Source organism: Nuphar pumila, chromosome 10 (genome assembly GCF_984573655.1).
Source record: "Nuphar pumila chromosome 10, dmNupPumi1.hap1.1, whole genome shotgun sequence".
In the NCBI taxonomy this organism is placed as follows: Eukaryota; Viridiplantae; Streptophyta; class Magnoliopsida; order Nymphaeales; family Nymphaeaceae; genus Nuphar; species Nuphar pumila.
The window spans coordinates 5,626,242-5,685,287 of record NC_143258.1 but is presented as its reverse complement, the minus strand read 5'-3'; the positions used below and the strand labels follow the sequence as shown (position 1 = coordinate 5,685,287).

The following is a 59,046-nucleotide window of genomic DNA, read 5'->3' as shown; positions in this document are numbered from 1 at the left end:
TTCCGGGATTTTGCAAAAATGCAATCAATAAGGGTTTATCCCATGTTTTAGTTTGGCATCTCTATAGCTTTTATTTTTTGTGACATGAAGAAACCACTCTTGAGTTATGTTGGACTAATTATCTTGCCATACCAACGACCGCAGTACAGGTATTGTAAAACTCCATGGGTGTACACCTCACACCCAGGGTGGCATCTCTATTGCGAATTCATGGACCCCACATTTACATATCCCAAGTAAGATTCACAATGAGGATTGAATAGAATATGCAATTGATTATAAACAATATGACTGTAATTGTTGCCTCCCTACTGGCAGTAGGGATGTCAGCGGGTCGGGTTTGGTTTCCATCGAGGTGGAACTAGACTTGGACCAGATTTTGGGGTATAGTATCGAGTCCAAACCCAGGTCAAATCAGGTCTACTATAAGAGAAACCATACCTGGACCTAATAAGAACTACATGAACCAGACCTGGACTATACCCAGTAAAATAATATTTTGTATCATTTTTACATTGAAAATTTGTAGGTCTTAATCAGAACTCGGGTCAGTCCTGGGTCTGGCATAAAATTTCACCAACTATACCCAGGTCCATGTATTAATCGGACCTTTGGGTCCAGCCCCAGGTCTTAATCAGGTCTTATTATTTGTCACCATACCCGAACCCTATAGGGTTTGGTCCGGGTAAACCCGACCCATTGACACCACTAACTAGCAGGTATTAGGTTTAATCCACTGCTTAAAATAAAAACAAACACTTTAAGAGAGAGAGAGAGAGGGAGAGAGATTTTAATTTGCTTACAGTTTAAAGTTTAAATACATGAAATAGGTTTTCAACTAGCTAACCCAGCATAATGATTTTGAACCCTGGATGGAACATTTAATAACAGTTTTCAGCACAATGGGTCTCATTCCTAGAGCAATTTCTTCGTGCAACAGAAAAAAAAAGAGCATGTGAAAGGAGACAAGCAATTTATTGAATAGAGTATTGCCATGTTGAGTTGTATTTACTGGAAGTTACCTTGCCATTTCAGAAATCAAATCTGATTACTAACCATTTCACATTAACAGTAAAATCTGGTAAGTTACCATATTACATTTGCAGTTATAATGAAATCTCGTGAAATCTGGTTACTTACCATTTCACGTTAACAGTTGCATGAAATTTGATATGTTACCAGATCATGTTAACCTTCCCATTTCACTGTGATCTCTTATAATCATGGTGAAATCACCTTACCTGATTTTCTGTTGTGATCATATATCTTGCATTGATCAGGCTGTTGTAACCACGTCAAGAGTGATCCAAGAAATTGATCACCTTGATTCAAGAAATTACCCAAAACCGTGTAGTGTATATGTACCTGTATTTTTTTTATTCATACACAAAGAAGAGAATACTCTAATTTCATCTTCTAGTAAATACCATTTTATCATGGTATCAGAGCATAGGAGTTAAGAGTCATCAATAATGGCTTCCGATAACAACAATGATGGTAAGCGCAACACAGGGAATGGATTGATGTTCAATACAGAGTCTACGTCAAATCCATTTTTCCTTCATCATTCTGACAACGTGAGCATATCGCTTGTCTCACAACAACTAACCATAGATAATTTTTCTATATGGAGGAGAGTCATGATCGCGCCAAGAACATGCTTGGATTCGTAGATGGATCGGTCACCAAGCCTAAGTCGACATTATCATCATTTGCTGCATGGAAATGATGTAACAACAAGGTATTGTCTTGGATTCTTAACTTGATGCATAAGAATCTTGCATCGAGTGTCATTTATACAAAATTTGTTGTAGAAGTTTGGTCAGAGCTTCGAGAAAGATTCTCCTAATCGAATGCTCCCAGGATCTATCAAATCCAACAAGAGATCATTAACCTGAGCCAAGCACAAACTTCGATGGTTGCATACTTTACCAAATTAAAGGGAATGTGGGATGAGATGTAGATATATGTCACTATATCTATGTCACTATCCCACTGTGCTCATGCATAACCATAAAGATAATCTTGAAGATGCAACAACGTGATAAACTTATCAAGTTCTTAATGGGCCTCAACGATAGCTATAGTGGCATTTGTAGCCAGATACTTCTCATGAGTCCATTACCAAGTGTTTCTAAATCATACATACTCACAATCCAAGAAAAAAGACAACGAGACCTCTAAGCCACTCCTGCTCATGACCCAGTTGTCGCCACTGTAGAGAAAATCGACCATGCTATGAAGCTTGATTATTCAAGGAATCCTCATGAACGCGTTCGACCAAAGTGTGACTATTGTGGGAAGATGGGTTACGTTAAAGCCAAATGCTACTACCTTCATGGATTTTCCAGTTGTACAAGGAACTCTCTTAATGCTCACCTCAACAATCAAGCAAATGTTAATGCATCCATTGCGACACCAGATCCAGAAAAACCAAATCCAAATCTTGTTGTTCCGCAGTTTACCCAAGAACAATATGACACATGGCTCTTGTCAACATAGGTAACCCGACTCTCGCAAGTAACCTCTCTAATCCATCAATTTGTTTATATATGTCTCAATCCTGAATTATTGATTCAAGTGCCACAGATTACACTATGAACTCTTTAGATTTCATTTCTTCTTCTATAAAAGTTTATTTTCCTCTTATTGAGCTACCAAACGGCTTTCCATCCTTGTGATGCACATTGGGAGTGTCATGATTTCTTTAAAAAACACATTGAAAAACGTCTTATGTGTTCCTCAATTTAAGTTTAATCGTATTTCCATTAGCAAGTTGAATTATGATTTAAAATGTGAAGTTTTATTCAAAAATAATTATTGCTTATTTCAGGACCCACACTTAAAGAGGAAGATTGGAGCGGGTAGGCTACAGTGTAACCTCTATGTTCTTGAGATTGATGGTAAACGTGTTCTTAGCACTTATTTATCTTCTTTTTTACCCATTTGGCATCTTAGACTTGGACATTCATCTAATTTTGGACTTTAAATTTTTGTTAATTCAAATAAAGTGCTTGAGCAAATATCCAATGATCTATGATCTATTTGTCACAAAGCTAAGCAAACTAGGCTACCATTCCCTCACAACACCACATCCACAACCAAGGCATTTGAGTTGATTCATTTTAACATATGGGATGCATAATAAACCGTCTCCATGTCAAGAGTCCAATATTTCTTGACCATAGTAGACAACTTTACCCGATGCACATGGGTTTATCTTATGTGGCATAAGTCTGAAACTTTTGGTGATGTTAAAGATTTTTTTGCATTGGTTCAAAATCAATTTAGCACCAATATCTTAAATGTTAGATAAGATAATGGTGCTGATTTTTTCTCTAATGATATGACATCTTACCTTAGAGAAAAAGGAATCAACCACCAACATAGTTGTGTGGCAACTCCATAACAAAATCCAGTCGTTGAATGTAAACATAAAGATTTATTAAATGTTGTGTGTGCTCTTAGATTTCAGACCAACTTACTAATCAAATTTTTGGGAGAATGTATTCCTACTCCAACGTATATTATTAATCGTCTACCCTCAAAGTCATTGATGGGTAAGACGTTGCATGTGATCTTATATAACAAATCACTCAAATATGACCACTTAAAGGGTTTTTTATGCTTATGTTATGCTTTTAACATTCATTATACCCACAAATTTGATAATCGAGCAAGAGAATGATCGGTTATCCCTATGGCCAAGTTGGATACAAAGTCTATAATGTTGAATCAAATAAAATATTTGTTTCTCGAGATATAAAATTTTATGAAAATATTTTTCCATTTCGAGATCATACAACTCTCAATGAAGAAGACAATATGATATTGCATATAACCATATTTGAATCACAAGAATCAATTCCTCGTGCTCAAATCCAAGGATTTGATCAAACCCAAGGATTTGATCAAACCCAAGGATTTGTTCCTAATACATTACCTACTCAAATTTCTTCAAACATCAATACCAATAATCCCGAAAATATTACTCTTAAAACCCATATGACCTGCAAATCCAATAGGACACGTCATCCATCATCATATCTCAAGGACTTCAAGTGTTATTTGGTGGCTCCAGTGCTCCAGTCAGGTGATTTGAGTGAGGAGACTCCTAGTACTAGGCATCTGCTTAGTCATTACCTTGGATACACTAAGTTCTTTCACCATCATCGGGCCTTCTTAGCTTCTATTAGCCAAAGTCACGAACCAAAAATATTCTCTTAAGCCATGAAACACTAGCATTGTCATGATGCTACAAGTGTTGAGATACGAGCACTTGAGAAGAAGAATACTTGGATGCTACAATTATGAATGGCTGCAAATGGGTATACAAAATCAAATACTAATATGACGACTCCATAAAACGTTATAAAGCATGATTTGTTGCAAAAAGGTGTACTCAAATCGAAGGTCAATGAGACTTATACTCCGGTTGCTAAGTTTGTCACAATGAGATGTTTACTTGCCATTGCAGCCATTCATAATTGGCATTTTTATCAAATCGATGTCAACAATGCATTTTTACGTAAAGACTTATATGAAGAAGTATATATGCAGTTGCCACCCGATTTCTCTAGTCTAGAGGGGCAACAAGTTTGTCGCCTCAACAAAATCTCTATATGGTTTGAAATAGTCGTCAATAAATTGGTTTGCAAAACTATCATCATACTTGAAGGATATTGTTTTTTTACAATCTAAAGCTAATTATTCTTTATTCTCTAGCGTTATCAAACATTGCCAGTTATTTTTCTTGATATACATTGATGACATTATCATAGTCACAATAATTTAACACAAATATAAGAGCTTAAGAGACATCAACAAAAGGTTTTGTCTCAAGAATCTTGGACAACTCAAGTACTTTCTTGGCATTAAAGTGGCTAGCTCAAAGAAAATATGCTTTAGACATATTAGAAGACATGGGATATTTGGAGGCCAGGCCATGTACCTTTCCTATGGAGCAACATATCAAATTTTGTTAATGAATAAGGTGACACACTTGAGGATCCAAGTCCATACTGACGTCTAATCGAATGTCTTGTTTATCTGACCATCACACAGCCAGACATCCTGTTTGCAGTTCATATTTTGAGTCAGTTCCTCAGCCAGCCACACACTCCACATATGAAAGCAGCTCTTCGCATCCTAAGGTATATCAAAACCACCCCGAGGCAAGGTGTACTCATGAGCTCATCCAACTCTAAAGATGTCATTGGATATTGTGACTCTGATTGGGCCTCATGCCCAATGACAAGATGGTCCACCTCCGATTATTGTATCATGACTGGATCTAGTTCAATTTCTTGAAAAACAAAGAAGCAGTCAACAATTTCTCATTCTTCTACATAAACTGAATATCGGTCAATGGCATGAGCAAGCTGTGGACTCCCTTGGATTAAATATTTATTGGCTGATCTTGGTATCCAATATGACTATCCCATAACCATGTTTTGCAACAACCAGGCCACAATTCACATTGTCGTCAATCTGGTCTATCATGAATGGACCAAACACATAGAGTTGGATTGTCATCTTATTCGAGAGAAGATTCAAAGTGGACTTATCCATACCAAATTCATTTCTACAGGCTCAGTGTACAGATATTTTCACCAAGGCATTTAGGCGCAATGACCAACTATCTATTTTGAAGGGCATGATTGATCCACATGCTTCAACTTGAGGGAGCGTATTGGAAGTTACCTACAATTTCAGAAATCAAATCTGGTAAGTTACCATATCACGTTTGCAGTTCAAATGAAATCTCATGAAATCTGGTAACTTACTAGATTTCACGTTAACAGATCACCTTGATTCAAAGTATTGCCCAATATCGTGTAGTGTATATTTACCTGTATTTTTTTATTTCATCTTCTAGTCAATACATTTTATCATTACTGCAAACATGTTAGGACCAAAATGCATTAAGCAAATGGTTTGAAAATTAAAAATGAGTACAGATGCACTACAAGTTGTGGAATGAGATAATGTTGGCTTGAATAATGTTGTCATTTTTCAAGCCAACATGGAATGACAGAAAAAAAGTCTACAGGGTTCCCCATTGTTTTAAGGAGATTGTATGATTGAATTCTTTGCTTGAGGCATATTTCCAGCAAGAACTGGATCCAGTAACCCCTAATGTCATATTTTTTCATCATACCCACCTTGGGATCTCATCTCTGCAACTCTCATTTGATCAAATCTGGCCGCCTAGATGTGATCTAGGGGGGCAGATAAAGAAGACCAGTATTTGATTGACTCTATTTTGTGATAATCAAGCAGCGCTGCATATTGCTGCTAACCCTGTTTACCATGAGCGCATCAAACACATCGAAATCGATTGTCATCCTATTCGGGAGAAAATTTAAGATGGGTTAATCTGTACTCAATTCATCCCCACCCATTCATAATGCGTAGACATTTTCACAAAGGCCTTGGACAGTGCGCAACTCTTTATTCTAAAGACCAAGTTAGGCATGCTCGATCTACATGTGTATTATCTGTTACCTATTGTTATCCTAATCTACTCATCCATTGTTATCGTAATCTATCTTAACCCATTGTTATCTCATCCATCTTGATACCTACATTTTAGGGACTAACTTATCTGCTGGAGCACCATAAATTATATTCAGAAATTCCATTCTTGATCTTCAACATCTTCATCTCTTTTCAGCTTTCAATAAACAAAAACAGAAATCACAACCATCGGGGGGCTCCACGTGGTTGGTAGGAGCTGTCAGTTCAAGTCTCCCTGTGGTGGGACGTTGCAGGTTCAAAACCCTAGTGGTATGTTGAATAATAACTGGTGTGGACTGCCTAATTAACCCCAGCTTACCTTTAAAAAAAAAACAGAAATCACAGTTTTTCACAATTACCTACAGAATCGCTTGCCAAACAGACCCTATAGGTGCACTTCAAAAGGATTAATTGATTTTGTAGCACCATAACCTGAATCCATTGGGAACACAACTTGTAAAATAAAGGGAAATGCCATGCCAAAACATATTGGCTATTGCTGATGCATGAGATTTCATCATGTCTTCCACTAGGGCAAGTCAATCACAGTATTGGAAATTCACCGAAGAATGTCCAGGTGAGGATTTAGATTGCTGTATAAGAAAGAAATCAGGAAGAGACGCAGAATAAAATGGCAGCAATAGCCATATTAAAAAACAAGGGAAAAAAAATGGAAGCATTAAGAACAAGTGGAAATATTGTTCATGGAGCCAACAGAAATAGCCTTTATCTAGCAAACATGGGTTAGCTGATACCATTCAACTAAGATTACAGCAGCCTCCTTTTCCTCCTGTCATCATATATTTCAAAAACACTATGGAAATTGTTGACTATTGCATGTCTGTTTGTAAAAATGACCAAATTAGTTATCAGAATATGCACCAAAAAATTCAATAAAGACCCTCAAAACTTCAGCCTTGAAGATTATTTCAGCCAATTTTGACAATGAAATGAACATTAAACAAGGAATACCAGCTAATGAAGAAAAAAAATGTGCTTTAAGATGAAAAGAGGAAAATGAAACAAAAGGCATGTCCTTGGCAAGGCTTGCTTATTGACAGCCTTCATTGAGAGATCTTAACATGTCAAGAGACCTCAAGTCCACCTGTAATAAAATTCATTCATCTATGCTTTTATTTAATGGATATGTGAAACAAATAAGTCGTTTAGGTCATGTCATTTGTTATTCATCCATGGCTGCTTTTGAATAACTCCTACGTTCAGTGGGAGTGCAATATCTAAAAGGAGCTGCAAGAAGCTCAAGCCATCTTGGATTGTTTGTTAAATACTTTAAATCTGAGGAATACATATCATTTGACTATATTACATGTCATTTCTTTAAGGACCTCCCATTGTGTTGGCAGCTGATGTGCATCAGGATCCTGTGCCAGCTCCATGGAAGAATGTCATAGTTGAGCTTATAAAAGTGGACCTGGTAATATTCCATCCTCTTCATTGTAAATAGGCACCTTATGAACTTGTGCTTTGAAAAGAGCTGGATCCTATTAGTACGCAGTAGCACGGCCATCCACCTGCAAAACCTCATCCTACTGTGTGCAAAACATAGATAGCCTGGAGTAGGCTGAAGCACATTGCTATACCAAAGAGAAATGATTTTAATTAATCTTATTATATGGTTTTGGTTGGTTTTCTATTTATGACTTCTCAACACCTTCCGTATTGTCTTTCTTTGATCTAATTCCTTTTTCCCCTAAAGAGAACTCTGGATGAGATGGTTAATTTGTTATCAGACCTAAAAAGGATATGTTCACATTTGATTGAAGTGCAATACAGCCACACACTCACACACTCAAAAAACAAACAAAAATTAAGATTTATCAGAAAATGGCTTATCTTCTCCAATTATCCTTTACAATTCCAGAAGCAAGGAAAACAGTACCATAAACTTTACATAGTAGAGAAAACTCAAAAAAAAATACAACCGTAAATCCAGCAATCCTTTTTCCTTCTGGAAGAAATACACACCTCAACACAAGCTAAAGAAACTTGTGGATCAGGTATATCTCATCAAAGCAACAGCAAGTCTCTAAGTCGTGACATTCCAAACATTAAAAAGGGAAAATCACCATTCCAAGGTATGCAGGTTTCTTTCTTTCCAACGTGTGATGTTTTCTGTGTGTGTTTTTTCTTGCCCCTTGACTTTCTCTTCTTGCTCTTTCTGCATTCAGGTAGTGTGGAGGCTTACACCTTAGAGGAGGAGCAGTCCTTGGACACAGCCCTTCTATTGGACTATGCCCGTTGGACGTTCTTATTTGATCCGATTGGCGAGCTTTATCATCTGGATGGAGTGATGAGGTAGTTTGGTTTTTGGCAGTGCATCCCCACAACACCGGTGAGAGGCAAACTTTTCACCTGCCCTTGGGTCGAGTCGGGAGTTAAGAAGATGGCGAGTGCTGAAAACAATTGGAGGACCCGGGTAGCTTGGGTGCTACAGACGGCACCTTGGGAGCGTCCGAAGGATGACACATAGTACTTGAAGAGGTACTCTTCAGTTCAGCTGGGCCTGCTTCGCCAGCGATTGGGCCAGGGAGTATTGAAAACAATTCGCCCAACTTCTAAGCCATGAGTTAGTGTACAAGTACCCAAACATAAAAATCGAATGGACAAATTTCCATTAAGAAAAGGTTCATCATGTTTTTCTAATACAGGCTGATACCACTCGGTTTAGTCTTTCCTTTCATCTATAAGCTGTCAGAAACTGCTAAAGTTTAACATAAACCGGATTGCTATCTCAAAGGGATTTCTAGATAAGCAAAGGAAAAAGAACAGAGCACATTGTCCAATAACAGCTTTGCTCGAATCAATGGTTGACACACTGTCCATTAATAACAAACGAACGGTTGAAATCCCAATATAATGAAGTGTATGGATTTGATGTCGATCAGAGACCCAAAAAGTATACCTTCGAAAGGCAACACTTGTTTTATTCCTTATATCAGGGATTTTGAAGCATCAAGATATTGTGAAATTCAAAAGGAAGAACCAATCAAATACAGAATCACATGGAAGCAGTGAAATTGGTCCATATTTTGTTTAAGATTCAAGACAACCCACAACCTACATAATGTACAGCGATCAAGTAAAAAAAAAAACAAGAGAGAGAGAGAGAGCAACTTATAGCACTCGTCTATTAGAAATTCCTACACTAATTGCCCATCACATTTAATTGAACAAATTTAGTGAGATGTAGCATCTTCCAGAAACCAATACATACAAAAGGCTGCAAAATAGGCAAAAATGTTTGAAAACCCACTCCAGAGATTAACTGTGAAGAAACAGGCAAAAGATTAATGGAATTCAATCTTGTTCCCTCGTATCATGACAAACAAGACAGACCTCATTTTCTGATTAATGAATCCTTACACACTTCTTAAATTCCCAGTGAATAAATTCTGTATTAATCTCAGTCAAACTCCCCAAGACACATGTAGGAACAAAAAACTGGAAAATAGGAAGCAATACCATGAAACTCATCTGGGGCATAGACAATTTTCCACAAGACAAAACACTGGCAAGGTAAGGAAGACCCACCCTCTTCCTCTTTTCATCATAGATTTTATGGTACATAGTTAGTAAACCAATGGAACACCTCGTCGATACAATTTCATTTCTTTTCTTTTTATATTTTTCCTATCACTGCCGGGTCCAAAGAACCTATCGTCATTCAAGTAAGAAGCAATTCATTCGTACCAAGATGCGGGCGGAGGCAGACACGAACCTCATGCTCTTCCGGCCCAACCCTGTGTTTCGGAACCATAATCTCCAAACCAGCACCAGCCTCATCATAATAAGCTTCCAGCTTCGCTTCCTCCGGTATCCTGGTCGCCAGAGCGATCTCTCTCACGAATTCCCCGGGTGGGCAATGCTCCGGCGATGGATCGGTCAGCTTGAATGTCCGATCATGCCTCTTTATATACGGCATCGTTGCAGTGCTGACGCAAAGGATCTTCACAATCCCATGAGTTAGCGTATTCCTCCACGAAACCTTCACTCTCTGAAGATCGGCAAACGGCAAGCTAACCACAATCAGGTACCCTTCTTCATCTTCATAGATGGTCTTTGCCGCTGTCACAGGGCCGTAAGCCTGCCTCATCACACCAGAGAAATCGCTCAACCATGTCGGTTCAATCTGATGAATCTCCACATCCTGGCCTCTGTCTGCATAGTTAAGCGGTAAGCAGCAATCATCGTCATTGGCGTGGGAGAAGAGCTCCTTCTTCCTTTTGTTCGCATCGCCACCGATACTGTTTGTAAGATTCAATCCGGAACCATTGAGCAGCCTCCTCGCAGAATTGTTGCTGTTTTTCAATGAGGGAGGAGGTAGGGGCCGCTCGAGCTCAAAATCGGTACTGGGCAGGTGCCGCCACGACCCGAAATCGCTCGCCTCTGCCGGGATTGAGAAATTCATGTCTCTCCCAGTTAAGTCCATCCATTTCTTGAGCTCCCCCTCGGGAAGGTTGGAGAGGTCGGGCGCCTTCACGACGTCGATCCCGTGGACGCACTGCGGGTTCGAGAGGCCCCTGTACTGCTTCCTCTGCATCCGGTGCGATCGAACGAAGCCCTTGTCGACGCTATACGGGAACTGTGGCTCGCCAGGACGGGAATGCCCGTTCATGTAGCTCCGGAGTTGCATCTTCCCCAGGGAATTCTCCGGCCGCTCCTTGAAGACCCACATGTACATGTTCTCCATGTCGTGCTGCACCAGGAAGACGTCCAGCCGGAGGTCTGCCTTGTCGAGCCCGCCCACGGCAGTGGCCCCACCGGCGCCCGTCCCGGCCGCCTTCGCCTTCGCCTTGTCGACTAACATGGGCTTGAAGTAGAAGTTGAAGAAGAACCACGCCCCCCAGATGCTGTCGCTCCTCTTCGCGCACTTCCGCCCGGACTTGGGCATGCTCAGCAGCGCCTCCGTCTCGTAGATCTGGGAGCCGAGGCCAACGTCGAAGATCTCACCGCCGCCCCCATCGGCAGAGGACCACGAGGACGTGGGCGGGGGGCTCCGCTCGGCCGAGAGTGGGAGGTTGATGTCTGGCGGGCGCGAGAGGACGATCTGGCCGGTCCGGCCCGGCGGCTCCCGATCGAGGTCGTCGTGGGCGACGCCGGAGTCCATGGAGAGGAGGGTGAACGAGTGGTGGTTCTCCATCGGCATCAACCCTATCAGAAGCAGCCCCTCCTCATCGTCCTTCTCTCGATCCCGATGGTGGTGGATCTGATCTTCCACCGGTATCCACAATAGCATCTCAGAAACCCTTCAGTCATCCATTCCATCCACCAAAACCACCACCACCGCCAAATCCTTACCAGAAAACCCTAGAAACCCCCAAAATCCAATTTTCCCCTCTTTTTCGCGGAAACACGAAACCCTAACCCCAAAAACGAATCAGAAAACGTCGGAACTCAACATACACCAATCAAGAAACCAGAAACAAACGAAAACGAGAAACCCTAACCCCAGAAAACGAATCAGAAAACGTCGGAACTCAACATACACCAATCAAGAAACCAGAAACAAACGAAAACGAGAAACCCTAACCCCAGAAAACGTCGGAACTTTTTCGAAATCAGAACTGAACCAACACGAGAAGTCCTAGACGAGCCGAAAGCCTCCGAAAACCGGGGGGAAGGTGGAGAGAGGCATGACGACGAAGCTCGTCCGCACGATCGGACGATCCGACGGCTGAGGAATCGGAAGCAGGGGAGACGGAAGAGCCGTTATTGGGTCGCCGCAAGACGGGGAGAGGAGCATCGACGGTCCAGAGCGACTCTCGTCGTCGTCTTCGCGGGAGGGAAGAGACGGAGAGGAGAAGAGAAGGAAGCCAAGGGAAGGAAACATCCGTCAAATAACAGAAGGGGAGAGAAAACGGTAACGGATTCTGTGTGCCCGCACAAAGTAATCTCGCAAATCCCGTTCTCGGGGAAAATATCGTGACTAAAATATTGCGATAAATTCAAAAACCCGGATACTCTCTGAAAGATGTCAGCTTGTATAAACACCAAAAACATAAATAACGCATATCTTCAGAATAACGTGAAAAAATATATCTTTATACAGGTTAAATTTACAAAAAAATAAGTGATATTTTTAAATATAACTTTTTATGAAAAAATTCGTGATATTTTTAAAATATCTGAGATATTTTCAAACCGCCTTTATTCTTCAGTCAAAGCCTCCACTGTTTAAGCCTCCTCAACGCTCCGTTACTTTTGACGGTGACGGTGACCGAGACGGCCATTCTTAGGGGAGAGAGAGATACAGTTTGGGAGCGACGGCCCCGAAGAAATTACCAAAACACCCCTACTAATGTTGAGAAGGACAGAAAAAAAGAGTCATCGGTTTATCAGAGGTAGGGGTGTTAACGGGTCGGGTTTGGTTCGTTCCCAGGTAGAACTAGACTTGGATTTAACGGGTCGGGTTTGGTTCGTTCCCAGGTAGAACTAGACTTGGATCAAATTTTCGGGTATGATATCGGGTCTGAACCCAGGTCTAATTGGGTCTACTATAAGAGAAACTATACCTAAACCCGATAAGAACTCCATGAACTAGACCTGAACCATACCCGATAAAATAATATATTTTATCATTTTTATATTGAAAATTTGTGGGTCTTAATCAAAACTCAGGCCGAGCTCGAGTTTGGTATAAGATTTCACAAACTATACTTTGGTCCATGTATTAATCGAACATTCGAGTCCGGACCCAAGCCTTAATTATGTCTTCTTATTTATCACTATACTCGGACCCTATAGAGTTTGGTCCGAGACAAGTGTCGGTAAACCCGACCAATTGGCACCCTATTACAAAAAAATATATGTAAAATAATATAAAATATGTTTCTTACTACCAAACGAGCTTATATGAGCCAAGCTGAGCCTAGTATTTATTGTTTAAATTTAACTTGACAAACCCATTTTATGAGTGTAAACGAGCTCTTTATGAGCCGAGCCATGAGCAACACAATGCAAAGCTCATAATTATTAAATAAATCTCTTTTTATAAAGGTCCAAAAATCCCAAGCATTACATCGTGGTTTTGAAGCATCATCTCCAAATCGACAATTGGATATAAACTAGTTCAATGTGGTTGAACTAAAGCCATATATGAATTGGATATGGTACTAATAGATCCAATAAGAAAAGTTAAATAAACATAGATTTTATATGTAAAAAGTGCAAATGGATCGGGTTTGATCCGACTTAAGACACCTGTCATGTCATATACAACTCATTCTTCCGTTAAATTCAATCTCGACCGTACATCTCTCTTGTTAGAGGTAAGCATGGAACCCACGATGCCAAGTCGATGCAGGATTTCTAATTGAGATGTGCGGTAGGGATTGAATGCAACTTATGATTGGTTATATATACCAACGGGGCTCTGCTTGTTTAGTAAGAGCCGTTAGTGTACAGTTCGTCAGTTTGTGTCGGGACGTTGCAAGTTCAAATCCCAATGGTAGGCCTAACTCCAACTTGTCAAAAAAAAAAAAATGACAACAATTTATAAAAATATTGCCTACACTCGTTTCTTATGTTTTATCAAGTAGGATTTTTCAACAAGGGCTCTGCTCATCTAGTAGAGGCAACTTGTGAACGTCCCAAGTTCAAAACTCATGGGTGGCATCTCTTGCCGCAAGGTTGAAGTTGGATGTACTCCCAAGTGGGTAAGGGGACCTCAAGGGTTTTGTCAATCATGTTGAAGCTAGGGTTGGTAAATGAGCCGATCAGCTCGGTTTGGTTGGTCACAAGCTCATTCATGATCCACTCATACATATGGTGAGCTGAGCTATGAGCAGCTCGTGTAGCTTAAATGAGCTTGGCTCACATCAGCTCATATAAATAAAAAATACACATTTTATGTGATATATATATTTTTTAAATAATATTTGAAAAAAAGATGCAAAGAATTTATATATATATATATATAAAGAGAGAGAAGGATGCATGAAAAATATACAAGTAAAATATGAATTATTAATTATATATATTAAATTTAATATTATAAAATATATATCCTATGTGTAAACAACATGGTTTTTTTTCACGAGTCAGTTCATGTTCGGCTTCAACGTGTGGAACCTTGTGCAGGCATATCCTCTTTGGGGTCAATGTGTTTTACTTCAACGTGTGGATTTGCTACATGATACACCAAAATGCAAGCCAAGGTCAGGTGCCATCAGATGACACGCTGAATCTGCACCTAGCTGCCCATCTTCTTTTGGGCTCCACAGCTGACAGACTATCAACTAAAATGGGAGGCTATCAGGTACAGCGGTATAGTGTTTAATTTTTTTTTTAAATAATTTAAAAGATATTTTTAATAAAAAATAAGTGCAAAACACATACCAAATTTAAATAACTGACTCATACAAAAAGTGGTGAAGTTTAAGTTGAATCACAAATAACGAGATAAGAATAAGTATTTCAAACAAATCATATTTTTTATTGCCTCAAAAATAAATAAAAAATACGAAAGCAAACATGCACAAGACCTATTATAAAAGCACAAACGAAAATAAAATTTAAATAGATTACAAACTCAAAATAATAGAAATGACCTAATGTCCTAACTATAGAAATTCCAAATATAACCGCCAGTGAGCTTACTTCAACTTGTATGCAAGAAACTTTAGTATATCAACTTCAATCACCTTGTGATGAGTTGTGGAGCCTGATTCATTGTTTTTGCCATCGCATAAAGGGGGGTCCGGGGGCTCCCCCCGACAACGCCCCTCCCCCCCCCCCCCCGAAGGATTTTTTTTGAACTTATGTTTGGGACCTGGTTTTCAGTGGATCAGATCCGATTTGGTTAGGGTTAGGGTTGTCACCCTTGCCTTGTTTATATTCTTTTTTTTCTTTCCCCATCTTGTAATTGTTGGAAAAGAGTAATAAGATTTCTCTCTAGGCGGCCGCAGTTTTTTACTCTCTCTCGGATTTGAGGAGAGATTTTTTCACGTAAATATGTGTTCTTCTTGTGTTTTGTTTTGATCGTTCTTGTTCTTTGTTTCCTTTTGGTTGTTTTTTGCTTGTGGTTTTCCTAACAACTTGATGCTCGTCAAGGCCACTACCTGCAATCACACAAAACAAAAACCCCCAAAACAAAACTATTTTTATATTGTATTAGTGACATGACAAAGACTCAACTAGACTTAACTTAAGCACTCAAAACTTAACTTTAGGTTTTGATTTTCTGACAAAAACCAACACCTTACACATACAAAACAACTCAATTAAGACATAAAAAACTCACCAAATACACTGCAAGATACTTAATTAAAAAAATAAAATTAAAATTAATTTTCAAAAATCGCTGTAACAAAAAATGAAAGTCGAATTTCTATATGAATAGAAAATTAGCTTTAGTATAATGGTCGTAAAATCCCAATCTTTGGTCGGATTGAGTTGAAATTTGGAGAAAATACTCTAGACACGTACAACCAATACGTACTAAAATTTCAGCATTAAACTCCTTATGGATCGGCCAGAATAGTTTATTTATCAAACCAAAACATTCAGAATCAAAGGTCAGATTTTTGTAAAGTCAGTAAATTGACTTCAGCAAAATGATCGTAAAATCCCAACCCCTGGTCAGATTGAGTTGAAATTTAAAGAAAATACTCTAGACACGTATAACTAACACATACTAAAGTTTCAACTTTAAACTTCTTCTGGATCAGTCAGAACAGTTTGCTTATCAGACCGCAAAATTCAGGCTTGACATAGAAAATCTGACCGGTGAAGAAAAGAGTTCTTCGGCAAAAATAAAAATTCTAAAACATAAAACAATTATTCTAAACAATCTTAAACAATCATAATACACAAAAATCCCAAATATTATATTTAAATATGTACGGAAAAAAATGAAATCTCGCCCTAAAAATCTAAATAAGAGGTAGAAGGAGAAACTAACCTACGGTGATTCATGATTTTGAATTGGATTGGGTTGATAAAAGAGCGGATCTCTCTCCTATGATGATGATGCATCCTAGAGGTTGCCCACAATGTGAGGAGTGATACAAGATGACTGTTGCACATGAAACTCACATGGAGAGGAAGAAGGACGAATAAATAAAAAAAGAAAAAAGAGGGAGAGAGAGTTTCTCACGTTGAGAGATAAGAGGAGGAATGAAGGGGGGGGGGGAGCTCCTAAGGAGAAGAACCCCTCTCCTTAGGTTTCCTAATCTATTTATAATGATAACTTTAAAATAATAATTTCTAAAATTTAAAAAACACTTATAACATTTTTATTTTAAAAAACACTCAAAAGTAATACTTATTTCTAAAACTACACTATAAATATTGTTATTTCATAACAATTTCAAGGTGGCACCCACTATGAAGGGCTATTTTAGACTTTTTAACCTTTGTGAAGCTGGATTTAATATTAGAGTATGTAAGATTTGGATCTTGACTCTGGATCTTCGTTCAAACTGTTTTAAAATAAATCTAGAATGCCTAAATTGCACCTAATTTGGATGAAATTCGCAAAAAAAAAAACCTTGCACACAAAAACATCAAAATTTCTTAACCACAGGTATTGTAACATTAAAATCAATTAAATTCATGCCTACATTGTACAAAAATACATGTAAGTTATGCATGGTCATGTTACATTTCAAAGTGTGTCGTGTGATGGTACCTGATCCTGACTTTCAAAATGCCCTTCATCGAATGAGTCCGGACTGGGTGCAAAATCATATGGCACAAAATTTGTGCATTAAGCACCCCTTTATAAGGCCTTGGGCTCCAGTGACAAGCTTTGTCCCTAAGATGAGCTTAATATACAAATATTTGTGCAGTCATATTTTACCATATCTTTTTACTCATAAAATAGTTATTGTATTAACATCAGGAAAATTAATCCTTAATTTATTCACTTTTTTACAAATTGGTCCTCTAGTAAAGGCATAATCATCAACTTGTCTGCCTTGAAAAGTTATTATAGCAATTGTTTACTTAAATGGAGTGATTTGCAAAGGCCAATGAAAAGAGCATGGATCATTTGCAAAATGACATTAGGTAAAAATTATTTTGCAAATAGGTTATAAGGCAAGGATTAATTTGCCAAAATACCCATGCTTTTTATTTTTTATTTTTTTATTTCTATACAATGACATTTTATGATAAAGATAAGGTGATGATATTTAATTTTTTTATGTTAAGTAACTCAGGTATTTGTATGGTTTGTTGGTTCAAGTTTAAAAGAAGCTATCAAATACTTAAGTTATTTTGCATATTTTTTTTTTTTAAATTTACATAAAAAATATATGATTTGTTTTAAACTCGAATTGATAAACTACATAAATACTTGAGTTACTTTACATAAAAAATATACTAATTTTGATAAAAAAACAATAATTTTTTTTAAACTTGAACATTAAAATCTCGTATATACTTGAGTTACTTCATATAAAAAATTTCAAAAATATGCATAAAAATATATTAACTTCTTTAAAACTCGAACCAACAAACTGCAAAAATACTGAAGTTATATGAAATAAAAATATAATAACTTCACATAAAAATACTTTTTTTTTTATAAAAAATCTAACTTCAAAACATCACATAAAAAACCGATAAGTGTGAAAGCCAGAAAGGTCACAAAAATAACAATATTTATGATTTTCAACAACAGACGGACTCAAAATCTTTTAAAGCATTTCAGAAACGTGTTATATATATATATATATATATATATAGAAAGAGAGAGAGAGAGAGAGAGAGAGAGGACTATCATTAATTAGACACTATTTGCGTCCGATATTATAGCCGTCCGATTTACCGTCTCCCGTATCTAAAAATAAAAAACCAACGGACCAAAACCATTCCCTCCCTCTATCTCTCTTCCCTTGCAACCTTTCCCCCTCTCTCTTCACCGTGGCGGGGCATCGCCGACTGAGAGTCTGAGCCCATGCCCCCCACTCTCTCCTGCCGGTAGGAGTCCACGACCATATTCCTCTCTCTCTCTCTCTCTTCACCGTGGCGGAGCCCGGTCACCGACGAAGCGCAGCGGCTGCCCGACCCTATATCCTCCCTCTCTCTTTCCCTCTTTCGCTGGCTATAGGGTCATCGAGACCCACGCCCTGAGGCCTGACCGCTTGGAGCGCACCTGCCGGACGGTTCCCCTTGCCGACGAAGCGCGACGGTTGCCGGACTCTATATTCTCCTCCTCTCTCTTTCCCTTTCGCTCGCTTCAGGATCATCGAGACCCACGCCCCTTTTCGCTCGTTCGCTCTCCATCTTCTGGCGCGCAGCAGGTTGGTGCCCTCTGTGTTTTTATTTTATTTTTTTAATTTTTTGAACATGATTGTTAGAATTCTCATTTCAATTTTTTTCATTCTATCGTATCCACTGTCGTTTTTGAAGTAAAAACTACACAAAAAATTCTCAACCAGGGTCGCTTTTCGTTTGTAGCCTTTGAAGTAAAAACTACACAAAACCTTTTGAAGTATGTACCTTTCTCGACCAGGGTTGCTTTTCGTTTGACCTAATTTTTTCTCTCTAAATTATCATTGAAATTACTGTTGATTAACAGAATTAATCGTATTCCAGAGTTTTCCAGTGAATTTAATTGGGTTGATTTTTACTTCTGGTGAAAAATCCCATATTGTCTTGTGTAAGACTGAAGAAAACGTGTTTTTTGTAGTTTTTACTTCTGTTTAATTGGAGAATTTCTGTGTTCATTTCAGTTGAAAAATTGTGTTCTGGTTGTGTCATTGACATTTGTTCCATAAAACTCAAATTCTTTTAGACATTTCTATTCTTTTGAAATTAATACACTGAAACGAGGACAATGTTTTCTATTTGTTAAAGCCACAATCATATGCTCCCTGTGCAAATGAATGTGCTCTCTCTCTCATCTTTTTACATGTCCCCATGGCCTAAAAATCGGCTGAATCACTCACAGAAGTATTGAATCAATATTAAATATTAACAATATAGAGTACACCCAGCTTCGCCACCCCCGTGGATTTCGAACTTGTGGCATCCTGTCAACTTGGTAACATTCACAAGTCACCCCTACCAGATGAGTGGAGCCTTGTGCGCATTGACATCATGAGTTAACAAATGAATTTCCGGTAATCTGTATCAGCTCTACGGTGGACATCTCTTTAGAACATCCAAGTTTTGTTAGTATGCATGACTAGGAGCAGCCTCAATGATACGGGGGAGTTGCTGAGCTCCAACTAACAGAGTTTCTTGAAGAACTTCTTGTCCCAATATTGCAGATAGATTCAAACGGGTCTATAAGATTGAAAAACCTTCTCTGCCTTGGCCTGTATATGCAAATATGATTTTAAATTTCCTTGGGGCATGTTTGAAGAAAACTCATTTTCACATATGAAGGTAAATCAGGTGTGAAAATGGATCATATCATTTAGAATCTTATTTGTCAGTTTTGTATGCTTGTTTTGACATATATGAATTGAGATGTGATATAGTTTGTCATGTTATGCGATAATAAGTTTTATATTGGATCCAACCTATTTAAAAAAAGGTTGGATCCAATATTCATTTAGCTATAGATCTTAATAACATCTAAATTAAGATGTGTTAGATGCAAAAGAAAATGTATTTAATCAAGGTTATATTTCAAATTTGATTTGGTTAATTATGGTAATTCTCATGTCAGACACATTTACATAATTACAGTTTGGAGAGAGAGAGAGGGTTGGTGTACGGATGGTAGTCTGACATGCCCATAATGCATCATGCAACTTCTCATGCTAATCACCTCTTTTGACTATCAATTCAATGATGTTAACTACTGTTTTGTTACGCTTCATCTTGTCCATTCCCTTGAGGGTAACTGGGACTGGAAAATGTTGGGAAATACCAAACTTATTACAAGTTTTTGCAACCTTCTCATTTTTAAAATGGGTGTCATTGTCAAAAATGAAATCATTTGGAATTCTAAAGTGACACAACCGGTTTTTGTAAATAAATGATGCAACATATTGACCTTAACCTATATACAACGAGACCGTCTCTACACATTTGGTGAAGTACTTGGTTTGTGTAAGAGAGAGAGAGAGAGAGAGAGAGAGAGAGAGAGAGAGAGAGAGAGAGAGAGAGAGAGAGAGAGAGAGAGAGAGAGAGAGAGCAAAAACATAGGCACAGATTATAGGTGAGAGCAACTTTCACAGGAATTGAAGTCACACGGGAGGAGGTGTAACCTCAAATCCCATGGAGGCCCCTTTGACTAGGATCTATTTTCTCATCTTGAGAAAATAGAACCATGTTTGATTTGAACTTGTTGTGACATAAAAATGTATCTTCATGCGTGTGGAGATCTTGGGGGCAATGCCTTTCTATGGTTGAAATACAAGACAAATCCATCTTTTTTTTCCTTTTTTATGATAGGAACCCTCATTGAGAACCATGTCACTTAAGGGGCCTGCCTCCCTGCAACGTAAACCCCGGGTGGGGTTATTGACATCCAAGCTCTTATGGAGCCCACCAGTTAAAGGCACCTGCACACTCGGTGGGAGTCGAACCTAGGACGAAGGGGTCATCACCTTTTCCCTAAGCCCGCTGCCACTCAAGCAACCCGAGCTGTTGTAAATCCATTTTCTAATTGGATAATATCTTTCCGATCTCTTACTTGATTCCAATTATAAGTTCCATGTCAGGGAAACTGAATGCTGGTTTGATACTTTGATTGAAATCCCATTATAGATACTTACACTACATTTCTATTGTTTCTCAGTATGATTCCATTTCTATTGTGATAAGCATTTAAATTTACCAATTTTGTCACAAGGGTTGAGGAAAATTCCAGGTCAATTATAGTTATAAACTGAAGTCTGAAACCCATGGTTCTGTCCTGATTATCTGACACAGCATCTAATATGCAAAGTAAATGAAGAAATTTTGTTTTTTTTTTTAACAAAGAAAGATCATGCCCTATCTAGTTGAACATTAATTTTAAGGAAATCCAACCATTGAATTCTTTGGTTGATTGCGAGGGGGTGTAAACGGGTCAGACTTGGTTCAAAAACCCCAGATTTGGAGTTATGTTGAAAATGGTAATACTGAATCCAGATCGGATTAGCTAATCCTCCTATGTAATTGGATCTAATTACCCATCGCCATCGGACTTGGATTCAGTTCAGACTCAGAGTTGAATGCAAAGCTGCATGCAGAATCCAAACCCAATTATTATATGAATCTGATTAATTGGTTAGATGCTACTTTGTTTGTGAATCCGAACTAAATGGATTCGGATTTGGGTTGGGTATCCCTAGTAATTGCATGCATCGCACGGCATTATGTACATTTGATCTAACGTATTCTGGAACATTAGGATAGATTTGGATGGTCCACATAATCCATGTTTTGCCAAGATAAGTAGATGGTTTTCTTAGCTAGTTTGAACAAGCTGGATCCATAGACATGTAGCTGGGTGAGGATTTTGAATTGGTCAAATGAGAAAGTCACTTCATATTAAAAAAATGAAATGGACGTTGAGGTTTCTCCTTTGCCCTCTCACCACCCACACTCTAACTCTCCACCTCAGCATTAGATTCTTCCTTTTTTTGAGGTTCCTCCTCTGCCCTCTCACCATCCATACTCCAACTCTCTACCTTAGCATTTACCTTGTTATTTGCTTGAGATAAATCTTCTCCCTTCTCCACCTCAGCCTTGGCTTTCTCTCTTTGTTGAGGTTCCTCCTCCGTCCTCTCCACCTCAACAACATTTTTTTCTATAACTAATTTTCTTATAGATGACTCAATTGTCGGTGCTTTCTGAGGCTGCTTATTTGGTCATAACAATCTCATCCTCCTCTTATTAATGCTGCATTTTTTGTGAATTGCATCATAAACCCATACTCTTGGCCACATAGCAGATTCCCTATTGATCCAACAAGCAACCTTTTATCGTATAATAATGTATGAACCATTAGCCATTGGGTATTTTTTCTGAAATGATCAAGATTAAAGAGAGAACAACTTCAATATACCATACAAGGTTTATAGTAGAAAGAGCAATTTCAATTGGCCTTTTTATAGCATGCACATATCCTACTTGTTTCTTTGATCGCCGAGTAGGTGTTGGTGCCTCCATGACATTTTCTTTCCTTGTCATCTTTATAACACAAGATAAACAATTTTTTACACAACAAAAGATGGTAGAGACATCACATAAAGAAAAAAGGGCTGGCAAAGAAGATTCACATGCAATTGAATTAAAAATGAAAGTCTTTGAATATGCAAAAATAAGTTGAGAGAGTCCTGCCATTGTTTTCCAAAATAATTAATTCAACCATTAGAATGAGCGAAACTTGTGCTTACTGAAAAGTCTCATCGCTAATGATGTGACAAACGCTAAAAATCTCACCAATGATGTGCCACTAATAACGCACAATGAAGCTCGGGAAACAATCTTTGCTCGCCGAAAAAAAACTTGCCAGAAAAACTCACCAAAAAATCGGATGAGAGCCACAAAACCCTCTCAAAGAAACCCTAATGTTATGCGAAAATGGTTCTCAAATGCGAAACACAACTTTTATACTTACACAAAGTCACATTTAATATGTCTACGAAGCTTCACGAACATAACGTGCGAGGGCTAAGAGATTCATGCAAAGGTAATGAGAATATTTGCGAAGCTGACCAGTTAGCATGCTAAATATGTGAATGTTGAGTAGGTCCGCAACTGAGCTCAAAAGGTCTACATACACGAAGGAGGTTCGTAAGTCATATGCACGAGCGTCAGGAGGACGTCTGCAAATATATAGTGCGAACATGTCGAACTCGAACAAAAAACATACGAAGGTAAGGATATTCACAAAATAGCCTCAAGACATTCACATGTGAAATAGATTCACATTGCATTAATAGGAGGTTCACATATAATATTTGTGAATGTCAGACTTTTGTAAAGGTCGTGAGATACATTTGCAAACATCCTGACTTTTTGTAATATTTTAGTTAAAGGAGGTTCGCATGTCGTCTGCTCAAAAGTAAGGACGTCAACAAATGTATGGTGTGAACCTGTTGAGCTTGAACTTTTAAATTCTGGAAGGTTCACATCAGGCTTGCGAATCTAGGACACAAATGGCATAGTACGAACGACTGAACCAATTTGTTTGAAAGTGAGTTAGCGGAAGCACTATAAGAGGGATGAGAAACACATTTCCTCGAATCATTTCCAAAACAAAAAATGCCACATTTGTGGAAAACACCAAAGTTATGGGAAACGTGTTTCCCACGTTAAGGGAAACACTTTTCTCATATTTGGAAAACATGTTTCCCATTCATTTTTCTTTTGTGGGTTACATGTTTCTCATGTTTGGTAAGTTTTTCTTGTTACCAACGAGGGATCCGCGTGGTTGGTAGGAGCTGACGTTGCATGTCTTCTTGTGGTGGGACGTCGCAGGTTCAAACTCTAGTGGTACGTTAAATAATAACTGGCAGGGATAAATTTGCAAAAAAAGCCCTATGGAAATCTTGATTCATACTGGCAAACATATTTGGTTGGTAAACGTATTCCAGTTTTCCTATATATATATATATATATGGAGTAATGTTAGCTACCCTCGTGGGTAAGGAACCCCCTAGTGAAAAAATGTAATATTTGCATTTTTTTTACCCATCCTACCCTCGAGGTGTGATCTATATATTAAGTTTAGTTGAAACTGACCTTTTGATGTATATGTCAGATTTTACGAGGGTTGAAAAATCAATGGCCTACAATGTACAAAAAAAAATGTTTTAATGTCCAAAAACTATGGTTCAAGAGTTGATTCCTACTAATTTGACCATGTTGAACACATCCATGAGGTCAAATTTAGTCAAAATAACCTCCCCTTATGAGTTCTAACCAGAGTTACCGGAAGCGCCTAGCTTAGTGGGGAAGCGCGTTTCGAAAGCGCGAAATGTCACGTTTCTGAAATGTGCTGGGAAGCGCAAATTTTTTTTTGGGATGGGAAGTGCGCTTCCCTCCTTTTTTCAATTTTTTTGTATTTTATTTTTATTTTATTTTATTTCGCTTCCCCCTCGCTTCCGGTTCGCTTCCTAGGTAGCTTTCGGTTCGCTTCCTAGGTCATTTTTGAGATGATTTATGATTCGCTTTTAAATCGTCCCACGCTTCCCGCTTCCTAAAATTTTGAAAGTGCCCCGCTTCTGCTTCTCGTATCGCTTCCCGCTTCCTCGACTGACAACCATGGTTCTAACCAGTGTTATTAAAAACGCGCCTCAAGGCGCAAAAAGCGCACCTCGCCTCAAGGCAAGGTGCTTTGTGCCTTGAGGCACAAGCATAAGGCGCAAGAGCCCTGAGGCGCACGCCTCGTACGCCTTGAGGCGTACCCCTCAGGGCGAGGCGCGCCTCACCTTGTCAATGTGTTTTTATAAGAAATCTGCTCAATGAGGTTTGGGGGGACTTTCAAATCAACTGGGGTAACATCAACTTCCCAAGAGTTGTATTGGTTTCAGCACACATGAACTGGAAAGGTAAGAGATGAAAATTTATCTGGCGAGTGTGGGGTGTTATCTGCTTGGAAGACAATCTAGACTGAGCGCAACCAACGGATTTTTAGAGGAATATACACAAACCCTGCTGCATTACAAGATCTATTAAGGTGGGAAGTTACAAACAAAGAATGACCTCGATGCTCGACTAAATGGATTGGAGGTCACAAGGCCATTTTTGTGTGGATCGACTAGGCAGATCTGACCTCACAAATCACGACCATACATGGCTGCTGGTTTCATTGTTTTTAATTTTGTATTTGCTGTTTTCTGTTTAAAGGGGTCCTGATATCTCATCACACCCATTCATATGTTCTCTGTGATTTATACTGCTGAAGCAATGGAATTTATTCTTTAAAAAAAAAAAAATCTCCTGAACTTGTTCAGTTCTTAATTTCCCTTCCATGCATGGCTCAAGAGAAAAAAATAATAGGTTTTGATGTTAATGAAGCCTTATATGCACATACATTATGCATATGAAAGCTTCAACTGTGTATTGTGTCACATGTCACCCGCACAGGCATGAGAGGAACAATATCACCCGTGTGATGGATAGCTTGGTTCCTCAGTATTGATAGTATATTTATCCTGGTTGCATGGGCAGGTGGTGCTTCAAATTAGCAGAACACAAGCATATGCTGATGCTACCATGGTTTTGTACTGTATTCTTTTCCTCAAAAAATTACTGTATTCTGGTGTCTTGTTTCTGAGAGAGCATTTTCAAGTCTTGCCCTTTCATACATTATGTTGTGTTGATGCATACAATTTTGATAGGTTTTCGCTAATTTTTGCCATTGGTGGTTGTTTATGCTGCTGAGATTATGCAAATGGATCGGTCGATGGTTGTCGACAATGAAAACCCGAGCGAGCGGCCCCATATTTAGAATCCACCGCAGGTCATGGTGGCACCCTCAATTAATCAAGAGGATGGAGATGGGCTAATCATCAGATCGGGTCTGATCCATAAGAAACCAGGTCGCAAACATAAGCCCAAAAAAAAAAAAAATCTTTCGGGGGGCGCTTTCCTCCTACGGCCCCACCCCTGGACCCTCGCCCGCTGACCGCGCAGCGGGACTCGTGCCGGGGGAGCCCCCAGACCCCCCCTACTCCAAGGGCAAAAACGCTGAATCAGGCTTCACAACTCATCATCTAGACGAACCGACGTACCTTGAAATCTGAAGGGTTTTTGGGAGAAGGAAATGATTTTTCGGTTCTTCCTCTGTAGAAGAATGACGAGTAGCCGAGACCCAGATATATATATATATATATATATATATATATATATATATATATATAGAGAGAGAGAGAGAGAGAGAGAGAGAGAGAGAGAGAGAGAGAGAGAGAGAGAGAGAGAGAGATTTTATCTGGATTTTGATAACACTTATGCTTCGGTTTTGCGTCAGTTAACTTCATTACTTGCTGAAATTGGATTGAACACAGAAGGGGCCCATGCTTTCTCTACTACATATGGCTATTCTCTAGATATTTTTTAGCTTTGTTTTTTTTCCTGCAAATACGGCAAGAGATCAATTTAATTGAAGAGAATTTTGGTTTCTAATGTATGAAAAACAACATAAATAAGAAGATCTCATGCTGTGATTGAATTTTGGTTTCTTAGATACTTAATTAGATCAAGTTGTTGCATTAATGTTACTTTTACATGTTAATCTCATATTTTTTCAGTATTTATTTGAGATTTTTTATTTCTTGTTGGTTGTTACTTCATCAATAAAGCATTTTTTTATTTATTTATAATTTTAGATATTTTTTATAGTTTTTTTTAAGTTTTCAATTTTTTTGAGGCATACGCTTTACGCCTCACCTCAGATTTTGGTGGAGCGCCTTGGTACGCCTCAACGCTTTTCACAACACTGGTTCTAACTAAGGGGTTTCTTACCCATGAGGGTAGCAAATGCTATCCCTATATATATATATATATATATGAGAACTGAACATGTTAGTCCCCATTTCTCATTCTGCCCCATAGTTTTGAAGTGTTTTATGATAGATCTGAATTGTTCGATGTGTTTAGCATGCTCGATTTAGTGGGAATCGACACATGAATCATATTTTTTAAACGAAAAAACATATTTTTATGAGCTGGGAAAAACTGATACCTTCATAGCCATTGATTTTGGATCACTGGAAAAACCTGTATACATGTAACGCCCCGGATTTCCAAAACAAAGCTAAGTTAAAATTTTCATGGATTTCTTTTTTTTTTTCTTTGCAGCGGAACTTAGAAAAGCTTTTAGCAGCGGAATAAGACGATAATGAGTCGTCGGTTTTAGAAAACTCCGAGCACGTTGCAGGTATGTGGCCAAGCAACTCATTGACCACCAAAGTGTTCAATTTTATCGAAAGCACATGTTTATTACAACACTACTGCTTAGAAAAGCAGTGAAGGTTCAATAAAAAGGAAGCAGTACAACTCTGTCTAGAGAAACCCTGTAACTTGATGCCGCCTTGCTCCGCATATCGCCACGCAGGTTCAACACCTGAAATCCCCATTAAACGGGGTCAGAACCACTGATGGTCTGGTAAGTAGGCAAACACCTATCTATTCAACTCAAGTAAATGCATAGACCACTCAGGGTCGCAGTTCGTAATACGACGCTCAAGCCTCCATGACTTAGCGTATATCGCACAAGCCTCATCAGGGCTATGAGTTGAACATCCACGCAAGTCGTCATGACTTCGCATAAGCCTCTTCAGGGCTGTGAGTTAGAATAACCTCTCAAGTCTCTACGACTTAGCCTTGACTTCCTCAGAGTCACGAATGGATGTATAACTCAAGTCTTTATGCTTGGCACATCCATATCCTACGAATCTAAGGACAGCTCTCCGAGCTTCACTTAGTCGTACGGATATCAATGGGGTTCTTTCCCAATCGGTCCAGTAGTATACCGACCATGACACCTTCACAAAGGTTATGCAGGACTGACTCAACAACGTCATCCACTCATACATTCAAAGTAGCGCTGTACCTAAGCTAATGCTTTGTTTCGATAATTGCACCTCCCCCTAGGCTTAGGGGACTCATATCTGGGCGACAACGCGACGATCTGGGGGTTGATTATTCTATGTATTTTAGATACCCCAGAGGCCTGTTGACCCCATCCCCCTAGTAGGACGGTACAACATACCGGAAGAGATCCTTACTAGGTATCCGAATGCATTCTGCTACTGCAGTAGTTGGGTTCAATCCTTAGATATTTAAGGATAACCACGACCTCCATACCTCTGAGTGACGAAGGCCATCAATGAACTCTATCAGGTTCGGGTGAAATATATGTTACTCAAGGCTGCGCCATCACCGTCTTCCTCGGTGAGAAATTCTGAAAGGGGCCTGCCGGTCTTACAATTACTTGACGAACATTGCATGCCTATAGGGCAGCCTTTGAGAAGTATGTACCCGACCCCAATCAACCACACGGTTTTCACCGTGGAACAAAGGTTTTATTCATATGCATGCTTAACTCTGCTCTCGGCACTTCGGCCTTGACGAGCACTTCACCTCTTTCGGTGGAAACAACACACTCCGGCTCAGCGGCCCTTACGAGTCTGGTTGTCTGATAATTCTCAATGAGCATGCACATGACTCGATCTCTACGGATCGGCTACTCGGCGTATTTTTACGCAACGAGCTCAGGACCTCGTCAAGGCGCTACCACTACTTTGGCGCAACGGCTCTTACAAGTATGATGCCCTTGCAGGTGTCAGGGAGACGAGTCATTCTGACATCGTTCCAACAAAGGACATCATTGTGCCACTTAACTGGTTTTGGCAGCTCTTCTGCCAACCTATCTGTCAACACCTTCTCTGCTCTACCGGCAGTGGTGCGACGAACCTTTCTACATTGTAGAAGGCGTTACATAACTGGGTAGCACTTCTGCTATGTTCTTTCTGAGCCATTCTTAGCTCCTTCAGGAATTTTAGCAGCACTTCCTCTCTTTTACGGAGAAAGCGTGCGTTTCTTTTATCCGTTTCAGCGGCATCTCCCCTCTTTGGTGGGAAATCGCTACGCTTAACTCGGAAAATGGATGCGCACCGTTGTGCGTACTTTGCATCCATCAAGGTTGCAGGAACCTTGGGCCATAGCCAGGCCATACGTAATTGATTTAGTCTTTACGTAAAGAGCATTTTGCCAAAAGGCGAAGCCTTTCCAATAGGGGCTTCATTCGTCAAGCAGAATCTTGTACGAGGAGCGGTAAGGGAATCACATGGGCGATTTTGGAGTTGATCTCCGTTTGAACGCTCACTTACGCGCCATATATGTAATATAAGCAGAAGCCTGTGCTTTATACAGCGGCGGCGTAAAGGAAATGCATATACTATTGTTCAGGGTGTGTAACTGAACGAAATATTCTACATATATAACAAAACAGGAGCCTTGGCATCGTTCGACGCGACGACGTAAGTAAATACATTGCAGAAAGCAGGAGCCTTGGCATCGTTCGACGCGACGGCGTAAGTAAATGCATAATCGGAAGTGCAGTAATCGGAAGTACAGAAAGCAGGGAGCCTTGGCATCATACGACGCGACGGCAAAGGTAAATTACATGGCCTGTGCGATATAAGACGCGTCGGCAGTATCAGCAGATATACACCTAGATCTGTATCCAACGATAGTTACGAGGCGAGCGAGTGAACACCGAAGTGTCCTAGAGGGCTCAACCAAGAACTAGGGTGAGATACTATTTTGAAGAACGCATATACTGCGTATTCGAACATATATATCCGACGATAGTTACGAGGCGAGCGCGTGAACACCGAAGTGTCCTAGAGGGCTCAACCAAGAACTAAAGCAAGATACTACTTCAGAAAGTATATGCTATATACAAACAATCAAATACTTGAGAGAGATGGTTTAATGAAGCGAACTTACTTCAATTTGAGGAAGAAACGACTCCGATTGCTTCAAACGCTTCGAACGAGGCTCGACTTCGAAAAAGGATCAACTTCGAACTTCGGACGAAAAAGGACTTGGACTTTGACTTTGAACCAAACCAGGTTCAAGTCAAGTCAACTGGGTTCAGACTTAGGTCAAGTAGGTTCAGACCTAGGTCAGGTGGGTTAGGACCAGGTCAGGCAGGCTCAGACCAGGTCAAGCAGGCTCAGGCTAAGTCAGGCAGGCTCAGACCAGGTTAAGCAGGCTCAGGCTAAGTCAGGCAGGCTCAGACCAGGTCAGGTGGGCTCAGGTGGGCTAGGCTAGGTAGGGGAGGTTTGGAAAAGGAGGAGAGAGAGAGGGGTTGGCGATTTTCTAAAGGAGGGGGGGTCCTCTATTTATAGGTTCTGAAACTTGGGCCCCAAGTTTCAGAATCCCCTCTTTACCCTTGGGCTTTTCTGAGAATCCCTTCCATGGAAGGAGCTGGAAGGCTCTGGAAGGTGCTGGAAGGTGCTGGAATATTCTAGAATCTTCTAGAATATTTTCTGAGAAATATTTCTGTGGGTCCCACCCATATTTCTGTGGGTCCCGCAAGAATTTCGGGTTTTCGGCGATTTTTTTCCGAAAAATTTTGAGTACCCCATTATCTTCGTATTGATGCCACTAAGAAAGTTGGCTCGCAGGAATCCTTTGATTTTGTTCAGATAGGAAGTTATGGCTTCCAGAGTGTTTGAGCATATATTCGCGATTCGACGAATATCCTAAGTGTAACTGGCTCGCAGGAATTGATTCGTTTCGCATTCTGAGAAAAATGCCATTTTTACCGGTAAATGCCTCATGAATTTTATTCAGATATTTTCTGAAAAATTGCGGGTCTTACAATACAGGTCAGATTCCGATGATCCAAAAGCTGGTTCCCACTAAACAAAGCCTATAAATCACATCTATGGTATTAGATGTGAGGAAAAAATACCAAAAACATGCAATTTTGAGGGGGCAGAACGAGAAAGTTGGCAGAACCACCGTATTACTATATATATATAACAAACACTGATGATTCTTATTTTTAATGGGGAAAAAAAATTCATAAAGACTTAATTCAAACAAACCACATGGGCCTCAAGCTTGCACTTTGTCATTAGAAGCCAGAAGATAATGCTATATAGTACCATAATTGCAATTGTTCCCTTGTGACTTACTTTGTAAAGTTGTATCTAGCGTCTGTTTTGCTTTTGTTGAGTCTGATGTAAGCTACCAGGTTTAGGTGAATCAATACCCTGAAGGGGCAGCTCGTATACTTGAACTGTAAATGCGCTCGTGTTCACCCTCGTTGTGATTGCTTCTTGTGATTGCAATTCTTCTCCCTCTATTCTCTCTTGCTCTCTTGCACTCTGATTACAAGCTTCCGCGACTGACAAGGAGCTGACAAGTAGGCTTGCGGCGGTAAGGAAGGACCGTCGCGCCGCGCTGGCCCATTGAAGAAAATATACCCGTGACAAGTGGTATCAGAGTCCGTTCTTGTGCTGGAGAAGGGACTCCGGAGTCGGTGTCGACAGACATGCCGACATGCTGCGATTTATGAGCAAGACATCGTGATGCCTTATCAAAACCTGCGCAACACCAAAGGCAAGACAGTTGCCGAAGCTGAGGAGGTGGGTTCACCAAGAAGAGATGACTGCAACTGTCAACAAACTGGTGGAAGATGTGACTTCGCACGCGGAAGCGATTTCACGCGTAGTTGAATCATTCGGTGGACTGAATTATATGGTGGCGAGCCTGCAAGAGCAGGTGAACTTACAGATGGGGCAGATTACTTCGTTGATGACAACAGTGTCTGACTTGCAGACTGAAGTAGAGGAGCTTGATGATGATGCTATCGTTTGGTAGAGGCGGAAGCGCAGTGACATGGAGAGGGGTCAATGCGTGATAGACACCTTTGATGACTTCAAAATGGAGCTGCACAACTATTTCATGCCAAGGAATATGCAGAGGCAGACGTACCGAATGGTTCATGAGCTTAAACATACTGGTTCGTTGTAAGACTATGTCAGAATGTTCCAGATGCTCATGCTAGAGGTGCCTAACATGTCAGAAGACGACAAACTCAACTGATTCATTGTGGGACTTTAGTCATGGGCACAGTCTAAAGTGGAAATGAGCAACCCCCGTATTCTGGAAGATGCATATGGCAGCCGAGTGCTTAGTTGACACTCAGCGCAAGCCTTTCACCCCATCAACCAAAGTCGGGAAGAAGCCTGACCATGGAGGCAAGAAGGACGAGCGACGCGACAGCAAAGGTGAGGCGTCGACACGCCATCAATCCGACAAGAAATAGAACTACCCAAAGTATAACAACAACAATAAGGGTGCGGTTGTGACATGTTGGTTTTATGGCGATAGGCATATCGCTAGGCTCCTGGTGAAGGACTGTAATGAAATATGCGGAAAAGTAAAGAGTGCTCTAGGCACTTACAACATCCACTAATGAACAAACAACAAGGGCTAATACTCAAACCTAAAGGAGACAACATAAAAATATAAATGCCTCTTATTGAAAGAGAGAGAACTCTCAAGAGTGAAAAATACAAGAGGGGTTCACCCCTATTTATACACAAAAGGAGGAGGGGAGGAGTGGCCATATGGCCTTAAAAGAAGAGCCACCTAGGGGCTCCCATGGAGTCGTTGGGAGCCCCCAACGGTCACAAATGTGACCGTTGGGGGCCCCATCGACTCCATGGTGGGGCCCCTATTAGGTGGACAAAAAACCAAAAAAATAAAAGATAAAAAATAAAAAAAGAAATATACAAAAAGAAAGAAAAGAAACAAGTACCCCTATCGGGTACTTGTGAAATGACTAAAATACCCCTATCGGGTATTTTAGATTATACAAATATATATGTATATAAATATATACATATATATGAATTACATATATTTTAACACCCTCCCTCAAGCTTTACGGGGATATAATCGAAAGCTTGTTAAGGAGAAACAAAAAACGAGGAGCTGCAAGAGCCTTAGTGAAGAAGTCCGCCAACTGGTACTCTGATGTGACGTAAGGTAGTGCTATGGTTCCTCTTAGGTATTCATCACGAACGTAATGGCAGTCCATCTCAATATGCTTAGTACGCTCATGGAAGGTGTGATTGCTTGCAATATAGATTGCGCTTTTGTTGTCGCAACACAGCTTCGAAGGAGTAGAGATGACAATGCCCATATCACTGAGGAGGCTTCTTAGCCACACAAGTTCCATGGTTGTAGTGGCCATAGCACGATATTCTGCTTCCGTCGAGGACAAGGATACTTTGTGTTGCTTCTTGCATCTCCAAGAAATCATAGAGTCACCTAAGAAAACACAAAATCCGGTAGTTGAGACTCGGTCATTGGGATTTCCTCCCCAATCTGCATCAGTATAAGCAATTAAATCAAGGGACGAGGCAGAGGAAAGAAAAACTCCCTTAGTTATGGTATTTTTGATATATCTGACGATCCTTAAGACTGCACTCATGTGCACAGTTGTAGGTGCATGTTGAAATTGACTGACAGAGTGAACGGCATGAGCAATGTCTGGCCGTGAGATGGATAAGTATGTTAGAGACCCAACAAGTTGCCGGTAGGGAGTAGGATCCTCGAGAGGTGTTCCATCTTCCAACCTTAATTTTGCATTGATGACTTCTGGGGTTTCTGTCTTCTTATCGTCGGAAATACCAGATTTGGAACAGATGTCAGCAGCAAGTTTCATCTGAGAGAGAATGTACCCTCGAGGAGAGTACGCCACTTCAATTCCTAAAAAATATCTTAAGAATCCAAGGTCAGACATATCAAAATTTTCTTTCAAAACCTTTTTAATATCATTAATGCCTTTCTCATCACTTCCTGTGATGATCATATCATCAACATAAAGTAGTAAAATAACTATTGAAGACCCTGCACTTTTCACAAACAAAGCAGTGTCAGTATAACATGAACGAAAATTCAAACTTGTCATTACATTACTAAATCTATCATGCCAAGCCTTTGGGGCTTGTTTTAAACCATATAATGCCTTTTTAAGTTTAAGAATTTTATTTTTACCAATACATACTCCTGGTGGGGGATCCATGTAAACTTCTTCATTCAATTCGCCATTTAGAAATGCATTCTTAACATCGAGTTGATAGATAGGCCATTTTTTCACTGACGCAATAGCAATAAGAGTCCTTACACTAGTCATTCTTGCAACAGGTGCGAAGGTTTTTTTATAATCTATACCATATTCCTGAGCATATCCTTTGTCTACTAACCGTGCTTTATAACGTTCTAATGAACCATCACTCTTGGTTTTAATTTTGAAGACCCATCTACATCCTATTGATTTCTTTCCAGTGGATAACGAAGTTATTTCCCAAGTTTTTGCTTTTTCAAGGGCACTAAGCTCTAAGTTCATGGCTTCAACCCATTGGGGAATATTTTTGGCCTCATTATAGTGTGAAGGTTCATGAAATGAATGCAACACAATTAGGCATGCTCTATATCTAGGAGTTAGGGACTCATAGGAAACAAACCTATTAGGAGGGTTGGAGATCCGACTGGATCTCCTTAAAGATGTTTCTTCAATGTTGGATCCTTGAGAGTATTTTTCTAAGGCACTTATTTGAGTTTGTTGACCACGCCTAACATATGTTTGGATTGGTCTATTATTCTCATCTATAGCATTATCAAGAGAAATTTCCTCTAGGTCATTCAAAGACTCATTAGAGATTTCCTCTTCTTGAGGAGTCTCATCTTCTTGAGATAGAAGATCAAATAAAAAAGTATATTCACTTTCGTCAATATCTTTAGTTTTCACAAAACCATTTTCATTTTCCAAAAATGTTACATCTTTGGATACATAGAGTTTGTTATTTTTCAAGTCAAAACATCTAAAACCCTTTTGATTTTCTCCATAACCCAAGAAAACGCATTCAATAGCTTTAGGAGATAATTTGTCCCGTTTATGAGTAAGGACAAAACATTTGCATCCAAAAACTCTTAATCTATTGAAGTCTGGTGTTCTTTCAAATAGTTTTTCGTATGGAGATGTATTCTGTAAGGATGAAGATATCATTCTATTTATTAAGTAAGTTGAGGTTAAGGCCGCTTCGGCCCAAAAATTCTTTGGAATTTCTTTGGAAATAAGGAGCGTCCTAGTGGTTTCCATGATATGTCTATGCTTTCTTTCGGCCAAGCCGTTTTGTTGGGGAGTCCTAGGACACGATCTTTGATGACAAATTCCATTTACTTCTAAATAGTTTTGAAATTCATTTGATAAATATTCTCCACCCGAATCGGATCTAAGAGTAGAGATATTACTTGAAAATTGATTTTTAACTATCATATGAAATTTTTTGAAAAACTCAAAGACTTCGGATTTTAAATTGAGAAAGTAGATCCATACATACCTAGTGTAGTCATCGATGAAAGTGACATAATAGGAGTATCCTCCTTTAGACATGACGGGGGAAGGACCCCAAACATCCGAATGGACTAACTCAAAAGGTCTTTTGGACACAAAAGTTCGGTTTGGAAAAGGAGTAGATTTTATTTTGCCAAAAATACAATTCTTGCAAACAAAATGTTTCTCATTACAAAATTTCTTTCCAAATGGAAAGGAGTACATTTTTGAGAAACTTGGATGTCCAAGTCTTTGATGCCAAATATCAATATTTTTATCTTGGACATGGTTACAAAAAGAGTTAATGGGGAGTTTGAAGTTGCTCATGTAATAGAGATCTCCCCTTCTATGGCCTTGCCCAATCAGCTTCCCGGACCGGAGATCCTGTATAGAGCAATCCTTAGTTGAGAAGGAGATTTTACATCCATGATCGCATATTTGAGCAACAGAGAGGAGATTTAAATTAAGTTGAGGTACAACTCTCACGTTTGGCACAAAAAAATCTTTTGAAAAGTTTAAAGTTCCAAAACTTTTTACTTGTAAGGATGTACCATCGGCAGTTGAAACATAAAAGTTTTTATAACTATTACATAAATCGGAAAGCTCATTTTCAAGTGGGGTAATATGAAAGGAAGCTCCAGAGACAAGGATCCAAGACGACATACCTGGAGGACATGTAGAAGCTATGGCGGCACCCGAGGTTGATGGTATCTTGAGTAGAGTTTGTAGTGCTTCCGATAGTTGAGCAAGAGAAAAAGAGTCTGTTCCTTTGATTGCTTCCTCTTTCTTTTGAGTAGCTTCTTCAACGGAAGCAACTTTATTTTTTGGTGCTTCATTCAACTTAGGGCAATTAGGTCTTATATGACCCGGTTCTTGACAATGATGGCAAATGGCTTTTCTATAGTTGCCATTATAGTTATTTTGCCTTCCAAAATGTGGAGGTTTGTAGGTTTTCATATGGTTGTCGGGTTTAGATACGGCCAAGACATCATTTCCTCCTTTAATCATGCCAAGACGGGTTTCTTCTTGGCATATTTCGGCAATGGCATCTTCCAAAGGAAGAGGCTTTGATCTATGTAGGAGGGAGGATCTAACTTGTTCATACTCGGGCCGAAGCTCATGTAAAAATTGGAAAAAGTGTTCTTTTTCCATTTGTTCTCTCCTTAATTCCACATCTATATTAGAAACCCATTTTGGTTCTAGCAAGGATAACTCATCCCATAGAGGGCCAAGAGTGCTAAAGTAGTCCCTAACACTCATTTCTCCTTGTTTGATAGTCCGGATTTTTTCTTGAAGAAAGAATTGACGAGCAAGGTCTTTTTGGGTAAACATACCTTTCATGAAGAACCATGCTTCATTTGCCATCCGAAATTTGGCAATGTTGGCGCAAATCTTAAGCTTCACATTGTTCATGAACCAAGCAAGAATCTTGGCATGCTTACTTTCCCAATCTTCTATTTTAGATTGGTGATCTTCAATGGCCTTCATGCGGGCATCTCCTTCAAGAGCTTTTTCTTGATCGCCTTCCATCTTAGTTAGTTGGAGTTGTGGTTCCGGAATGGTGCCCATAACGTATCCCCAAAGCTTTTTCCCTTTGAGGTTGTTTTCCATGGCGGCGGCCCACATCATGTAGTTGGATCCATTGAGCTTGAAGGAGAGATCAATCTTTTGTTCTCCTTCCATAATAATCACACTTAAAAGGATAAAAGAAGAGAGAAACAACAAGAAACAAATATAGCTACACAACTAGCTATATTAAGAAGAAGAGCATACACAAGGCTCTGATACCATGTAATGAAATATGCGGAAAAGTAAAGAGTGCTCTAGGCACTTACAACATCCACTAATGAACAAACAACAAGGGCTAATACTTAAACCCAAAGGAGACAACATAAAAATATAAATGCCTCTTATTGAAAGAGAGAGAACTCTCAAGAGTGAAAAATACAAGAGGGGTTCACCCCTATTTATACACAAAAGGAGGAGGGGAGGAGTGGCCATATGGCCTTAAAAGAAGAGCCACCTAGGGGCTCCCATGGAGTCGTTGGGAGCCCCCAACGGTCACAAATGTGACCGTTGGGGGCCCCATCGACTCCATGGTGGGGCCCCTATTAGGTGGACAAAAAACCAAAAAAATAAAAGATAAAAAATAAAAAATAAAAAAAGAAATATACAAAAAGAAAGAAAAGAAACAAGTACCCCTATCGGGTACTTGTGAAATGACTAAAATACCCCTATCGGGTATTTTAGATTATACAAATATATATGTATATAAATATATACATATATATGAATTACATATATTTTAACAAGGACGACAGGCAAGCCAACACAACGTAGGAGGAATGCAGTGATACTGAATGCAGTGACACTGAGGCTATGCAACCGCGGATGGGAGCCATGCGGTCGATCAACGTAACTAGAAGTTGCGCAGTTGAGAACAAGCAGGTTAGCAAAGAACTGATGTATCTCGAAGTCATTACGAATGGAAAGTCTACTTCAGCTATGGTCCACTCCGGGGCTACACACAACTTTGTCTCGCTGGAAGAGGCAGAGTGGTTGGGCTTGAAGCCCGGGCCAAAGCAGAGGACTATCAAAACGGTAAACTCTGAGGCCAAGCCCATCCTTGGTGAAGCAAGAGATGTGGCTATCCAAGTGGGGAGTTGGGCCTGCAAAGCCAACTTCTCTATGGTGCCCTTAGACGATTTCAAGATGATTCTGGGTATGGAGTTTCTGCGGAGCCATAATGTTATGATACTGCCAAAGTTTAACACGTTACGATTATGGGGCCAAACCTGTCCCACACAGTGCAGTGCCTTACACAGAAAGACAAGCCTTCAGTGTTATCGGCGATGCAGCTGAAAAAGGGTGTCAAGCATGGAGAGCATACATTCTTAGTTGTTGTGCATGCAGAAGAAGGGAATGTAGAAGCAACAGTGTCGCCGACCTGTTGAAGGAGTTTCGGGGGGTGATGCCTCCGGAATTGCCAAAGCGTCTTCCGCCAAGACGCGAGGTCGACCATAAGATTGAGTTGGCCTCAATGGTTTCATACTGCATGGGGCCAGTTGAGCTGAAAGAGCTGCGTAGGCAGCTAGATGAGATGTTGGACGCAAGCATCGTTCATCCATCGAAAGCCTCATTTGGCGCCCCGGTCCTATTTCAGATGAAACATGACGACTCTAAATGATTATGTGTGGATTACCATGCTTTGAACAAGGTTACGGTGACAAACAAGTACCCATTGCCACCGATAGCGGACTTGTTCGATCAGCTAGGCAATGCCCGTATCTTTTTCAAGCTAGATCTGCGATCAGGTTACTGGCAGGTGAGGATTGCTGAAGGTGATGAGCCGAAGACAATTTGCATCACCCGCTATGGTGCTTACGAATTCTTAGTAATGCCATTCAGGTTGACAAATGCTCCAGCCACGTTCACGACTTTAATGAACCAGATCTTCTACCCTTACTTAGACAAGTTCGTGGTAGTCTACCTGGATGATATCGTGATCTACAACAACAACATGGAGGAACATGTCGGGCACTTGCGAACAGTGTTTCAGGTGCTGAAGGAGAATGACCTCTGTGTCAAACGAGGAGATCAGCTTCCTTGGCCACGTTGTGGGGCGTGGTGGGCTGCGTATGGATGTGCAAAAGATAAGGGCCATCCAGGAATGGGTTCCGCCAATCAAAGTTCCAGAGTTGCGGTCATTCCTTGGTTTGGCAAACTACTATCGACGTTTTATCGAAGGCTATTCCCTCATTGCTGCGGCCCTCACAGATTTATTAAAGAAGAATCGGGTATAGCTCTAGATAGGAACATGCCAAGATGCCTTCGACGACTTGAAGAAAGCCTTTGGTGAGGGAACCAGTGCTGCGACTGCCTGATCACTCAAAACCCTTTGAGGTTCATACAGATGCCTCAGACTTTGCCATCGGTGGAGTTATTATGCAGGAGGGTCATCCGATTGCATATGAGAGTCGCAAGCTGAAGGATGCAGAGAGACGTTACACGGTGCATGAATGTGAGATGACCGCCATTGTGTATTGCTTTAGGACCTAGCAGCACTACCTCTTGGGTGCCCAGTTCGTCGTCAAGACAGACAATGTGGCCATGAGTTATTTTCAGATACAGAAGAAACTGACGCTTAAGCAAGCTCGGTGGCAAATGTTTTTGGTTGAGTTCGACTTTGCCTTGGAGTACAGGGTTGAAAAGACCAATGTTGTGGCAGACGCCCTGAGCCGCAAGGCTGAACTGGCAGCTGCGCGCGCGGAGCCTTCTGAAGTGCATTTAGAGAGCACATTGTTGAGCCGCATCTGCGAAGGGATGCAGCAGGATCCGACAACACAACACCTTGTTTCTCTGGCGCAGGCAGGGAAGACTCGGCTATTTTGGCTACAAGACGGCCTCTTCGTGACAAAAGGGAGACGCATCTTCGTGCCACGGTGGGGAAACCTCCGCCGAGAACTGCTTAAGGAGTGCCATGATACACTATGGGCCGGCCATCCTGGTCAGGAGCGGACCTTAGCACTCTTTGAGCGCGGCTACTATTGGTCGCAGATGAGGGACGACATGGAGGGGTATGTGCGAACATGCCTCATCTGCCAACAAGATAAGGGGACAAACCAAAAGGCTGTCGGTCTTCTTGAGCCTCTACCAATTCCAGAACGTCTTTGGGATAGCATCTCCATGGACTTCATTGTTAGTCTGGCAAAGGTAGAGGGCCTCAGTTCCATCCTGGTTGTGGTGGATCGTTTCTCAAAGTATGCCACATTCATCACAGCTTTAAAGGAGTGCCCTGCAGAGAAGACTCTAGAGTTGTTTGTAAAGCATGTGGTGAAGCACTAGGGCATACCAAAGAGCATTGTGAGTGATCGCGATGTTCGCTTCACGGGCAAGTTCTGGCGTGAAGTATTTCGGCTACTTGGCTCTGATTTGCTGTTTTCAACAAGCTTCCATCCGCAGACAAATGGGAAAACAGAGCGCATTAACGGGATACTTGAGCAGTACCTTAGACACTTTGTTAGTGCCAATCAGAAAAATTGGGTGAAGCTCCTTGACGTGACACAATTTTGTTACAATTTGCAGAAGAGCGAGTCTTCAGGCCACAACCCGTTTGAGATAGCCACTGGGCAACAGCCACTGACCCCGCACACTCTTGCCGCACAAGAAAAGGGAAGGCCATCATTCGCCTATCGGTTTGTTCGCGACTGACACGAGCAGAATGAGTTGGCAAAGACATTCTTACACAAGGCGACAAAAAGAATGAAGAAATGGTCAGATAAGCATCGTCGGCCCGCTGAGTTTCAAGTTGGGGACCAAGTGTTGGTGAAGTTATATCTAGGTCGCACAGGCATCTTCCGCGGGCGGCATCGCGGACTGCTTAGAAAGTATGAAGGACCCTTCACCATCACAAAGAAGGTGGGCCAGCTGGCGTACAAGCTGGAGTTGCCCCCAGACTTCAAGGTGCACCCGGTGTTCCACGTTTGCAACCTCAAGCAGTTCCATCCAGACGATGGAGATCCGGAACGTAGTGTGCCACAACGTGCTCCCATCATGCAGAGGGTCCTGACAGCACAACGGGCCGAGAAGCACCTCAGTAAGATCCTTCGTCACAAGGTTAACTTCTTGGGCGAAGCAAAGAAGTGCTTGGTGCAGTGGGAGGAAACAACGAAACCTACGTGGGAGCCAGCTTTCCGGATGAACCGCCGCTACACGGCTGAAGTCAGGGCTTACTATGAAACAGATGGCGCCGAGGACGGCGCATGATTTGAAGGGGGGAGCATGCTCCCTTGCGACTTACTTTGTAAAGTTGTGTCTAGCGTCTGTTTTGCTTTTGTTGAGTCTGATGTAAGCTGCCCGGTTCAGGTGAATCAATACCTCGAAGGGACATCCCGTATACTTGAACTGTAAATGCCCTCGGGCAAAATTGTGAATGAATTAAATGCGTTGAGCTTTCTTTTGTTCACCTTCGTTGTGATTGCTTCTTGTGATTGCAATTCTTCTCCCTCTATTCTCTCTTGCTCTCTTGCACTCTGATTATAAGCTTCCGCGACTGGCAAGCGAGCTGACAAGTAGGCTTGCGGCGGTAAGGAAGGACCGTTGCGCCGCGCTGGCCCATTGAAGGAAATAGGCTCGTGACAGTAATACTATTTAGTTTTTAAGTTTTGACTTTTAGGATTATGACTTTAGCATCATATTCCGGATCATATATTTTATTTGGTTAAAAATTAATATATATTTGTTTATGTTAGTTCCATTTGTACTTATAGGTGGATTCCTAGTTGGCTTCGAAATCAATTCTCAGTTCTAGCATTTTAAAAATTTGAAAATGCTTCATTTCTCACTTCACTTTCTCCTTATCAGCCTAACAACCTTGGTTTAATAAACTACATATGCGGAATGGGTGCATGCAAAGTTGTTAAAAGCACGCCTCACAACACAAAAAGAGCGCCTTGCCACAAATTGAGGGTCCTTTGGCCTTGAGGCGTACTAAAAAGTGCAAACCCTATGAGGTGCACACCTCATAGCTGAGGCGTGCGCCTTACATTGTTTGAGTCAAATGGAGGTCAAAGTCCCCATTTGAAAAATGATAAAAAATATGGCTTTACCGGTTTTGGTTCATGTAGTTCTTATCGGGTCCGGGTATGGTTTTTCTTATGGTGGACCCGATTAGACTCGGGTCTGGACCTGATACATACCCAAAAATCTGGTCCAAGCCTGGTTTCACCTGGGCCCAAACCAAACCCGACCCGTTGACAGCCCTAGCTATATTGCTGGGTTGATAGTCTTGCTTAGTGAATGTCTTGCCAAATCTCATTGGGATTGCTGCAGTGATGAGTGAACAGGCTCAAATGTGTCATCATCCTAGTTTTGCATGGATACTATTGAAAATTTAAACTTGCTATATGCTGTAATTATAGACCCCAAATGTTTGTGAAACGTTAGAACATTATGATCTTGATCTTTTGTTGAGCTATTTAATTACTAAAAGTTTTCTGCAAAGCTTCTGTTCTATGATGTTATTATGCATTTGAATGGAGGCTTGGGAGAAAACTTGGATAATACTTGGCAATTGCTTTAATGTTTATGATTGGTTTGACACTTTATGTTATTTGACTTTTATAATATGTAATTATAATGTATATGTTTATTATTTATTTTTAGTAAGCTAAATAAGAAATCAATGAAGCATTTCTTTTATTTATTTGTATTTTTAGATATTTTTTTAAAGGATTTTTTAAGTTAAAAAAGATTGAGGCTTGTGCTTTACATTCGCTTCAGTTTTTGTGGAGTCCTACGCGACGCCTCATTGCTTTTCACAGCATTGGGTGCATGTTTATGACACAAATAGACTTCCTTTCTAAATTCAGTTATTTATTTTTCTTTTTGTAGCCTAAATATGCAATGCACTTATGCACATCAACTTGGCCCACTTACAAGAGTTGGACTTACTTGGTCAGGATGTAGTTTGCATATGTGTGTGTGTGCATGCACACATGCATGTGTATGTATGTGTTAGGGGTTGCAAATGTCTTAGAGTCGGTCCGGCCTTCCCTAAGTCTGGACCATAGTTACCAGAGTAAGAAGTGGATGCAAGAAGAGATGCATGAAGCATGATGTGCAAAGCCAGTGTTTTAAAACTGACTTAATCTGTAAAGGCTGAAGTATTTTGCAAGCATAAGAGAAAGCAAGCAAGACGCAATAATAGACAATAGGAAGTAACATAAAACAAAAAGAAAAGAAACGAAAGAAAGGAAAAGATAAGACCTATGTTTTTAAGTGTGAAAGAAGAGGGGGTTTCACACTTTTTTTTTGATAGAAGGGTTTCACACTTCCGAAGCAAGCTTCCAGTAGTTGTGCTTTTGACTCTATGGACACTCATAACCCAAATCTGGCCAAGATAGGGCTCTTTTATTTATTTTTTGATGTGCAAATGCTCATCCCATCTGTTATAACCAACTTAGACCACCGACTGATTGGAATGTGTGAGATCTGGATGAGAACTCAAAATTGAATGATAAAAAATCTGTGTGTGTGTGTGTTCGCCTGTACGCATTTAAGCATACATACTCATACATTTACACCTTATATTCAGCAGCCTGCAACTCATCTTTTAACTTTCTTTTTTTAGGTTGTTGGAGCTTTCTGCCTGCTTGAGACCACTTTGTAATATACCAGTCCATATTCTTTATGGATCTAAAGGAAAAACTAAATAAATTCAGGAATCAGCAGGAGAAGTGCCAGTCAACCCTTGTAGGCATTGCTGCCCAAACAACATCTTCAAAGGCAAAGCAGCCTCATAGGGCCACTCCTGCAGCTTCTACAGTTTCACAGAGATCCCCTGTTCCAACCAAATTTTCAAATGATACTGAAAGACTTCAGTATATCAATGCTATTAGAAAATCCACAGCTGGTGCACAGATCAAACGTGTTATAGACCTGCTTTTCGAGGTATCAGTTAACTGCAATTTTTGTTTTTGTTTCCTGTCTGCTAGAATATAAAATTTAGACATCTTAAAATGATTTCAAATGATTCACGACTAATGTTTTGTCTTGGCTTGTGACTTGGGCAAGTCTATATATATAGTAGTACCATACTGTGTAGTAAACCCCATTTAAAAGGTCATAGTTGCAAGTGCTTTTTGGTTAATCTGAACCTGTAGATGTGTTTATCATGGGCTGCATGTTTTAAATCAAATTATTTCAATGGGAACACCTGATAAGTTTTTTGCTATAAAATATAAAGTTCTAGTGTAGTTGGGCCGTTTATTTTTAGATTTATTTAGAAACCTATCTAAACATAAAATTTCCTGATAAAATATTTTTGTAGTAGATAAACTATAAAAAATCACTTTTGTGGAAATATGCAATAAAAAAAGGTCTACTAGATAGCAGCATGGTACTAAAAGTCAGTTTATATGTAACACGGACTTTAACCTTCTGAAAGCAACAGGTTTTATGCTGATCCAGGTCAACTAGGACAAATCACGAGTTGACCCATCAGATTTTCAAGGAATGCTTTTGTATTGTCCTTTTTTACTTAACCTATCATTTATTGATGTAGTTTGCCCTTGTCATTTCCTGAAATATTGAATTCATAGATGTGACATTGAAAAATCATACTGCTAGTTGGTGGATAACTGAGCCAAAAATGACAGTGTGGTCGGTTTAGATTTTCTGGAGCCCTTATTGAAGCCTGAAGGTTAATGTTAGTTTCTAATAAATAAATAAATAAATAATATATATATATATATACATATGGTTGCATCTATCATGGTATTACAACCCCATAACATGTGGTGGTATGCTCTTGATTTCATAGATCAAACCTGCAAAAACGAAGCAAAAACTAACCTTTGGATCTTGTTTAGCATGCTTTATTTGCTATTTTCATGTGTTTAAAGTGGACTCAAAGATGATGTTTTGGGTTATTTATTGATCATCATCATCATCTAACCATCACATGGAAGCACAATGCATTTCCTCTTTATACATAATATATATAACAACCAAAGGAAGGTACAAACCGTCCAGACCACTTTTGAAAATCAATTTTAAAAGTATTTTTTGGCAAATATGACCATACAGATGCGATCTCAATGGTAAAAACCAACTAGATTGTTCATATATATATATATACACACACACACATAGTGATGCACAACGAACCGAGCCTGCTCAAGTTTGGCTCGGGCTCAAGGCTCGGGCTCAGGCTCGACTCGGTTAAGCTTGTGCATGCTTTAAATGAGCCAAGCTTGAACATGGTTCTAAGGCTCGGACGAGCAAACGAGCTGAGCTTGATCAGCCTACCGAGCTTGATAAAGCTCGGTAGGCTCGATAAAGCTCGGATACAAGTATATATATAATATATTTGCAATTCTATTCAACAAGTTATTTTAGTGTAATGGGTAGGCCGTTGCCTTTTTATCAAAAGGCTCATAGTTCGAATTCTGTTTCACTTTTCCTGCTGTTAATATAGAGTACTTTTAGTATATATATTATTTTCGGTGTTAATGACTAAAATATATGCTTTGTCTTGGTGGTGGGTCACTTGGGAATCTTGAGAGAGGTTAGGGTTTGAAACCCACACTCAGCAATATTTTTAAAAAATATTTTTTTTTGGAATGCCTTGAAGCTCGGCTCGGCTTGAGCTCAGAACAAAGTCGAGTCTGGACAAAGTCATTCAAGCTCGGCTCCGAGCTCGAGCCGAGCTTGGACAGAAATATTTTGCATCGAGCCGAGTTATTTTTCATGAGTTTTTTGTTTTGTTTTTTCTAAAATTTGACCATATGGATGTGATCTACATGCTTGGTTTTAAAGGGACTTGCTCTTGAATCATCCAATTGTGATGCATAAGCAGGATTTTTGAAGGCTTGAAAATCGACGGCTCAGAATTTTCATAAATATTCAAGTATCTAAAATCTTTTTTCTTTTCTTTTATAAAAAAAAAACATGATCCAACAGCGGATTCCTAGCAAATGGACCATGCCTAATGCATTTGGAAGGTCGGATTTGCAAAAAAAAAAGCATAAAAAATGCCTAGTTCACACTCTAGTTCTCATATTCTAGCCACACACACACACACACACACACACACACACACATATATATATATATATATAGTCACTAGAATATGATAACTAGAAATATGGTTACTAATGTGTAAACCGTGATTTTCATGGATTTTTTGTTTTTTTCTCTTGAATCTAACCGTACGGATGTGATCTACATCCTTGTTTTTATAAGAACCCGCTCTTGAATCATCCGATTTTGATGCATTAACGAGATTTTTTTTAAGGCTTTAAAATCAATGGCTCATGATCTTCATAAATATTCAAGCATTCAAAAATCATTTTTTCATCTAAGATACACGATCCAATGGTTGATTCCTAGCAAAATCACCATGCCAAGCACATCCACAGGGTTGGATTTGCAAAAAAAGTGTTGAAAATGCCCATATTTCTAGTTCTCATATGGGCATTTATGAGAACTAGAAATATGGGCATTTCCAACACTTTTTTTGCAAATCCAACCATGTAGATGTGTTCGACATGGTAACTTTACTAGGAATCAACTGTTGGATCGTGTATTTTCGATGAAAAATTGTGTTTTTTGAGTGCTTGAATATTTATGAAGATCACGAGCTGTTGATTTTAAAGCCTTAAAAGAACATCATTTATGCGCCATAATTGGATGATTCAAGAGTTGGTCCTTATAAAACCAATCATGTAAATCACATCTGTATGGTTAGATTTAAGAGAAAAGATTGAAAATTGCAGTTCACATGGTAGTTTTCATATTTCCAGTTCTCATATATATATATATATATATATATATATATATATATATACACACACACACACGAGAAAAGGTGATCCAATAGTCGGGGCAGAATGAGAAAAGGTGTTAGATGTATACAGGGTTTTCTGGTGATCCAAAATCAATGACTATGAAGGCATCAAATTTTCCCGACTCATAAAAATACATTTTCTCGTCGAAAAACATGATCCAAGAGTCCATTCCCACTAATTTGTGCATGCTAAACACATCTAACGGTTCAGATCTATCATAAATCACTTCAAACTATGGGGCCTAACGGGGCAGAACGAATATGTTCAGTTCTCTCTCTCTCTCTCTCTCTCTCTCTCTCTCTCTCTATATATATATATATATATATATATATATATATATATATATATAAGGGGGACCTTCCTTTGGTCCATCCAACCAAAGGAAGGTACAAACCATCCAAACAACTTTTAAAAATCACATTTAAAAGCATTTTTTGGCAAATCCATGGAGATGTGATCTTCATGATAAAAAACCTAAGAACTTGTTAAATTGTATCTCTATTTTTGTGTACATATATTTATATATATATACCGAGAGATACATGTACATATATGTATGATACATATATGTACATGTATCTATCGATATATATATATATATACATGTATCTATCGATATATATATATATATATATATATATATATATATATATATATATATATATATATATATATATATATATATATATATATATATATATATTTCCCAACATGTAACCCGTAAGGGTATTTCAGTATTTTCCCCTTTTGCGCATATTCACATTAGTGAATATGATTGTAATTTATTTTTTATTTTTTCTTTCTTTTTCTTTTTCTTTTCCTTTTCTTTTCTTTTCTTCTTTTTCTTTTTTCTTGTTGACTTAAGTCAACCTTGGAGCGGGTCCAACACTAGACGTTGGACTTGGACCCCTCCAACTGTTAGATTTCTAACTGTTAGAGGGGCTCCAACGTCTAGTGGGAGCCCCTCCAAGGGTCCCTCTTGTGTATAAATGGGGGTGAACCCCCCTCATAACAGTATTCAATGCTTGGAGCATTGTTCTCCAATTGTTCAATAAGATTCTTTATATTTTTGCATGTGTTCTTCATTTGTACCTTGAGTACATTTTGTTCTAAGTGTTCTTGTGCCTTTGTGCACATATCCCTTTGTGGAGTTGGAGCTTGGTTTGCACACTATCTCCTTTTTGAGATATTTTCACATGGTATCAGAGCCAGGTTGGTGATAGAGGATCGTGGGATTCTTCGTTTTTTGAGTGCCTCGAAAAACGTGCCTTTGGTATTTTGAAGATTGAAGTGGTGGATCTTGCTTCTCCAATATTTTAGAAGAATCTTACGTCAAGTAAGATTTGAAAAACCTTTTATGGTACGTATTTGTTCTCCACTCTCTAATGGGTGAAAAAGAGTCGCATTTTTCACTTGGTTTTAAATTAAATGACTCACTCTATCATGTTTGGGCCGGGAATATGGAGGCTCACATTAAGGGGAAAGGGCTTTGGGGATACGTCAAAGGAACCATTCATGAACCCGAACCTAAGATCACCATTATGGAGATGAGAAATCAAGGTTCTTGATGGTGAAGAGAGAGAAAAAGCCTTTGAAGAATACAACAAAAAGCATGAAGAATGGGAGATGACGAACTACAAAATTCTTTCGTGGTTCTTCTCTTCCGTTTAAACAAAAATAAATGCCAATATCTTGAAATTCAAGAAAGCGTTTCAAGTATGGGAGTATCTTGAAAGAATGTATACTTTAAGAGACTTGTTCCATAAATATTATCTCCAAAAGAAGGCTTTAACTCTTCAACAATGTGAAATGACCGTTATAGAATACTTTGCCGAGTTATCCACGGTTTGGCATGAACTTGCTCTCCAAGAACCTAATTGGAGTGGAGAGGCAATTGAGTTAAGAGTCAAACAATTAGAAGAGGATCACTTCTTCAACTTTTTAAATGGGCTTAGACCCAAATTCGAACAAACTAGGTCCTCTCTTTTGTCTTCGTTTTCCTCTCCTTCATTGGAAGATGTGCTTATCAAACTAAGTGGAGAAGAAACTAGATTGGGGATGAATAAAACCAATCAAAGTGTGTTAGCCGTTCCTTCGAAGGATGAGGATGAGGGTGCTTATGCCGTCTCAAGACTGGGGAATAATGTCAAAACATATAAACCCCCTCACTTCAACAAAGGTCAAGGAGGAAGAGAAAATGATGGGCATTATGGAAGAAGAGACTATAGCAAGATCATATGCCACTTTTGCAAAGAACCGGGATACATTAAACCGGTATGTCCTAAATGGAAAAAGATGGTGGCTATGTCTACAAATTTCCAACCAATCAAGGAGGAAGGACCTTCAACCTCCAACCATGGCACTTTAATGGAAGCTCTTCAACCTCTCCTCAAGGGATCCGTCTCTGGAGCCGCCATGACCACCTTCCCTCCTCCTGGTAAGACTCTTTGGCTCTTAGACTCGGGTGCATCCTTTCATATGACTCAAAATGTTTTTGCTCTTTCTAAATACACAAAGAATTTTTCTCCTTTTGTTTCTATTGCGGATGGGGCTTCTCTTGAAATAAAAGGAATTGGAGATTTTGAAAAACAAGGATTTTCTATTCCTAGAGTTGATTTATCCCAAAATTAAATTTAAATTTGCTTTCCGTCTCTCAACTATCGGATCATGGGTGTGATATCAAGTTCTCATCAAATAAATGTTGGATATAGGATCACCGGTCCTGGAAGTTGATTGGGGAAGGCTTTAGGAAGGGAGATCTATACTTCATGGAATTTCTTCAAATTCCAAAACAATCTTTTTGTAATATTGCCCAACATAAAGATATAAATGTTTGGCATAAACGCCTTGGGCATCCAAATATTGCCAAGCTCTCTCATTTACATTTTGCTAAAACTTTATGTAAAGATAATTTCAATTGTAATGATTGTATTCTTGGTAAAATGAGAAGCTTACCTTTTGGACAAAGAACTATGTTTTCATCTAAACCTTTTGAAATTGTGCATTCGGATGTATGGGAACCGGCACCCGTAGTGTCTAAAAGAGGTTTTTCATATTATGTTATCTATGTTGATGACTTTTCAAGATATAGTTGGATATACTTCCTCAAGCATAAACATGAGTTTTTTTCTACCTTTAAGTTTTTTCATTTAAAAGTGGGGTTAATACGAGTCAGATAGATTTTTTCCTACTTAGAAAGAGAGATAGGGGTTGTTGCATCGATTGTAAGGTTATACCAGGAGAAAGTGTAGCTACACAACATAGAGTCTTAATTTTAGATCTTAGAATTAGACAATGCCGCAAAAGGGATAGACATAGGATAGATCCTAGAATTAAGTGGTGGGCACTGAAAGGAGCTAAACAAGGAATGTTTGTAGAGCAGGTAGTTAAGGAAGTTGATTGGTGTCTCGAGGAGGATTCAGAATCAATGTGGAATAAGATAGCGGGTGATATGAGAAAAGTAGCTAAGGAGGTATTGGGTGAGTCTAAAGGCGGTGCACCACTAGGTAAGGATACATCATGGTGGAACGAGGATGTCAAATTAGCTATTAAGGTTAAAAGAGAGTGTTATAGAAATCTAAGTAAGAGTCGTGATAATGAGAATTTGGAGAAGTATATGATAGCAAAGAAGGAAGCTAAAAAAGTTGTTCGAAACGCGAGGGCTAAGGTATATAAGGAGGTTTATGACAAGTTGGATACCAAAGAAGGCGAGAAGGATATTTATAGGCTTGCAAAGATGAGAGATAGGAAATCGAAGGATTTGGGTATGGTTAGATGTATCAAAGATGAAACGCAAAGGGTTTTAGTCAAAGATGAGGAGATTAAGGAGAGATGGAAAGATTATTTTGATAAGCTATTTAATGATAGTCATGCTCAAGATCTTGGAGACTTCTCCATTCCTTTTCATGAGATAAATCGTGACTTCATGCGCAAGATTCAAAAGAAAGAAATTGCAGAGGCTTTGAAGAAAATGAAATCAAGAAGGGCAGTTGGCCCAGATGGTATACCTATCGAGGCTTGGAAATGCTTGGGAGAGAAAGGTTTAGAATGGTTGACAAATCTTTTTAACTTGATTTGGCGAACAAATAAGATGCCTAATGAGTGGAGGAAGAGTACTTTGGTGCCTTTATATAAGAATAAGGGTGATATACAAGATTGCACAAACTATCGTGGTATAAAACTCATGAGTCATACTATGAAACTTTGGGAGAGGGTGATTGAGTCTAGGTTGAGGAAGGTTGTCATGATATCGGAGAATCAATTTGGTTTTATGCCTGGAAGATCAACTATGGAAGCTATACATCTTCTTAGACAACTTATTGAAAGATATAGAGAGAGGAACAAAGATTTGCATATGGTTTTTATTGATTTAGAGAAGGCATACGATAGAGTACCTAGGGACGTTCTCTGGTGGACAATGATGAAGAAATGTGTTTCTCTCAAGTACATTAGTATAATTAAAGATATGTATGAAGGAGTAGTAACCAATGTCCGCACTTGTGGAGGGGTGACAACCAATTTCCCGATAACGGTTGGGTTACATCAAGGATCTGCTTTAAGCCCTTTCCTATTTGCAATAGTGATGGATGAGCTTACGAGATCAATTCAAGAAAATGTACCGTGGTGTATGTTGTTTGCTGATGATATTGTTTTGATTGATGAGTCTAGAGCTGGGGTTAATGCTAAGTTAGAATTATGGAGACAGACATTGGAAGCTAGAGGTTTTAAGTTGAGTAAGAGTAAGACTGAATATATGGAATGTCGGTTTAGTAAGCAACGAAGTAGTGATGGGAGTGTAGTGAAGCTTGGTGAGCAAGATATACCGGTGAATGATTATTTCAAATATTTGGGATCCATCATTCAAAAGTATGGAGAAATTGATGGAGATGTAAATCATAGGATAAAGGTTGGGTGGATGAAATGGAAAAGTGCTACTGGAGTGCTGTGCGATCGTAGAATGCCATTGCGGTTAAAGGGAAAGTTTTATAGGACGACTATTAGACCCGCTTTACTATATGGTACGGAATGTTGGGCTGCCAAGAGACATCATATTCAAAAAATGAGTGTAGCTGAGATGCGGATGCTTAGATGGATGTGTGGAAATACAATAAAAGATAAGATTCGGAACGAAGAGATACGTAAGAAGGTAGGTGTTGCACCCATTGAAAATAAGATGCGAGAGAATCGTTTACGGTGGTTTGGACATATTCGGCGAAGGCCTAATGATGCTCCAGTTAGAAGGTTGGAGAAATGGAAAAATATATTAGTTAAAAGAGGTCGGGGTAGGCCTTGGAAGACTTGGATGGAGATGATAGGAAAGGATATGAATGCTTTGAACCTCACCGAGGACATGGCGTTGGATAGAAATGATTGGAGGAAAAGGATTCATGTGGAAGACCCAAAATGAATTTCTTTTTTGGTTCATATCGCTGACCCCAATTGTTTTGGGATGAAGGCGTAGTTGTTGTTGTTGTTGTTGTTGTTGTTGTTGTTGTTGTTGTTGTTTAAGTTTTTTCATATGATACAAAATCAATTCAATAGTAAATTACAAATATTTAGAACCGACTCCGTAGGAGAATACCTTTCAAATGAGTTCAAAAGTTACATTGAAAATAATGGAATCGTTCATCAAAGGTCTTGCCCCAAAACACCTCAACAAAATGGACTAGCAGAATGAAAACATAGACATATAATAGAAACTAAAAGGACCTTACTCATTTCTCAAAAGATTTCAAAAAGATTTTGGGCCGAAGCGGCTCTTGCATCTGTTTATCTCATAAATCGACTTCCTTCGAAAAATTTGAATCAAATATCCCCTTTTGAAACCTTGTACAAAAAGGAACCCGACTACAATAGACTAAGAATTTTTGGTTGTAAATGTTTTGTCCCCACCGATAAAAATGATAAACTATCTCCAAAAGCTATCCCTTGTGCATTTTTGGGATATTCCGAAACACAAAAAGGATTTAGGTGTTATGATATTAAAAATGACAAACTATATGTCTCAAGAAACGTAACCTTTTTAGAAAACATGAGTGGTTTTGAAGAACATAAAACTCATGAAGATAATGCCGACTACTCTTTTTTGTTTGAGTTATTATCTAGGAACGAAGACTTGTTTAGCGATGATGAATTAAATGAGGACGAGGACTTAAGTGAAAGTATTTCACAACCCATCCAACATGTAGAAGAAATAACAGTTGAACCAATTACCTATACACATAGAGATAAAAGTACTTTTAGAAGTGCAATAGAGAAGTATAGCGACCTTAGTGAATCTTCCAGCCGCTCTCGAAGAACAGAAAGACCTAGGAAAAATCCTTCTAGATTTATATCCTATGAATCTTTCTCCCCAAAACATAGGGCATGTCTCAGTGCCATTCACTCATATCAAGAGCTTAGGAACTTTGAAGAAGCTAATAAAATAATAGAATGGAGGGACGCCATGGATAATGAACTTAGAGCCCTCAATAAAGCTAAAACTTGGATCTTTCAATATCTTCCAAAAGGAAAGAAATCAATAGGATGTAGATGGGTTTTTAAAGTCAAAACCAAGAGTGATGACACTCTTGAAAGATATAAAGCCCGCCTTGTCGCAAAAGGATATAGCCAAGAATACAAAATTGATTACGAAGAAACCTTTGCTCCTATTGCTCGGATGGTCACTGTAAGATGTTTGATCACCATTGCATCTATTAAAAAATAGAGCATTTACCAAATGGATGTTAAAAATGTCTTTTTAAATGATGATCTTAATGAAGAAGTTTACATGGATTCTCCTCCTGGCATGGACGTACCAAAGGGAAAAGTCTTTCGTTTGCAAAAAGCACTCTATGGTTTAAAACAAGCTCCTAAGGCTTGGTATGATCGATTTAATGAAGTTATGATTCAAGAAGGTTTTGCTTCATGCTATACTGACACTGCTATGTTTGTCAAAAGGTCTAATGCAGGAATTATGATTTTATTATTGTATGTTGATGACATGTTGATAACAGGTAGTGATATAAAAGGCATCAAAAGTATTAAAACTATTTTAAAAGAAAGGTTTGAAATGTCAGATTTGGGGTATTTGACATACTTTCTTGGTATAGAGGCAGCCTACTCTCATAGAGGCTATTTCTTGTCTCAAACTAAACTTGCGTGTGAGATTCTTGATAAATCAGGTATTTCTGAAGATAAAATCTGTGAGACTCCTAAAATTGTGGGATCAAAGATAAAGATCAATGATGGGATTCCTTTGGAAGATCCTACTCCATACCGACAACTTGTGGGATCTCTGATGTATCTTAGCATCACAAGGCAAGACATCTCGCATGCTGTGCACACTACAAGCCAATTCCAGCATGCTCCTACCTCCGTCCATATGGGCACAGTTCTCCGAATTGTCAGATACATAAGGGGAACCTTAAATAAGGGAGTCTTTCTTTCCTCATCTTCTGAGTTAAATTTGATTGCATATACTGACTCTGATTGGGGAGGTGACCCAAATAATCGTCACTCTACTACAGGTTTTTGTATTTTTCTAGGTGAATCTCTGATCTCATGGAGATGCAAGAAACAACAAAAGGTGACTCTATCATCCACAGAAGCAGAATATTGAGCCATTGCTTCTACAACCATGGGAATTGTGTGGATTCATCAACTGATGCAAGACATGAGGATTCAGGTTCAAGGACCTACCAAGTTGTGTTGTGATAATAAAAGTGCAATCTACATTGCTAAAAATCACACGTTCCATGAACATACAAAGCATATTGAGATGAACTGCCACTACGCTTGACAAGCATATTTGCAAGGAATTATAGATCTTCCCTACGTGACCTTAGAGTATCACTTGGCAGATTTCTTCACCAGGGCTCTTTGCTCTCTAAGATTCAATTTTCTTCTTGGCAAACTTTCAGTCATTGCGCCCTAAGTTTGAGGGAGGGTGTTAAATTGTATCTCTATTTTTGTGTACATATATTTATATATATATACTGAGAGATACATATATATATATATATATTCCAACATGTAACCCGTAAGGGTATTTCAGTATTTTCTCCTTTTGCGCATATTCACATTAGTGAATATGATTGTACTTTATTTTTTATTTCTTTTTCTTTTCCTTTTCTTCTTTTTCTTTTTTCTTGTTGACTTAAGTCAACCTTGGAGGGGGTCCAACACTAGACGTTGGACCCCTCCAACGGTTAGATTTCTAACCGTTGGAGGGGCTCCAACGTCTAGTGGGAGCCCCTCCAAGGGTCCCTCTTGTGTATAAATGGGGGTGAACCCCCCTCATAACAGTATTCAATGCTTGGAGCATTGTTCTCCAATTGTTCAATAAGATTCTTTATATTTTTGCATTTGTGTTCTTCATTTGTACCTTGAGTACATTTTGTTCTAAGTGTTCTTGTGCCTTTGTGCACATATCCCTTTGTGGAGTTGGAGCTTGGTTTGCACACTATCTCCTTTTTGAGATATTTTCACAGAACTGACTCTTATTGCAGACTTTTTTGATGCATAGATTGGATTTTTATGATCTAGAAAACTTCAAAATTTTCAAACTGGTGATTTTTAGCACATTACAAAATCTTACGTACACCAAAAAAATTTGCTACAAGAGCTAGACCTTGTACATGTGTTCAACATGGTTTGGTCATTACGGATCACAATTTGGATCATCTTTTTCTGACATAAAAATATGATTTTTAGAGTAAAGAAATTTTCGTATATTGTGGGCTGTTGATTTTTGAAGCCCATGGACAATCAACTTACATGTTGCAAAAACATGATAAACTATGTAAATCACATCTATGAGGTTAGATCTACAAGAAAAGAGGAAAATGTGAACAAAAATCATTTTTGACTAGATTGCATGTACAAACGATGCAGTAAGTTTATATCCGATATATATACATATATAATGTTGAGAGAGAGAGAGAGAGAGAGCTTGGAAGGAGACTGGTTAAAGGTTCTGTTTTTTTGCCTAAAGTGTGCATTCTTTAAATTAGTTTGCGAGTGGTTGGATATCTATGCTAGATTACTTCCTGTCTAAGTGTTGACTGAATTCTCCCCCTTTTCTTTTTCCATATTTGTGTAGACAAGGCAAGCCCTCACGCCAGAGCAAATCAATGAGGCCTGTTATGTTGATTTCAATTTAAACAAGACTGTCTTTGACAGTTTAAGGAAGAATATCAAAGTGAATTATGATGGGAGGTGCTTTTCTTACAAGGTACATTTATTTTGCAGTCATTTAACATATATGGTTTGCTAATGCTGGTTCGTCTTTCAGTTTCTGGAATCTGTGTACATAAAAATACGTAGGAGATATTGGGGGCTGGAACACGTGTCTTCATTTTGTAAAATTTTACAATAGGCCTTTTTCCTGTAAAATCTTAGGCTGTTGCTGAAATTAAGGAAGAGACAGTGCCCTCTTTGGAGGCTTTTGGGTCTGGGTAAGGTGTGACGCCAAAAGACTTCTTGGCTGTAGCCGCAAAACATTTGCTGGACAACAGCAACAAAACCTAGGAGTGAAATTCAAGGCTTAATTTCACAAATTAAGATTGTAAAAACATCAGTTAATAGAAGTAGAACATATTGAAAACAGTAATTTTTTTGGAAATACCACATAAAGAGTAAATCTTTTGTTTTGTTTTTAAATGTCAACTTAAAGATTTGTTTTCTAATGCTTTATTGCTGTTAAAAATAATGTTATCCAAGAAAAAAAATTCAATGATGTTCTGGCCAAGGATGCTTATGTATACTCTGGCAGTTGTATTTTGTGTATGAGCGGATGGAGCATATTGTAAAAAGTCATGCCTGCTCCAGGAAAATGTAAATTCAAAATATATAATTTCTATCTTGCAATAAAATTTATACTTTCATAATTTTTATACTAAGTTTGTCCTTTTTTTTCTAATGCACGGCTAAAACACCCGATTTATCCGGTTTCTTTGATATGCAGTCAAAACATAACATAAAGAGCAAACAAGAACTTCTGGTTCTTATACGTAAAGTTCCAGAGGGAATTGCAGTCATTGACCTCAAGGATGCATACCCATCTGTCATGGAAGATTTGCAGGTACGTGATTATTGGTTTTAAAGTGCTATCAGTTGCATGCTGGGCACAGTTGTATTGTCCTTTTAATTGGAATTTGTATGATTGCAGATCCTCTCATTATTATCATCTGTCGTACAATTTGGTGTCGCCTTTGATGATTCAAAAGTTGCAGAATTAAATTTTATTCATTCTCTTGCCTATCACTTGATATACAAATCTTTATGGAATTGCATTAATTTCAAGTTTGTGAAGGTTATAATAAGTTCTTTTGGGAAACTCGTATGATGTAGAGTTTTCTGAAGTTCATAAAATTTTTTGAGAAATTGTTCAGTTTGCGGCTCTGTTTAGGAGCATTCCATTTGGATGGGAACACTGTTTCCATGTGTTGCCAAAACATATTTTTGTCAAAATTTGGTGTCGCCCAAATATGGTGCTTGCTAAAATGTGGTGTTGGGGATGGAGTTGCCAAGAAAATCCTCTTGCAAATGTTGTTGAAATGTGGTGTTGAGGATTCTAACTCCATCCCCAATGCAGTATTTTGGCAAAACCACATTTCCCAAACAACCGAGGGTGTCGGGGAAACTACAACTTGTTGCTCCCAGATCGTAGACGGTGTTGGGGAAACTGCAGTGCACCTTCAATTAAAGGCTTCCCAACAGAGTCGAGAGATTTTCATTACTTTTATGTGTGCATGAGAGCATGCATGTGTGTGTGTGAGAGCCAAGATATTTTCTTCTTTTATGTGTGTGCATGAGAGCATGCACGTGTGTTTGTTTGTGTGGTATATTCTTTTCCACTAACAGTCCAGAGACCACTTTCAGGTTCTTAAAACAGCTGGCGATGTTTGGTTGCTCTCAAACTTGGACTCTCAGGAGGATATTGTGTATCCAAATGATCCAAGGTCAGTAATCAAGGTAGATGATGACCTCAAGCAGCTTTTCAGAGGGATTGAATTGCCTAGGGACATGGTCGACATAGAGAAGGACCTGCAGAAGAATGGGATGAAACCAGCAACCAACACTGCCAAAAGAAAAGAAGTGGCACAGCAGGGAATCAAGCCTAAACCAAAGCAGAAGAAGCGTGAGTTTAACAAGAGGACCAAACTGACCAATGCCCATCTTCCAGAGCTCTTTAATTTTAATGTTCCCGGTTCATGAGAATCACAGGCACAAAGATCATCTCGATTATCGGGCGACTTTCAAATTTTTTTGCTGAGGTTGATGACTGCACTACAATAGTTGGTCCATTTAAGGTGCACTATTTTTCAATCATATTTACTTGAGCTGATACTTTAATAATCATACAAAAGGGTCACCATCATCATCATCTTCAAGTATTAACCCCCCCATGTGGGATCAGTTTTCTCATTTCTGTGTCCTTGTTCTTCATGGTTATGATGATTCTGTATAGATGGATTCATCTTCCCCATCTGTGTGTAATATAGCTAATGTATTGTCTCACTTGATTGTCATATATGAAACATTTTACAAATTCCTGGCTTTTTTTATTCATGTAGGATTTGCTATATTATTATGTGTGCATGTGACGTTGAGGGGCAGAAAGAGACATAGTAGTGACATGGTGACTGTATAGATTCTAAATCTCAAGCCAACACTAACATCCTGCCACATGTAAAAGTCGGGCAATGTCAGCGTATTAAGAAAGCAAATGTATCTGTATTAAGAAAAAAATGAATGAAATGGTTGTTGCCACACTTTTACACTGGCAGCCCCTAAGTTGTGTAAATTGTCAGATCTTGTCCAGCATGACTTCTGCCTGGAAGATCGGTTGCTGCTCAGAATTAGAGCAAAACAAATGCATGTTTGCAATGTATGAGTTTGTGATGTTTTTGAGAACATCTTTCTCAAGTGTGGTTCAGTGGGAAGGTTCATCTGAACAGCAGGAGCAGATACATGGGCGCAACCATGTTGACACCAACATTGGTGTTTGTCATAAAATCGTAGAGAAATCGGCTTTGAGATTTGCTCTGTTGTTATAGATCTATCTTTTCATTACTCATAACCTGATGGTTGTACATTATATACAGTATAAGATTTCACAGCTTCTGTCTGTCACTATTTTTGATGCATAAACGTATTTACATAATCTTTTAGACATAAAGAATCTCATAGACAACAGTGATTCTTCTAGTAGCAGGCATATTGCAGATCATGTTTCAGTTGCTAATTGATTAATGAAACTGCTCCTGTTCATGGATAGGATGAGTATATGCACGTGTTTGAGTAGTCATCATGTTCCATCCTATTTTTTAATGGATGATTATGGATCTTGTGTAAGTTCGGATATGCATGAGACATTGATTTGCCAACAGAGAGAAAAGAACATCA

At 39.2% G+C, this 59,046-nt stretch overlaps 2 protein-coding genes across 3 annotated transcripts; one reads left to right on the top strand and one right to left on the bottom strand.

Annotated features, from left to right (window-relative positions):
• Nucleotides 1–9,827: 9,827 nt before the first annotated feature.
• LOC149823340 (uncharacterized) lies at nt 9,828–12,354 on the bottom strand. Its single transcript, XM_090018786.1, has one exon. It carries the CDS (start codon nt 11,774–11,776, stop codon nt 10,205–10,207), a length of 1,572 nt encoding a protein of 523 aa, XP_089874912.1. The 5' UTR covers nt 11,777–12,354; the 3' UTR covers nt 9,828–10,204.
• A 6,043-nt stretch (nt 12,355–18,397) lies between these two features.
• LOC149823339 (transcription initiation factor IIE subunit beta-like) lies at nt 18,398–58,514 on the top strand. Of its 2 annotated transcripts, XR_016435070.1 has the most exons (6): nt 18,398–18,788; nt 43,437–43,756; nt 55,739–55,870; nt 56,603–56,719; nt 57,520–57,950; nt 58,215–58,514. XR_016435070.1 is itself a non-coding variant. In XM_090020030.1 (5 exons), the coding sequence occupies exons 2-5, from the start codon at nt 43,496–43,498 to the stop codon at nt 57,853–57,855; spliced, it is 846 nt and encodes a 281-aa protein (XP_089876156.1). In that variant the 5' UTR covers nt 18,406–18,788; nt 43,437–43,495; the 3' UTR covers nt 57,856–58,189. The 2 variants fall into 2 exon arrangements, 1 of the variants encoding a protein (XP_089876156.1); XM_090020030.1 differs by lacking the exon at nt 58,215–58,514 and having other exon boundaries at nt 18,406–18,788; nt 57,520–58,189.
• Nucleotides 58,515–59,046: the final 532 nt, after the last annotated feature.

Bases quoted from the DNA above. Each gene is read 5' to 3' on its own strand.
- LOC149823340 (XM_090018786.1), bottom strand. From the start codon at position 11,776: ATGCTATTGTGGATACCGGTGGAAGATCAGATCCACCACCATCGGGAT.
- LOC149823339 (XM_090020030.1), top strand. From the start codon at position 43,496: ATGGATCTAAAGGAAAAACTAAATAAATTCAGGAATCAGCAGGAGAAG. The intron at 43,757-55,738 runs GTATCAGTTAAC...ATATTTGTGTAG, and splicing joins TTATAGACCTGCTTTTCGAG to ACAAGGCAAGCCCTCACGCC. The intron at 56,720-57,519 runs GTACGTGATTAT...GACCACTTTCAG, and splicing joins CTGTCATGGAAGATTTGCAG to GTTCTTAAAACAGCTGGCGA.